This window comes from Chenopodium quinoa, unplaced genomic scaffold, assembly GCF_001683475.1.
Source record: "Chenopodium quinoa cultivar QQ74 unplaced genomic scaffold, ASM168347v1, whole genome shotgun sequence".
Taxonomy (NCBI): Eukaryota; Viridiplantae; Streptophyta; class Magnoliopsida; order Caryophyllales; family Amaranthaceae; genus Chenopodium; species Chenopodium quinoa.
Genome location: NW_018742309.1, coordinates 3,817,342 through 3,889,430, shown reverse-complemented (window position 1 = coordinate 3,889,430; position 72,089 = coordinate 3,817,342). Strand labels below are relative to the sequence as shown.

General features: G+C 35.5%; 1 protein-coding gene and 3 long non-coding RNA genes across 4 annotated transcripts in view; 1 reads left to right on the top strand and 3 right to left on the bottom strand.

The window, feature by feature from the left end:
- The window catches only part of LOC110688317 (methionine S-methyltransferase-like), a 16,149-nt gene extending 1,487 nt beyond the window's left edge, over positions 1–14,662 (top strand). Inside the window, exons 2-12 of the mRNA XM_021865053.1 lie at positions 632–825; positions 1,011–1,217; positions 1,347–1,442; positions 8,116–8,304; positions 8,379–8,567; positions 8,645–8,881; positions 9,219–9,353; positions 10,128–10,445; positions 10,614–10,793; positions 11,785–12,756; positions 14,146–14,662. Of these exons, the coding sequence (XP_021720745.1) occupies positions 632–825; positions 1,011–1,217; positions 1,347–1,442; positions 8,116–8,304; positions 8,379–8,567; positions 8,645–8,881; positions 9,219–9,353; positions 10,128–10,445; positions 10,614–10,793; positions 11,785–12,756; positions 14,146–14,439 (3,011 nt within the window). The 3' untranslated portion in view covers positions 14,440–14,662. The remainder of the gene's footprint in view (positions 1–631; positions 826–1,010; positions 1,218–1,346; positions 1,443–8,115; positions 8,305–8,378; positions 8,568–8,644; positions 8,882–9,218; positions 9,354–10,127; positions 10,446–10,613; positions 10,794–11,784; positions 12,757–14,145) is intronic.
- A 4,970-nt stretch (positions 14,663–19,632) lies between these two features.
- On the bottom strand, positions 19,633–23,106 carry LOC110688315. Its single transcript, XR_002504558.1, has 3 exons — positions 22,296–23,106; positions 20,541–20,597; positions 19,633–20,195 (listed from the first exon to the last, which is right to left on the bottom strand). It is a non-coding gene; the product is annotated as an uncharacterized LOC110688315 (long non-coding RNA).
- A 24,219-nt stretch (positions 23,107–47,325) lies between these two features.
- On the bottom strand, positions 47,326–55,287 carry LOC110688302. The gene is made up of 4 exons (XR_002504544.1): positions 55,254–55,287; positions 55,111–55,159; positions 54,912–55,010; positions 47,326–47,519 (listed from the first exon to the last, which is right to left on the bottom strand). It is a non-coding gene; the product is annotated as an uncharacterized LOC110688302 (long non-coding RNA).
- An 18-nt stretch (positions 55,288–55,305) lies between these two features.
- On the bottom strand, positions 55,306–58,392 carry LOC110688297. The gene is made up of 8 exons (XR_002504542.1): positions 58,178–58,392; positions 57,822–58,094; positions 57,347–57,723; positions 57,182–57,253; positions 56,211–56,483; positions 55,739–56,109; positions 55,467–55,649; positions 55,306–55,364 (listed from the first exon to the last, which is right to left on the bottom strand). It is a non-coding gene; the product is annotated as an uncharacterized LOC110688297 (long non-coding RNA).
- Between the last annotated feature and the right edge of the window lie 13,697 nt (positions 58,393–72,089).

Sequence of the window (72,089 nt, the reverse complement as noted above, 5' to 3'; positions counted from 1 at the left end):
CTTATATTATGTTGTTTTAGTTTTGAACTTGTATTATTTTGTATCAACTTGTATGAACTTCATTGTATTTAATTTGTCTGAACCTGAAATTGTGTCTGAATTATTTATGTCTAACTTATTTGTCTAAACTTATTATGTCTAACTTATTTCTGAAAAAAAGCTTATTTTGTCCGAACTTATTATGTCTAACTTATTTGTCTAAACTTATATTTCTTAAATAAGATAAAATAAGTTGAAACAAACAAACCCTATGGTTCTCTTGTATTTTTTTCTTCCTTTATAATTTCCTTCCTATCTCAGGTTTTCTGTCTATTCATGTGAACCAATAATATATATGACTGTCATGTATTCATCTGACAATTATTACTGTATTACTTTCTATAGTAACTGCAGTACTGTGGTGTAAGAATGTTGGAATACATTTTCAGCTTTCTTTTGCAGTTGGAAACTCTAGACTACCTTAGAAATAGAATGAAAACTGATATAAATAGTGATTGTTAAAACTGGTTCCTTCAGTACACAGCATTTTTAGCCAACCAATTTTATCATGTTTGACTTGGAGTTCATCATTTTTGTGCATTTGATCTTCAACATTGTTTTGTTGACTAAGCCACTTATGGTGGATTTTCAGGCTTCCCGCAGAGAAAAAAGTTGACAATGCTGGTAATTCCTAGCATTTTTATGCCAGAAGATTGGTCTTTCACGTTTTATGAAGGGTTGAATAGGCATCCAGAATCCATCTATAAGGACAAGATAGTGGCTGAGCTTGGTTGTGGGAATGGATGGATAACTATTGCTATTGCTGAAAAGTGGTCTCCTTCAAAGGTTCAATACACTTTCCTAGCATCATTTATTAATCTATCTTTACCAATGAACACAAATTGTTTTCTTCATGTAAAAAATTCTGGAATTTCAGCAATTTTATGGCTTTGATAGATTAAAGGAAAAATTATTCACATTACCTTTAATCTGTATTAGTTGAACTGAGTTCTTAAGTCAATTGTTAACAGGTGTATGGCCTTGATATAAATCCCAGAGCTGTAAAGGTTTCATGGATTAACCTATACTTGAATGCTTTGGATGAGAATGGTCAACCTATTTATGATGGAGAGAAGAAGACTCTATTGGATAGAGTAGAATTTCATGAATCTGACCTTCTAGCTTATTGTAAGGACCATAACATAATGCTTGAAAGGATTGTTGGCTGCATACCACAGGTAAAGTGGCATTAAAATCTGATTTTTTGGCCTTGAATTCCCAATAATATCAATGTGTCTCAATTTATACATTATATGGTTCTGGCTTTCATGATTAAATTTTGATTCAATGATGGTATCGGCCTGCAGATCCTTAATCCTAATCCAGATGCAATGACTAAGATGATTACAGAAAATGCAAGCGAAGAGTTCCTATACTCGCTCAGCAACTATTGTGCACTGCAGGTTAGAAAACTTTGATGATTATATTGCCATGTCATCCTAGGGGTTTAAGCTGTGTAGGTTTACTTTCTAATGCATGCTTGTGCTAAAGAAGCTAGACAAATGAGTCAAACAAAGTGCTGCAGCACACTCAATTATGGAATCAGGACAGTCTGGGCATATTCTTCTTCTTTTGTCAACCTGCATGGGATATCATAATATTTACTGGTTCCTCGTTCAAAGTATACACATATGTTATCCACATTGATTATTAATGAATTCGCCCCCTGTGGTGATGTGCTAAATGTTGGGGATAATACTAAAAATACAAGGGACACAAAGAAGAAATCGGAATTAAACAATAATAACCTTCGAGGCGTGAACGGAATCACTTTCCCAAAAGTAATATTTCGACCCTTAAACTACAACCCGGGTATCACGAAATCACTTAGGAGATACAACGAAGAACAATCACAATTATGTGTAGTATACTTATGATTCAATGTAAACTAGTATATTTATTTTGTGATGATGAACAATGACAAACACATGCAAATTGACTTTTTAATGAAGAGATAAAAATTTGATGATTCCCCATAACCCTTACGTTGAATATATATATGCAGCATGCAAAAAAGTGAATAACCATTATTCCAAAAGGTGTATTCCAAACGGTGCCATATAACCATTGTTCCAAAAGGTGTATTCCAAACGGTGCCATATAACCATTATTCCAAAAGGTGTATTCCAAACGGTGCCATATAACCATTATTCCAAAAGGTGTAAATTCAGCAGTTTATTTCATCAAGCAATGCAATACTCTAAATAACTCAACAATCCTCCCCCATTTCGAGTATTAAACTAGACTCAATGCAATACATCATCATCACAAAAACAATCTTATGCATACATGAAAGTGTACAAAGACTTGAACTTCCACTTAGTATAATACACATTCCAAGAATCAATATCCAATTGGGATCGTTAAACGTTTGAACCAATATCAATACATATTAGAAACTTGAAGATATTATACACATAAGATCTTATAACCTGAATACATTATATACTTGACACGTTAAGGCCATGTGTCCATATCTATTCATAAGTACATCAAAGTTATGCCCTAATAACTTCTTGAAGCGGCCAAACCTTGTACTTATATAGGTAGATTTTTATAAACATGCTCCTGTGACAAAGCACAATGTCAAAAAATCTATTAAGAAAAACAACCTCTTTTCATCACAGTAAAACTGGAACTTACCTAGGATGAATACAAGTTCCCAGTCACTCAATAAAGAAATTAATCTTATTGAACTTAAGACCCAAAGTCTTATTGGGCGTTAAGTTAAGATTTCCTTATTTGGAATTATTTAGGGCTCCAATCCTAAACCGATTGCCATCCTCTTATTAACATCTCTTGCCAATGCTTTTGTGAAGCAATCAGCGAGATTAAACTTCGTACGAACATAGTCAATAGTAATTATACTATCTTTGATAAGTCCTTGAATGTAACTATGTCTTACACCAATGTGCCTTGACTTACTATTATATACTTGACTATATGCCTTAGCCAAGGTTGCATTATTATCACAATGTATCACTATAGGTGACATTGGTTTTGCCAACAAAGGTATCTCAAACATGAGATCCTTCAACCATTCAGCTTCTTTACCGGCTAAATACAAAGCAATGAACTCCGATGTCATTGTGGAGTCCGCAATGCAAGTTTGCTTCTTTGATGCCCATGAGATAGCACCTCCCCCATATAGGAAAACCCAACCACTTGTGGAGGAATGATCTTTATTAGAGATCCAACTTGCATCCGAATATCCTTCTAGGGATATCCACTATAAGACAAACCATAATCCATGGTTTTCTTCAAAGTATTTCAACAAACGTCGAACTGCTTGCCAATGTAGCATACTAGGATTACTAGTATATCTACTTAGTTGAACAACTGCATAAGCAATATCCGGTCTAGTACTTGTCATGGCATATATCAAACAACCTATTACTCTTGCGTACTCTAGTTGTGAAACTGCATTACCTTCATTAGGTAATAATTTTACGCTAGGATCCATAGGCGTTGAATATAGAGAAAGAGAATTTTCACTTACATTGAACTTCTTGATCACTTTCTCAATATAATGAGATTGTGACAAGATCAACTTCCCTTTTTCCTCCTTTATTCTTATGCCCAAGATGACATCCGTCTCTCCCATGTCTTTCATGGAAAACTTTGAACTAAGGAATTCCTTTGTCATTTCAACTTGTGACATACTTGTTCCAAAGATCAACATGTCATTTACATATAGACAAATTATGACACCTTCACCGTTGTCATTAAATTTACTATATATACACTTATCTGAATTATTCAACTTGAATCCATTAGACAACACAACCTCATCAAACTTTTGATGCCATTGCTTAGGTGCTTGCTTAAGCCCATACAAAGATTTAATCAACTTGCAAACTTTTCGCTCTTGGCCTTCCACAACAAACCCTTCCGATTGTTGCATGTAAACCTCTTCTTCTAGATTTCCATTCAAGAACGCTGTCTTGACATCCATTTGATGGATCACAAGATTATAGATAGCCGCAAGAGCTATCAACAACCTTATAGTTGAGATTCTAGCAACAGGTGCATATGTATTGAAATAATCAATACCAGGCTTTTGTGTAAAACCTTGTGCCATTAACCAGGCTTTGAATTTTTCAACAGTTCCATCAATCCTCAATTTCTTTTTGAAGATCCATTTGCACCCTATTGGTTTACATTTAGGAGGTAAATCAGCTAATACCCAAGTATTGTTTCCCATGATGGAATCCATCTCATTATTAATTGCTTCCTTCCAAAATGGAGCATCATGAGACTTCATAGCCTCATCAAATGTTGAACGATCATCTTCCACATTAAAAATATAAGGAAATTGAGTCAAAACATTGTTTCTTGATCCCTCAATCAAGTACACATGAAAATGTGGGCCAAAAGATTTCTCTTTCCTAGCCCTCTTACTTCTCCTAGGTGGAGATGATGATGAAGATGCCTCCTCTAAATGAGCTTGGTCATCTTCCTCTTGATCAAATATAATTTGACTATCACCTTGAGCATTGGTATTTGGAGTAATATCCTTAGGTCTAGGAATTGATGAATATCTATTTTCATCAAACAATGCATCCCTTGACTCTATGGTGGTATGAACAGACCAAAAGTCATTTTGTTCTATCACATAAAACCTATAGGATTTGCTATGTTCCGCATATCCTATAAAAATGCATTCAACTCCTCTTTCACCTAACTTTTTACGTTTAGGTTCCGGCACTTTTAAAATTTCCCTACAACCCCAAACTTTGAGATGACTCAAGTTTGGTTTCCTTTTGTACCATAGCTCATATGGGGTAACCTCGTTCCTTTTCATAGGAACTCGGTTTAAAATGTAACAAGTTGTTAAAACCGCTTCTCCCCAAAATCCATCACTCAAACCCGAATAAGATAACATGGAATTAACCATTTCTTGTAAAGTCCTATTCTTCCTTTCCGCTACACCATTTTGTTGTGGTGTATATGCCGCGGTTGTTTCATGTACTAATCCTATAGATTGGAAATAACTTGGATTATAGTATTCACCTCCTTTATTGGTTCTTAACTTTTTAATCTTTTTATTTGTTTGCAACTCTACTTCATTTTTGTAGATTTTAAATTTGTTAAGGGCTTCATCCTTAGAAAACAATAAGTATACATAGCAAAATCTTGAAAAATCATCAATGAAAGTTACTAAATAATTCTTATTGTCTAAGGAAGGAGTGTTGTGAAAGTCACATAAATCACTATGCACTAAATCAAGCAATGAAATATCCCTTTTCTATATTGTTAGGAAATGGTTTCCTTGTAATTTTTGTTAGCATGCATGTTCTACACTTCTCTATCCTTGGATCAAATGATGGAATTAATTCATGCTTAGACATAAAGTAAAGCTTCTTATAATTAACATGTCCAAGTCTAAAATGCCATAGAGAAGAGTTATTACTTACAACATACACATTATCCCTAACATTATTACAAATACTTAATTTAAACATTCCATCATACAAATAACCAAATCCTACAAATATACCACCTTTAGACAAAATAAATTTATCCGACTCAAACACCATTTTAAATCCTAATCGATTCAAGATAGCACCGGATACAAGATTTCTCCTAAGCTTGGGAGCATACAACACATCTCTTAAAATAAGAGATTTGCCCGAACTAAAAATTAGTTCTACTTGTCCTTTGCCTAGCACCCTTGATGTGGAATCATTTCTCATGTATAGGATTTCTCCATCATCAACCTCCAAAAAGGTCTTGAACAATGAACGATCCTTGCATACATGCCTCGATGCTCCTGAATCGATGTACCATGAACAATTATCCTGCACACATAGGATTTCAGAAATCACACACATAATCCATAAATGAATTAAGTGAAATTTGTGTACAAGAGTTACCTTGCTTGTCTTGAGATTGGCTTGACTCGCCTTTCCCACTTTGAGTCCTTTTCTTGCTCATCTTTTTCTTCCAAATGGTATAATCGTTTTTAAAATGATCGGGTTTTCCACAAACCCAACAAGTACGTGATTTTTTACCATCACTATCACCCTTAGGCTTCTTGCCTTTATTATTGTTTGAGTCATTTCCTCTTTTCTTGTCATTTGACTTAGATTCCTCTACCATATTAATGATAGAACTAGGATTTTCATCCTTTTGTCCATCTTGAATTCGGATTCCCTCTTCAATCCGAATATGGAACCCAAATCTTCAACATTTATTTCATCCTTCCTATGCTTTAAAGTGTTTCTAAAGTCTTTCCAAGAAGGTGGCAATTTATTAATAATAGAAGATACAACAAAAGTCTCATCCATACTTATGTCATGTTGTTTAAAACTCCCTAAAATTCTTTGAATTTCATGAAATTGTTCCATAACCGGCCTACTATCAACCATTTTATATTATTGAAATTACTAACAAGAAAATTTTTGCTAAATGCATCCTCGGCCATATACTTAGATTCTAAATCATCCCAAAGAAGTTTAGCAGATTCATAAAATTGATAAACATCAAACAAGTCATCAGACATACCGTTAAGAATGTGTCCACGGCATATTTAGTCATCATTCTCCCACTTATTCCTCTTTCTAGTATTTTCTAATGTCTCATTTTCCTCTTCCAATGGCTTTGGGGTAGTGAGAACATATGCCACACCAAGAGAAGTCAAGAGAAAATGCATTTTCTTTTGCCATCTTCGAAAACCCACGCCCTCGAACTTGTCCAATTTCTGGAAATTTGATGTCAATTCCTTAACGGTAGCCATCTTTGCAAGAATATTACTTTTGGATTGTTGGGGATAATACTAAAAATACAAGGGACACAAAGAAGAAATCGGAATTAAACAATAATAACCTTCGAGGCGTGAACGGAATCACTTTCCCAAAAGTAATATTTCGACCCTTAAACTACAACCTGGGTATCACGAAATCACTTAGGAGACTCAATGAAGAACAATCACAATTATGTGTAGTATAATTGTGATTCAATGTAAACTAGTATATTTATTTTGTGATGATGAACAATGACAAACACATGCAAATTGACTTTTTAATGAAGAGATAAAAATCTGATGATCCCCCACAACCCTTACGTTGAATATATATATGCAGCATGCAAAAAAGTGAATAGCCATTATTCCAAAAGGTGTATTCCAAACGGTGCCATATAACCATTATTCGAAAAGGTGTATTCCAAACGGTGCCATATAACCATTATTCCAAAAGGTGTAAGTACAGTAGTTTATTTCATCAAGCAATGCAATACTCTAAATAACTCAACACTAAATGCTGATACTTAAGTGATAGTGAATTGTAGTGGTAATATATGAATGGATCGTTTACAAAGTTGTAACTAAAGAGAAAATTTTGTGTGAAGTTACAGTTTCTCCATAATGGTTGATAGAATTTTGAAGGAAATTTTCACTTATCCAAAATCTCTCTCACAGCATTAAATATACACGTGCTAGTTTTTTTTTTTTTTTTTTTTTTTTTTTTTTTTTTTTTTTTTTTTTTCCAAGATACTTTCCCTAAACAACAACAACAAAGCCTTAGTCCCAAAATGATTTATGTAACAAAATCAGAACTTATGACCTCAAGTATTAAAAAAAAAAAAAAAAATCTCCCCTATCAAACCACTTATCTTTGTAACAAATTCAGAAATTATAACCAGAAAATACTGTTTTAACCATGTATACATTTTCCTCCATTGATAAAGTCTGTGTCATTACCCAATTTGTTGCATTCTTTGTTTAGAAATGAGTATACACTGGGGCAACAGGATCTGGGTCTGGACTAAAGGTTTGATTCGACTAAATCAAATTGAAGGTGATCTTCAGGGTTGCATACTTTGTAGAATTATCTAGTTATAATCCATGGTGATGATGTCAAATAAATAGTTGGTTTCAGGTGACATTCAGTAGAATCATTTTTGAATCTTCATTTATTTTTCATTTATTTTCCTTTTACTTGCAACATTTTTCAACAGATTTCTGATAGGGTATGCAATTTATTTTTCCTTTGAATACTTGGAAAATGATTCTTCAGATGGTATGTTGACTTAATTTTCTCTCTTTTTTTTTTCTGTTCTGATTTCTGAATGTAGGGTTTTGTTGAAGATCAATTTGGCTTAGGTTTGATAGCTAGGGCAGTTGAAGAGGGAATATCAGTCATTAAACCCACTGGGATTATGATCTTTAATATGGGAGGCCGTCCAGGACAAGCTGTTTGCAGACGTTTATTTGAACGGCGTGGCTTCCGTGTTAATAAGATCTGGCAAACAAAAGTTATTCAGGCTAGTTAAACTGAATTGTTGTAAATTTTATTTTAATTTCTTGAACCGTGGATTTGACGAACTGTGTGTTACAGGCTGCTGACACAGATATTTCAGCGTTAGTTGAGATTGAAAAAAATAGCCCACACCGTTTTGAATTCTTCATGGGACGTACAGGAGATCGACCTCTTTGTGCTCGAACAGCTTGGGCATATGGGAAGGCCGGTGGTTGTATCTCTCATTCTATTTCTGTTTACAGCTGTCAACTTCGTCAACCTAATCAGGTGAAGCTCTTTTTCCCTTGTTTTTCGTGCATGATGATTATATTTGAAAGTATGACACATGCAATTTTGTGGGACAGGTTAAAACTATTTTTGATTTTTTGAGAGATGGCTTTAAAGAAATCAATAATTCTTTGGATTTATCCTTTGACGATGATGCTGTGGCTGATGAAAAGATTCCATTCCTGTCATATCTTGCAAGTGTTCTTAAAGAACATTCCTACCTTCCTTTTGAGTCACCAGCAGGTAGTAAACGGTTTCGAGACCTTGTAGCAGGGTTTATCAAAACATACCATCATGTTCCACTTACTTCCAAGGTACTAGTGGATAGATTTGGTGCATCTGTTTATACCGTACCTTTTTTTTTTTCCTGTAAATCCTTAGCTAATGTTTCATGTACCTAATAACGTATTGACTTGTATCTTTCTAGAATGGGATTTCTGATCAAAAGGATTTTATAATGTTTGTTGCTTCATTTTGCTAGTAGGTAAATTAAGAGAATAGCTTCAGTTGTGCAGCAATTGTACATTATCCTCCTATTATTGTTGAAGTCAGGAGTTACCTTGAACTTTCTCGTCTTCTTGTGGGTTGTTTAAATTTCCTTTGGAATTTCGGTTGCTGATGCTAATTGTGTTGTTTCCTCTAAATTTTCAGAATGTAGTTGTGTTTCCTTCAAGGACTGCAGCAATTGAGAACGCTTTACGATTGTTCTCACCAAACCTTGCCATTGTCGATGAGCATTTGACCCGAGACCTTCCTAGGCAATGGATGACATCATTGGCAATTGAGGTATACCCTATTTCTGATGACACTTCTGGTGACATTTGATATGCATTATAGTCTGCAAATGCTTTTGTATATTATTGTGTCTGTTCTTTGTTTCCTTTGTCCCTCTTTATTTGGGTGCTGGGGAGCCGGAAAGAGGCGTAACTCATGAGGAGGATAGTTAAAGGGCTCGCTTGTTATTTATTTTCTAGTATACAAACTAGTTGTACTCTCCAATGGCTGCTTCATATAATTTCAGAATGATTGAGACAGTTATCAACAGAGTGAGGTGAGACACAATGTTCACAAGGGTGAGCTAGTGATGTAATAAATGGCCAGATCTGACCAATTGTATGGCTCTTCAATATTTTTTTCATGAACATTTTGAAATTGAGTCATGTCTTTCAAGTTCCTTACTAAAGCTTTCCTTTGGTTTCTTTCCTTGGGTGTGTGTTCTCTCTTGGGTAATTGTGGGCCTTGTGTTGTGATGTTATCTTTGACTTTGATGTTCTATGCTTCATCAGGCTATACAGCATTTAGGTGTGAATAGAGTTCAATTTATTAGTAGACAAGAAACATTAACAAATATTTTTTTAATAAAGTTTACTAACCGGTGATGTTTACAAGTGTCACTATCATTTCCTTTGCTCATATGTCTTGTTTTGATTAAAGTAGTTTGGTTTGAGTTGTTTGTGTCTCAGTCTGATGTAATGATAAATTAATAGTTCCTAGCAGCATATTGGAAATTCCTTGAAAAAATTGTGACAAATTCTGAACCATGTTGTTTCTATGTTGCAGAAGAGAGATTGTAGTGAGGCTTCAGATATGGTTACAGTTATAGAGGCTCCACGTCAGTCTGATTTGATGGTTGAGCTGATTAAGAAGCTGAAACCTCAGGTTGTGGTTACTGGCATTGCTAGTTTTGAGGCTGTTACTAGTGCAGCCTTTGAGAATCTGTTGAATGTTACTAGAGAAATTGGCTCGCGTCTTTTCTTAGACATATCTGACCACTTTGAGCTGTCAAGCCTTCCGAGTTCCAACGGGGTCCTAAAGTATCTTGCAGGAAATTCTATTCCATCGCATGCTGCGATTGTATGTGGTCTTCTGAAGAATCAGGTATTTGTTACTCTCAATATGGAATGCCAGATTGGGTACCAATTATTTTCAAATCCAACCTATCTAGATCAATTTATTGGATAAGATATTCATATTTATATTTTGTTTTGTCATTTGAATTTGAGTAATTCTTTTGAACCCATTACCTCATACTTAATACTTCTCCAGGTTTATAAAGATCTTGAGGTAGCATTTGTGATTTCAGAAGATGAATCCATTTTTCGGGCTCTGGCAAGAACAGTTGAACTTCTTGAAGGAAATACTTCATTGATTAGTCAAAACTACTACGGCTGTCTTTTCAACGAGCTGCTTTCCTTTCAGCTAGCTGATCGACATCCACCTGCTATGGTTTGTCACTCTTGCCATTTAGTCCCATTCAAGTCCAAAATGTTTTTAGTCCAGTCTAAACCACACCACCATTTTATTGAAATAAGTTGAAGAGGTTGAACCTGTATGAATACTGACTAGACCCAGCCTGACAAGTAAACCATTGTAGCCTGTGGTCACCTCAACCTAAAACTAAATTTTTGACATTAAGGGCCCTTTCGGTAGCATTGTAGGTTTCAGTTTTTTGGTATTTTGTTTTTCAAAATTCTATGATATATGTCATACTTCCTCCATTCCACAAATTTTGCAACAATTACCATTTTAGGAAGTTTCACTAATATTGCAACATTTCCCTATTTGCACTTGTCTTCTTTCCTTCTCTCTCCTCATCACATAAGTCCATATCTATGTTCCTCTCCATCTCTCTCCTCTTCTTGAAATCCTTGTTCCCCCCAACCCATGTTGCAATTTTAGGAGAACGGAGGAAGTATAAAGAATCAAATGTTAGTCTGACTTGTGGAAATCATGGTTATTTAGAAAACTGACAACAGAAAAATGAAAGCTACTTTTTCTAGTTTCCAGTTTTATGTAAGGAAGAACCTCTTGACCTTATATCTGGCTCACCACAAAACAATACTTTAATTTTCTTAGAAGCAACACTTCTATTCACACCCTTGCCAATGCATAATTCAAGTTATTCAACCATAAATTTCTTCAATTACCAATAAGTAAAAATTATAGATTAATTGATATTTTGAGAGTATAAATTGAGATGAATCTAACAAGATCTCACATGACTATTTTTTTCTTAAATCATAAATTACCAAAAAAACAAGGTCAAAGTAAGGTGTGTAAATAATGTAAAATGAAACATTGCATTTAATAATAAACAGAGGTTGTATGTTATTGGCTATGTCAAGCTGGACCTGTCATAATTAACATAATTCTATACTAAGATGTAGGTTCACTGGATGTGTTTACTTATTATGTAAGTTTGATGTATCTGTTTCAGCGAGAATGTGATAAGAAGAGTACCACTAAATTGATTGCATTTGCAAGCTCTGCTGTCTCAGTCTTCAACAATTCTGAGCTGTCAATAAGTGAAGATGACAATAAGTCTTCCTTGATTCACATGGACGTAGATCAAAGCTTTCTGTCATTGCCCTCACCAGTAAAGGCTGCTATTTTTGAAAGTTTTGCTAGGCAGAATCTCTCAGAGTCTGAGACAGATGTAATCAATGGCATCAGGCAATTTATTAAGACCAGATATGGTTTTCCAACAAACAACAGCACAGAATTCTTGTACTCTGACTATTCTTTGGGTCTTTTTAACAAGCTGCTACTTAGCTGTATTCAAGAAAGTGGCACATTGTGCTTTCCTGCTGGTTGTAACGGGAACTACATAGCTGCTGCAAAGTTTATGAAAGCAAACATTGTTAACATTCCCACACAGGCGGATGTTGGATTTAAACTAACTGCTAGTGTACTGACCGAGGTGCTGGAGTCAGTTGAAAAGCCATGGCTTTATATTTCTGGTCCTACTATTAATCCAACGGGGTTGCTTTACAGCAATGAGGAGCTGGAAGATATACTATCAGTCTGTGTTAATTTTGGTGCAAGGGTTCTGATAGATACTTCTTTCTCAGGGCTAGAATATGATGTCGACAACTGGGATGCCTGGAACTTGGAGCCCACTTTATCGAAGTTCTATTCCTCTCACGATTTAACTTTTTGTGTGTCTTTGCTTGGAAGTTTATCGCTTGAGATGCTTGCTGGAGGGCTGACCTTTGCTTTCCTTGCGGTAGATCGATCTTTACTTACTGAAACAACTAATGGCTTTGCCGGTCTAACCAAACCTCATAGTACCACTAGATATGCTATGAAGAAGTTGTTAGCTCAGACTGAGCAAGAAGCTGGTAACCTTTCTGAATCTGTTGCAGAACACAAAGGGATTTTGAAAAAGAGGTCGCAGCGCTTGAGGGAGGTAATTAACTCAAGACCTATTGTTTTGTTTTTGTCTTCATAACTTCCATCCTGCATCCATTCAATAATAATAATTGTCTTCATAACCTCTTGAATCTTCTAAAAGTCTTTTTCTTGGATGATGCACTGTGCTAACTGCTGATGTGTTTGTCTGTTGGATTCAGTTATAATAATTGTCTTCATTTCCTCTTAAATCTACACTGTATCAATAATTGTAGGCTTTATATCATGATGGGATCAATCAACTGCCTCACATACTTGTCCTTGGCTGTTTAATTTGTTTCAAGTGGTTGGTAGTCAACGTGTTTACAGTCAAGCTATGTTACTTTGACAGCCTGCTGTACGTCAATTGTTGTGTGTCGGATCCTTTGACACTTCGACACTACACCACACCCAAATTTATATTTGCCTTTATGAAAATTTTAAAATCTGGAGTGTCAGACACACCATGTCGGACACGACACCCGAATCAGAGTCCAGGTAATATAGCAATCAAGGCTAATGCAAACAGTTTTGGTTTTTAAATCTTTGTGGAGGGGCTTTTTTTTAATAGAAATCCGCATAGAATACATTTTCTTGATAATAATCATCCTATTACCAAGGAATTTTCCAATCCATTTTATTTGCTTAAATATGGCAAGAGTTACACAGCTGATGGACTACATGTGGTAGCTGGGTCAGAAATGCACATTTGATACTTTTTCCAGGATTAAAAAAAGATGGTTCACTTCGAGATACAATATATGGACATTTAGTTTTAAAATAATGAGAAGGATGCATGTGCATATGTTTTTTCTGCATATTTTTTACACTAGATGGTCATACTTTTTTTGTAAAAATATACAGCACTTTGATATATACACTCTTCATATTAGTTGGTGATTTATATTCAAGGAAAATTACACGTTTGTGTGGTCTTATTAGATTCGTCTCAATAAAATATGCATTGACAAGTGTGAAAAGATGAGTGTTTCATCTTAAATTTTTTTTAAGTATATTGTTTTTTTGTGCCGGAATATTTGTATGAATTCTGGGAAAATTTAAAAAGATGACCGTTCATTATGTATGATAACCCAAAAATATTGGTGGGTTTTGACTTAATGATTTGGATTGACAAGACTGTGACAATTACTTGATGGTTCTGGTTTTTTCGAGGATGGTTATGAAAATTTGTAGCTAATCATTTTAAAAATAGAGATATAGGATAATGAGGTATGTTTTATCTGGTTTCCTTGACCCTTGTTGGTTAAGTCTTCAATGAAAACATTTACCCAAACTTTTTCCCTGCATTCACTATGAATTTGCTGTCTACAGAATCTTTTGAGAATTTATACTTCCTATATATTTTCTACGACTAATTACTTGTATCTTCATTTTCTTATTTACACAGACATTACAGAACTGTGGATGGGAAGTACTTCCGTCCCAAGGGGGTGTCTCCATGGTGGCAAGGCCATCTGATTATCTTGGGAAGCTTGTTAAACTCGAAAATGATGATGGTCAAAAGACCGAACTTGGAGACTCTACTATTCGAGAAGCCATTTTAGCAGCCACTGGCTTATGCATCAATAGTGGTTCGTGGACTGGAATTCCAGGTTACTGCCGCTTCACAATCGCTTTACAAGAAGATGAATTTGAGCAGGCACTGGATCGCATCGCTAAATTCAAAGATTTCATCGCTTAAGTACTGAGATTATGCCCAAGTTCATTCTTAGCCTACAATAAATGTGCATTAGTATGACTTAGGTGTCATGCTCAGATTTGAGTACATATTCTTGGTTGAAATTCCATGCAGGCAAGAAGGAAAAAAAAATATATGTCAATGGCCTGGTTTAAACTTTCATTCCTTGCTGCTGTGATATGTATTGTTTTTTTGGGTCTGGTTTTTATAGACAGATTTCTAAATATGATGTCCATTGATGTAGGTTTTATTCATAACGTACATAATCTATGCTTTATCCTATTTACTAGCTAAAAAAAAAAAGTTGTCACCTTAATAGACGTGATCAACAATCTTTTAATCAATAAAATACTAGTTTATCTAAAAAAACCCTTAAAATATTCTCTGTTCTCTCTTTAAACCTAGCCACCGTAGGAAATCTTAGTGGTTGCCATCGATTTTATTGATGATAAACCCTAAATCAATAATTTAATACTAAAACAGACATCGGGAGTGACATGTGTTACATCCTGGTGCTGCTTTTTTCCCTTCAAAACTCCCCTTCCCTTTTTATCATTTTTTTTTGTTAACATTTGATTTTATAATATCATTCTAAATCTTTTATATTATATCTTTATGACAAATATATTCCTTTTTACTTGGTATTCATAATTATTCAATACACATTTATCTAAATAATTATTCCGACTCCTTTTTAATTATCTTTTAAATGGAGTATTATTAGATTTTGCCAAAAAAAAAAGTAATAATAAATTAATTCTAGATGTTAAAGAAATGACTTTAAAACACCACTTATTTTTTTTTAATTATCTTTTTTTTTTTTTTTTACAAATACCTCTAGCTAATATTATATATCAATTTCAAAATAACTATATTTTTAAATTAATTACAATTTTGTTTCTGAAAATTTACTACTACGTATATATTATCACAAATTAAGGATTTATAGAGTATATTATAACAATAAATTAAATGCTATGTTTGACAATTATATTATATGTCTAATTTTAGGGAAAGGTAAAATAACAATTAATTAATTTTGTAAATTACATAATTAAAAAAATCAATATCTTAGTAAAAGCAAAAAAAAATTATTATCTTTTGCCGAGACACTTGATTAAGATGATAAATTTATCACATCCGACATTCATAAATAATTTGCATAGTGAAAGACACGCCAGATGTAGATAGTGACAATTGACATCTCCTTTTGTATTTTTTTTTTTTTTTTGATATATATCTATTATCTACAATTAAACTTTTAAGACAATGAAAAAAAATTATTAAGCTACAATTATTGGATAGCTTCAAACACAATTTTTTATACAACAAAGAATGAGGATATCGTATATGTAGAGCATCAATCCATAAACAGAACATGTAGTGTGTGTGTACTTTTGCTAATGGTTTTAGTGGAGATTTTAGTCTATTCCTTGATTAATTTTTGATATTTAATAAAAAGGCTTTTATAAATAAGTAAATATTAATATGGCCACTAGACCTGATCAAACCAATCCCCTTGCTTGAAAAAAATTTCGGGTTTGGGTAGCCCAAAAAGTCCATTTTTGTTTTATTTTTTTCTTTGTCTATTAATATTGATTATGACATTATAATTTCTATATATTAGATGTGTATGTTTTATCAAATTTTAATTGTTGGATATAATTAATTTTCTTAAAAAAATTAGACTTACCGTGCATGGTACGGGCCTTAAGCTAGTTCTGCTTTAATTTTATATTTTTAGCCAATAAATTTCACCAATAGTATGGTGATTGTAGTCAGTCTCTTCATGTAGGGTTTAATTGGTTTCCTGATGGTGGGATTTGTAGTATGGGTTGTTTGTTTGTTTTTCGTGTGTGCAGAGATACAAATTTGGATGATTCGTCTTGTAAATTTGTAGAATTGCGGGTCTGTTAGTATAGGGGTGTAGATTTAAAAGATCTGTCTTGTAAATTTGTTTATCTTGATGACTAATCAAGTTTATCACTTTTGCGACTATACATCAATGGAGCTCTGTCAAGAATAATGCAAAGACGTTTAAAATTATTCAGGAGCAGTTCAAAATTGATGCCATTAGTTTAGGGGTGTTTAATACAACTTGTATTGAGAATTTAGATCTCTTAAGTGATGATTGTAAGTACTGAATGACTATTAGTACTATTTAATAAAATCACCCTCCCTATTTCATTTTAACAAAAAAAATAAAAAAAATACATCTTTATCTCGGTGAATTTGTTTTATCACGGATTCACGTGGGTAAAAGTTACATAGGCAAAACTGCTACTTGCCTTGAAGTAGCGGTTTTGCTCTGTGATAAACAAAACTTGTTTATTACAGAACTTGATTATGGCAGCCTCCTTTTAATCTTGAAAGCAAATAGTAAAATGAGTATTTTCTCTGTATTTTATTACTTGCTCTACTTTCTTTTTGTGTCTGTATTTTATTACTTGCTTTACTTCCCTTTTCAGAAACTTTTAATAATATTTTACTATTTTTCTCTCTACCAATGGTTCCATCATATTATATTTTAATTAATATTTTTCATATTCTCTCTCCTCCCCACTTATACTCCGCTTTTTAAGATTTTTTTATTCTTCAATCAACCCCACTTTTATCATATTTAATTACTTTCTCTATTCCTCCTAAAATTGGAGTAAGTAATAAAATACGGAGAGAGTACAAACTTTGGATGCAATTTACTATGAAGAGAAAGATTCTACTGTTTTCATTTAATAAATTAATCACCCATAGGCGTTGATTGAAGTGGTCCTACATTAGCATGTTGTGAATATGTTTGACAATCATAAGAAGTTGGATTTGACATTACACGATTAGGGAGGAAAAAGTAGGGAGCTGCTAATAAGTTTTTAAGAAACTTGTAAGCCATTTATGGATCATTTAAGGCAACCACGAAAAGAGACAAATCGAAAGGAAATAACGATTTGATCCATGAGATTAATAACTTCATAGTGGCCTTGAACCATAACTGGATGTTCGGAGATGATGGTACGAAATTGAGTCAAAAAGTCAATTTTGCTCGTATTAGTCTCTACTTGATTCTTATAGCGACATGTATTAATTGCAACTCAAAAGGCATACAAACAAGATATAGTTCGCTCCAAACTAATAAATCTAAATTGGTTGCATATTTAATGCAAACATAAATTTAACTATATATTGTTATCACTTGAATTAAACAACATGATTACTGGGGACCTAAACCGGTTGTTCAAATTATCTTATTAAGCGTGATTTCCAATTACGGATCTTGATTGAAACATGAAATATGGTGATAACAACAAAATAGGATAGTCATTCATAAATATAAGAAACAACTTGACAATAATTAAACGAACAGATAACGCATCCTAAACATGACACTAGAAAAACTTAATACACTAGACGAATAAGATAAAAAGGCACCGGTTCAAACCCCCCCTTTGGCACCGGTTTTGAACCATTGGGTATTTGAGGGATGCCAAATCCATGAAAATTTGGCACCGGTTCAAAACCGGTGCCAACTAAAGCATTTGGCACTAGTTAACCGGTGCTAACTACCATGGCGCCATTTTTTTTTTTTTTCAATACTATTGGCACCGGTTCAAAGCAAGAACCGGTGCAAAAAACCCCACTGAGGCACCGGTTCTTCCGTTGAACCGGTGCCAAAAGTGAAAAAAATTATAAAAAAACTTTTGGCACCGGTTCTGGTCAAAACCGGTGCCAAAAATACCCCAAAAAAATAATTTTTTTTTTTTTATTTTTTTTTTTTTTGCATTTTTTCACTTAAATTGATATAGAAACATTAACATATATATAAAGTTACATATTTTCCTTAAAAAAGGCTGTAATATTACAATTTTCGTCCAAAAAAAAATCAAAGCAAATAACAAAAATATCTAAGACCAGCTCCACACTAGCAGCTGAACAGAGGAAGAAGGAACCAGCCAACACACTGCGCCGACCCTCAAGCCCAGCAAGACAGCAACAGCAGCCAAAAGCAGGCACATAGCACCAGGCAGAGAACAGCACAACAGCAGCCAGAGTAAACAGAGCCTGAAACAGCAGCAGCTGGCAAAGCAGAGAAGGAACCAGCAGCAGCAGTGCACAAACAGAACCAGCAACAGAAACCAGACAGCAGGAGGACCAGAAACTAGCAGTCCTGCTTAAGGTAACACAGCATCCAGCAGCTATACACGTGTATTTTTATGATTTAAAAAATGGACTAAAATAATCCCTCGAATTTGAGGATTGTCTAATTGAAAATGCTAATGTGTAATTTTCTATACAGTCTCCGAGGCACCTGCACTGCACATCACACTTCCACTTAATAACACAATACTAAAGATTCATGGCAGTAGGTTAGTTTGATGCTCGTAACGAGCTTCAACTGTGGATGGATGCTCTTAAGGCTAAATAATGTGCTTCAGATTTCGTAACTCGAAACGGATAGATCTTTCAAAATTTATGTCATTTAGATACTGAACTGAACTGAACACTCTTAAGGTTAGAGAAATATATTATCTTCAAAGAAAGCTCTTCAAAGCACTGTGCCACATTTTCTTGAGTTTTGCCTTTGTATTTATAAAATAGAGAACCAAAATGTTATGCAAGAGCAATCCCTTCTTCCTTAGTCATAACTCTTTCTGAATCTCAAAATAAAAATTATCAAGAACAGTGAGTTACCAATATCTAACAAGCATCAATCTTTCAATATAAATATGGGCAAACCCTTTTATCTACTAGGTAAATTAGCCAACTGTTACGAGGATTTCTTAGGAAAAAAATAACTCTGAGACATATGTGCAAAAGAATAAATAAGCAAGCCAAGGTATAAACTAGAAGTGTTAATGTAGAAATTAAATTGTTTAGTATCAAAAAATACCGTAAACAAATTGCATTGCGGATGGCATCATCAATACAACACATGAGTTACAAACTAGAAGATAAAAGTATCCCAAAAGCTAGAACACAATCCCAAATCTACTGTCCGAAAACAGGCACTATATAACAGAACATTCCTAAGTTAGATGCTTACCAATAAAAATAGTTGACCACAATTTTCTTTACAACACTCATCATCATAAGATGCAAGTTATTCCCATAATGATACCTTGGATCAATTCATAATTTAGTATGAAAAATAACAATATACGAAGTAATATAATCAAATTTAATCCAAATAAAAAGAGAAAATAATAAAAACTAAAAGTGATGAACATTACAGCTTCAATACAATGCTGAAAAGCTAACTTCTGCACTTAAGAGTCCTGAGACAAACCTTTAGCCACCCTTTAACATATAACACCCAACATTAAACTACATTTCAAAACATCATCTCAAAGTTTGCTCATATATTGCACCTATACAACCAAAAAGCTTAGTGAAACAAGTGCCAAGTCTAAACAAAAATATATATACAAGTATATATATACCGACATGAGAAACAGAAAATGAGAAACAATACTTAGCTAATTCAAGGATATCCTTCACAATTAGTCCAAACTGATTACACTCCATATACTTCTTCTTCAGATGCATGCAAAGATTGATATATTATCAGACAAAACTTTGATCATATCCAGTCAAGCATCAAGGGCTATCTTGAGATAGTGCCTTGCTGCAAGTGCTTCCACAACATCAACACTGCCACTACCTCTCATAGTTGTGTAGGTAGCAGGCATCACTTCACCCATACTGTCATGCATAACACCTCCCAAACCAATTCTGTCATCCCCGAAGCAACCAGCGTCTGTGTTCACCTTATAGCAGCCAACAACAGGAAATACAGTCAGGGGGTAGACACAGCAGGGCAGCAAAAAAAAATAACCTCATTAGCCAACTCAACCCCCCCCCCCCCCCCACCCCCACCCCCACCCCCAACAATACCAACAGCTTTCCTGATTACATCAAACCCAAGATATCTTTTTGTTTTCAAAAACCTAAGTATTCTTTCTTAGCCAAATACCCCACAAGAGATTCCAGAAAATGTTCCACCAAGTATTTTCATTAGACACTTTTTCAAGTGACATACACCAATCCCACACATAAGTTCATAAGACCCAAAAACATGACTTTACAAAAATGAAATACCCCATCAGAAATACCTCATTAGTTATTTCTTGCTTAACTTCGCCCATATATAAATCGGCACAGCTTCAGATCTGCATATAACACAAATCACTAACCAATACACACTTGTCATAAAATTTTAACTTATTAGAATTAATAGTGAATCTATATCTTCATTATAGTTAAATAGTGCATACAAGTAAACGAATCACTTGTCATTAACCCCATATGTATATAGTATACATGGACTACAACTCTATTACTCAATAAAGACCAAATCTCCTAACATTTTTGAAACAATGTCAATCATAAAAAAACCATCAATGCTTCCATGCCTGCATTTCTAATTGTCCACATTGTGAGAGTTGCTGCAACAGAAATTTACTAGCTAGTGCTTGCCTATTAGGTAAACAAAAGTTCCAAATTATGGGATGAAAAATCACACATCAAATTTGTAGTGGCCTATTATTTTGAATACAATCTCATGAGGGCAAATTATAAATACATACATTGTATGCCATTTGATTTAAATTTAAAACAATAATCTACTAATTTTATAATGTTGCCTAAAAATACACTGTATGCCATGAAGTAAATTCTGAAGCTCTTAAATAACCTTAAGTTCTTTCACCAATGTTTGTAGAAGAGAAACAACAAGCTCTACTCAATTTCACTTATAATAATCATAATAATCATATAAAAGTATAAAAATAGCTAATAGGTACTACAGTAATTACTAGAATTACCTACATTGTACTAATCATTATAATGGCATTCTGGTAGTAATATTGAAAAGAACTACAATTTCAATACCCAAAAACACAATCTTTAAAACAACATAGACGTGAAAAATTATAAAACATTGTAACCTTGTATGATGATTATAGCATACATCTCTAGTATATATTATCTAGGAAGCTCAGAAATATAAAACTAAAATTCTAAAAACTAATATAGATAAATAACATAAAACACAACTCTACATGTATCTATCTATTACCGACCACCTGGACATAGTTGAAAACTAACTATTTTCCACCCTTAGTTAAATAATGCAATAAAGTTTTACCAAAATTATGTTTTAACATGAAAAGAACGAAAAGAGAAGAAAAAATCAATATAAGCAAAAAATTCATATAAATATATATATATATATATATATATATATATATATATATATATATATATATATATATATATATATATATATATATATATATATATATATATATATATATATATATATATCGAGCATCTAAGAGCAATTTGCAATAAAGTATTACACGAAGAGAAAGATAAAGAGAATAGATTAACCAATTCCAGAGTGCTGGTGCTATTTTAAAAATGAGGTAGTGAAGATGGCAATGATCTTTCTCCAATCTGAAAGGGAGAGCTTAACAAATTGAAGAGAGAAATTGCAGGAAAACCCTAAATTAATTGGAAGCACATTAGCCAGCAGCACAATGAGTTATTTTTTAACATAATCGACTTGAGTTCGAGTTCGCAAAATCATCAATACACCAAGTTGTAAATTAGATTTCTTTCTCAAATAATCGAAATTGACAGAGAAATGATACGTAGAAATAAAGAAAAGTTAATCCTGCAAACAAACAAGACTTAATCACTCAAATAAATATCAAACACATCTACAAAAATCAATTACGCTATAACAAATTAATGAAGTAACTTTTCCAGCAAAACAACCCAATTAAGGAAATTACAACTAACACAAATAATTAGCGAAATTGATATTCATTGATTAAAAAACTTCATTGATTAAAAAACATTACCTCAGAAGTTGTTTCAATGGAGGAGAAAGCTCAGAACTGCTACAATATAACGCAAAGCTAAATAACCCAGAAACCCTAACCTCGAATTTCTGATTTTTGGTTCGAAATTGATTCGAATTTGTTGTTGTCGAAGACACACGCACATGATTGATTCAAAATAGACGCACCCAGAAACCCTAACCTCCAATATTGTAGAAAAAGAGAAGGAAAAGGAGAAGGAGATCGAAAGAAAGGAGAAAGGAAAGGGAAAGTGGCGCTTATGGAGAAGGAGATCGAAGGACAGAGAAGGAGTGTTAGGAAAGTGCTGAGAGAAAGCTCAGAAGCCCCATCAATGGAGATATTCGAATACGCTACAATGGAGGAGAGAGAGGAAGATCAGATGAGAAGCGGAAAGATCAAGGAAATGAAGAAGAAAACGCGCATTATAAACCGGGCTTTTTTTTTTTTTTTAATGGCACCAATTCAAATCGGTGCTAATTACTATAGTTGGCACCGGTTTAAGGCGAACCGGTGCCAACTCTATTGCTTTCCTTGGTTTTTTTTTTTTTTTTTCTTAAAGGTTGGCAGCGGTTTGAACCAGTGCTAATTAAATAAGTTGGCACCGGTTTTGGTTGGAACCGGTGCCAACTCCCTATTTTCCAATTCCGCCCATTTCTTTTGGCACCGGTTTTCAAGAACCGATGCTAAAGGGGGGGTGCCTATTTGATTTTTTCTACTAGTGATACAATCCCTAGGCATCATGATACCGATAATTGAAATCAATCTAGCAGGAACAAATACAGTAGAATCTATTAACTGAAAAAATAATTAAGTCTACTTACGTTGATTGTGACCCGTTTCAACATCAGAAAAAGAAGGCAAAATTGGCCTCAACAATACAAACTTTTACCAAGGTGCACGTAGTACCATGAACTATGAATAGTAGACGTAACAACACCAACTTTTAATTCGAGTGCACTAAATACATAGATGAAATCCAGGTACAAAGATTTTTTCGAAGACGTGAAATCTTTAATATTTTATGAACTTTTTGCAAATTTTGACATCATATTTTCCTTAAGGTCCAAATCGATCAAAGACATTAACCGAGACATTTTTATAGCACACAAATCGATGCGTTTTGGTAAATTTTTGCTTAATTGATCTCAAAATTGTCCCATGCAAACTAAAATGACTCTGAAAACCTTGTCTCATCATTTTTTCCGCATGCAAATTACATATCCAAGACGATTTTTTATGATAATATATTATTAGATATCCTATCTTTGACAAAATCTTTGGTGTCGAGTTTCATTTATGATATTTTGTGCACCCAATGAAGAAGTTTGTGTTATAGCTACTAGTCAAAGTTTATGCTGCTACATGCACCTTGTTAAAATTTATTGATGTTGAGACCAATTTTGCTTAAAAAGAATGTTAGTAAACTTCAATAAAATCAATAAATCAAATTAAAATAAATCAAACCAAATTAAGTTTAAATTGAAACCCTTAAGGTTTTGTCGACCTTTCACGTCGTGGACCATCGACAGAGCTTCGAGTCTAGTATTGATGCTAGTAGCACTTGGAGGAAGAATTGTTGAAGATTAGGGAGATGAAATATTAGAGAAGAGAGAATATGAGAGAAAAAAACGGTTCCCGTAACTCTCAAAGGCCTACAATATTTATAGAATTGAAGGCTGCAAACAAGATAGAAAATGTAGAAAAGCTGGCACGACACCGAAACATCTGGCATGACACGTAAGAACCTGGAGCGACATGCCAATCTATGGCGCGCGCCATCCAAGAGGAATTTCGGAATGTTCTTTTTTATACTTTGCTCGTTTTGTAACGAAATTTATCCGTTTGGCTCGTTATTTTACACATATTAAGAGTTCTAGAATTTCCTAGTAAGCTTGGATTGGTTTATGGTTTAAACAATTATGGATTTGGCTTACAAAAATCAATGGAAAGAAATAGATAAAAAAAGATTGAGTTTGTAATGAAATTAAAGATAGGCTTATAAAAAGCAAAAATAATATAAACTGGGTTTTTAAATAAAAACAAAATACTCTTTTGATCTAACACTCTACTCAAACCAAATGGCGATGAAAGGTTTTCACACATTGGTTGGGGAGATGCCCCCATGTTGACTGAGTTTGTAGAGATGTAAGTCTCGAAAATAAAAGTTAAAGTAGGCGATAGGGACGAAAAATGATTTAAAACGTTACGCAATTTTAAACCATTCAAAATACGCCAATACCTACATAAAAGTGTTAATTCAATAGATAAAAGAGTAAAAGGGATAGAATGCGTATCTAATACCAGTACGTCGGCACCAGATATGTTTGGTAGCTTTCTACACCCCGATAAATTTACAAAATGTTGACAATTCACCGCGCCGGCGGAACATTGCCAGATTCATAGATAACGATTCACTAAGCCCATAGGACATCGCCTGGATGTTGACGATTCATTATACTTGTAAGACATTATTATCGAAGAGATGGTTGACATGCAATTCACTGCGTCGCAAGACATTGCTATATAGATCACGCACCTCAGTGCCTCGAGAAACCCGCAACAAAGATGATCCACTATGGACATTGGACATCGCCAGCTAGATAACTGACAATTCACTACGCCTGTAGGACATTGCCAGGTGATGAATAGTAATTCACTATGCCCGTTGGATATTACTAGATAGATCACGAACCTTTTCACCTTGAGAAGCCCGTAACAAAGACGATTCGCTATGCCCGCAGGGTATCATTGGATAAATGACTAACAATTCACTATACCCCTAGGACATCGCCAAGTGATGAATAGTAATATATTACACTCGCAGGACATTACTGGTGTATTGTTCGATTGTGTCCGAATAGAAGCAATGGTGGGGCTCGATTGTCTTCGAACAGAAGCTGTAGATGGTGTTCGATTGTCTCCCCTAATAGAAGATGTAGAAAGCGTTCAATTGTCTTCGAACAAAAGTTGTAGAAGGTGTTTGATTGTCTCCGAACAGAAGGGCAGTGAAGGTGTTCGATTTTCTCCAAAAAAAAAAAGCAAATGTGAAGGTGTTCGGCTGTCTCTCTAAACAGAAGCGATGTAAAGGTGTTTGATTGTCTCCGAACAGAAGCAATTGTGAAGGTGTTAATTATGTTGACGATGATTATGACACTACAAGAAAATTTATCTATAGGCAAAACTTTGAGCCAAATACTTTTGCATAGCCTCTAAAAGATATATTTAGCATCAATTAAACTATGATTACCTCTAAATGTTATTTTTAGCATTAGTGGATTAGAGGATGCCCCTTAATGTTCTTTTTAGTATCAATAAAATTATTGTCTCTAAAAGTTAGTTTTAGCATTAGTGAATTCAAACTTGCATCTAAAAGTTCATTTTTAACATTAGTGAAATGTGCTTCTAAAAGTTAATTTTAGCAATAATTATTTATATGTTGCCTTTAATAGTTTTTTTTAGCATTTTTAAAGAGTTATTTTTAGTAATAGAGAAATCACGGTTGCCTCTAAAAGCTTATATGTTGCACCTAAAGTATTTAATATTAGTGATATTATAGTTGCTTTTAAAAGCTATTTTTAGCATTAGTGCAATTTACATTGCCCGGAAAAGTTTATTATAATCAATATTAAATTTACAACTATCACATGGAAAATTTACTTTATTAATTGTACTTACAGATTCGTTTCGTGTGAAGTTCATTAAAACAAAGGCTTAGTATTTCTGTTGAATGTCTAATTTTTACTCATATTTGATTATCCCTCAGCTAAGTGTGTAATTCATATACCCACCTTGCTTATTAGATGAGTCTATTGTATACACCGTTCTACAATTTATAATGTCATAATTTTTTATAAGTTATAGTTTTCTCTTTTTTTGTTTTTTTTTGCCAAAAAAGTAATAAGCTATCTTTTTTTTTCTAAGTTAGTGTGAAAGTATACTATAATAAAATCCCTTAACATGTTTTAAATTCTTTTAACAAAAACATCGGTGTATAATCAGTATATATATATAAATTTTATTGTACAACGACCATTTATAAGATAACTATTAACCAATTTAGGTTAATTCTTATTGTAGATTAGGATAACTATTAGTTTTTCATTATAAATTGGAAGCTAAATTTTTAATGATAAATTTTATAATGGGATATATGATTACTTTTATTCCGTATGAGTGATATACATATGCTGTAAATCGTTTAAAAGGAATAATTGTATGTGTAAAAATAGGTGACTTTCATTTCTTATTAAGGTGAAAGTTGATTATTGTTGGGAAACTTTACATTTGATGTACAATATATGTATTGCTCACCATATTTTTTTTAATTAATTTTTTTCTTCTTTTAAACGGCTTATGATATTCAGTTAACTTAGTAATTGATAATTCATGATTTGATTACCGGAATAGATCTGTAAGATCTGGAAAAAAATAAAATTGTATGGATACGTTATTGTAACAAACTAAGTTATCGTTTATAAGCATGGAGTAATTTTTGTTTTCAAATTATTATTGTTGTTTAGAATTAAATAACGAGTTCGCTCGATTTGACGATATTCGAAATAGGTTATCAAGACAATGTCTTGGATAATGAAATACCTACTAAGTGAACGTTGAATGTCACACCGAAATTATCCCTAATTGAGGTAATTTAAAAGATGGACGATTAATGACCAATATAGATTAGTGTGTAGTATGGTTTATAGCGTTGTTTCGTGTGCTTGAAGGACATGAGAATTTCATAAATCATTTGCACATGTATTAGTTTGGAACTATACTAGATTGACCTATGAGATACCTTAAGAGATATAAATTGTCATAAGTATTTATCTCATTAAAGCTATTGAATTGGTAATTTTTCTCAACCATGAATATTTTAAGTTTACTTGTTTTTAAGTACTAGTTTGTTTTGACGTTGTCAAACGTCGGCCCGTAAAGGGGATTACAAAGGCAACACTTAGGCAACTATGTCTCATAGTAAGTGAAGCTTAGCAATAAAAGAATGAGAATGTCCACCCATCAAAGATGGGGAATATATCTTTGTTGTTAACAAGGCCGCTCGAAGAGGGAGACTGTGAAAATGTTGGATGTGCTCAGATTGATTAGGGATAATCATCTGTACTCAACATTCAAACTTAGGAATTCGAGAAACACTTCTAGACGTAATAAGGATGACGATGAATCTTACCTTATAGTTCAAGATGAGGCATTAAGTGACATAGGAAAGGGCAATACAAAAAACGCATACTTGTCCCGAAGGACAAGTAGGACAAGTGGGAGATTGAAAGGAATGGTGTCCTTCGAACAAGTGTATTTGTCCAATAAATGGTTCAGAACTAATTAGGGAGCTAATTATTAAGTGAAATCAAGTGTTCAGAATGCCTAGATGGAGGCCGCTTCTAATCAGTAAGAATAATATAATTAATCTCACAGCTTGCTATTGATTGAACCTAACAAACCGGGTTATACCCAAGCACAAAATCAAACCATAAAGACGGATTATGCCTGAAGGCCAAAATACGTCTATAAATACAATTTTGACTAAAACATTGGTATTTGAGCTTGGAGCGTCAAAACCAAGTGTTAAACATGCATTAACTCAATCAGAAGGATCGACTAGAGGAAAAAATATCGAGCGAAACAACGTGCTAGGTTTGTATGCCTAGCACGAGGCCTTGCCGCACCATGCGCATGGGGGCGTAAGCTTGCTGCCGCAAGCTCATGCTAGTGAAGTTGTCAGCGCACAAATGCCTAGCGAGCTGTTGGCTTGTGCATGGGATGGTAGCATGCCCTTGCATTGGTCGCAAGCTGGCAGCGCCAGCTAGGCATGCCTTGGCGCCCAAGGCCGGGCAGTTGCCTTTGCTACCCAAGGTAGGGGCAGGCAGCCCTTGGCTTGCTCTCCAAGCTCTTGAGTGGTCCTCTTCACCTATCCCAAGTGGTGATCGCCACTTGTCGTTGACGGTTTGTTGGCTTATTTATTTACATTTAAATTAAATTAATTAAGTTTTTTTCTAGCTAGGGTTTTGAATTTAATAGATGATCCCCCTCTATAAATACCCCGTTGTTTGGGAGAATTTATTACACAAGAATTAGATTGTTAGGTATTTATTTAAAAGTGAGAACCTAGAGTCTAATAATTCTTGAGTTCCATTTCAACGTTCTAAGCTAACGTTCATTGTCCTGGGTTTGATTGTGCGGGTGGATTACGTGGGTGTGATTCTCTTGCTTTATCCGAGTTAAAGCAGCGTCAAAGGTATAATCTTTGTACTCTTATGTGATTAGTTAATTGTTAGAATTTATACATTGGTCTGGGGCATGGGTTTTAGGTTCTGCCATTAATTAGATTAGTGTAAAACCTTATAGGAAGATCCTCCCAAAAGGGTCAAAAGGAAAACACATGCATTACACCTTAATCCTTTCACACAACTCGATCTAATCGAGAGACTTAAGAATGGTGTAAATGAGGTTTATGAGTTTTTCTAGTTTTCATTGACGACTCTCTATTTTGGTAGTTTTAAAAGAGGTTTCAACTAATCTCGATTCCATGTCTCCCAAACAATATGGACTTCCATATCCGCACAACAATCCTTGTCTTTTAAAGGGGCTGGGTGTAACACCCTAGAAATTCCTTTCCTTTAAAGTACCTATTTTGCCCTTTTTAGAATACGACATAGGAAAATCTAAGGCATTACCGCCACCATGATAAAGGCTAAGACATTTATCAAAGACACACATCGGAAGACATTTTCAAAAGCTATTCGAAACAAACCAAGTTCAAAAGTCAAACCAAACGAGAGCAAAGTCAAAACCAAATTCAAACGAAGTCAAACTTAAAATTTGGAACCAATTTTAGACCTTTTCAAAACCAAACGAATATTAACGCGTTAGTGTAAAACTCCGTATTTTGTTAATATTTTATACATATAAATTATTTATTTTATTTATATTTATAAATCAAAATGATTCTTTTCATTTTAAAAGAAATTAATTATTTAAATATTATGAAAGTGTGTATAAAATAATATGATTCATTATTTGAGGCAATAAAAGTATTTTGAATTGGTTCATTTTTATTTAAATAATTGGATCAACTTATTGGGAAATTAAGGACACTTAAGTGCCCAATAAGTTGGCCCCAAAGGAAGAAGTTAAGGGGGGAGTAGGATTTATAATGACAGTTTTGTAATTATGGGTTTTTGTTTTAAAAGGGAAGTATAAATACTCCAAAACCTCAAGATTTTTCACTCTAAAATTATTATTGTTAGATTTCACAAAAAAAATCCCAAAAGTTCTTTTTATTTTCTCTCTCCTTTTTCTCCTTATTTTTCCTCTCTTTTTCTCTCTTCTCTCACGCCTCTCTCTCCTCTTCCCCCTCACGCACGCTGGCAGCCATCGACACCACCATCAGCCACCGACGACCACCGACAGCCAGCAGCAGCAATCGGCGACCACCGCCGACCACCGACAGCCAGCAGCAGCAATCGGCGACCACCGCCGACCGCCCTCCTTCTCTCCCCTCTTTTTGCGGTTCGGCACTATAAAAAACTCTTTTCTCTTCCTAATTTAATTCTACTTTTTTTTATTAATTTAAAGCATGATTTTTATTATGTTTTGGTATCGATTTTGGGTATTTGATGTTGTTAAATTATTTATATAATTTTCAAATGTTTATTCAATCAAAAACCCCAATTTACAAACCTAGAAATTGGGAATTTATGGTTTATGGTTAAGGTTTGATCATAGATTGTTGTTGTTTAATTAATGGTTTAAACATGTTTTTAATGAGTTTAAAGCCCTCAAATTAATGATGGAATTTAATTATACACACTACTTTTTAATTATTGAGTTAGGGTTTGATTACCCATAAAAAGGAAAAATGTTTTAATGATTTAAATATGATTTCCTAGTCTATTAGTGATGTTTTATATTAAATAAGTATGCTGGAATTTTATGTAAGTCATAAATATTATGTCTTTTTGAAAGGATTTGAAGTACCCACTTAAAAAAAAGGTTTTATGGCTTTTATGTAATTAAATTGGGTTGATTAGTAAGGTTTAAAGTGTATTATAGTTGCTGAAAATTTGTGGGAATGGTAGATTAATTATAGTTATGTATTCTTATTTGTTGGAAGCTTCAAGCTAGGTGATTTCTAGCGAATGTAGCCGAGTTTAGGCGTTTTTCAAGGTAAGTATGTACACAAGGATATTTGTGTATGCGTAGTATCATGCTAGTATTGTAAAGTATGATTTAAGTGATGAATTGGTAGCATGTTTGGTTGATTATATGCTTGGAATTGATGTTGGTTGAGCATGAATTTGTTATGCAAGCATGTGAATATGTTATTTGAGGTATGATACAAGTTGAATATGTATGAATCATGGAAGTATGTTTTATTTTCAAGTATCAAGAAGGCATGTATTTAATAAGCAAGGCTTATATATGAATTAAAGAGCTAAAGTTAGAATTATTGATCATGATTCATGAATTTATTTCTCACCCATTTATTGGTGTTGAGTCAAGAAGTCAGTTTATTTATTTACTCGCTCATGTAAGTTGAGTTTGAGTCAAGGAAGTTTAGTAGTGCATTTTATGCACCAAGGCAGTAATCGTTCAATTTTGTGTACAAAACTAGGCAAGGAACCTTAATTTAAATAAATAGTATGTGTTCACTAATTAATTCAAGAATGAATTGGAAGTATGTGTTGAATGTTGCTATGTTTATTCTTGAATGATTGGTTGGAGTCATCACAAGTTAAATTGGTAAATCACGTAAAGTGTAAGATGATACGTACCAAAACTCTTAGAACGTATATACCTTGAGTATGAACATATGGGGGGAGTTATGGGGTTTTATATTTAACCATAGCTTCTATAGGGGTACAGGACGTTGTACTTTCTTTTATTATTGTGCTGGAATTCCGTCACAAGGTGACATAGTAGGTGCCAATTGGGATAACTCCTTGATTGAAAGCTCAATATTTAAATGGACTATTTTCGAGGAAGGAATCTCGTTTGATGCGTAATAAAAATTATTATTAATAATTAATATTGCTAGTTATGAGTCAAAGGTAAGTTGACTTGTGATTGTATGGCGAGCATGTTTTAATTATTATTTTTATTTGATGCTAGGATATTCATGTTAGTGTGGTGCATATGTACTCAACTTTGCTGATTTGTACTTTTGTGTTTGGGTTTGGCTTTTCTTTGGATTGGCCCTACTATGACCCATTTATATGGCGAGTAGAGGGTTGAATAAAGAGGGAGTAATAGGTACTTGAAGCATGAAGAGCATGATGTGATAGAGTGCATAAAGTTACTTGTTATGTTTCTTAGTTTAATAATTTTGAATCATTGGTTATTGTTTATGGACTAACAATAGTGTGTTTATATTTAATTGGTTTTTTAAGAAGGGCCATGTTGAATTGGTTCCAACTTTTGGATGTTTTATTTTACAATTGTTTTGAGGTTGTGAACTCACACTTTAGTTTAAAAGTTGGTTTTTATTTTTAGACTTCCGCTGTGTGACTTTGAAGATTAGCCTTAGCCGTTATCACGGTGGCGGTAATATTTTGGTTATTTCCTAAAAAGGGGTTTATTTAGTGTATAATGAGTATTTTTAAAAGAAGGAAATTTCCAAGGTATTACAGTTAGTCTCATCAAACACTAATATTAATACTAATACTAATACTAATACTAATACTAATACTAATACTAATACTACTAATAATACTAATACTAATACTAATACTAATACTAATACTAATACTAATACTAATACTAATACTAATACTAATACTAATACTAATACTAATACTAATACTAATACTAATACTAATACTAATACTAATACTAATACTACTAATAATACTAATACTAATACTATTAATACTAATACTAATACTACTACTAATACTAATAATACTAATACTAATACTAATAATAATAATGCATGTTCAAAATAAAACTAGAATAAGGTTCGCTCTTCACTCAAACCCCAACATTAATATGCCGCTTCACCTGAAAAGTTTTTCTTTAAAATGTCCCTACTACTCACCATAAGAAATGTGTCGTCGTAGGGCCAATATAAAGACAAGGCCAAACACACACAAAATAAAACAAACAACAATGCTGAGTACATAAGCGTAAACAGTACACACTAACATACTTTCATTCTAGCATCACACAACTTACCTTATTGCACCTGCTTACAAGTATACAACATAATCCATAAATAACTAAATTACTTATTTAATTTGATTACGCATCGAACGGATTTCCCACCAAATCCCTGCCTCAAATAAATTGAGGTAAACTACACTGGGAGCTAACCGGGTAGGCAAATGTCACATGAAAGTGACAGACGTCCTGCGCATAAAATAATAAAATGAAAATACAGGGTCCTGTACTCCCAGTAGAAGTTATGGTTAAATATAAAACCCCATAACACCCCCTATATGTCCATACTCGAGATATATATGTTTCAAGAGTTTTAGTGCGTAATCTCTTTCACTTTACGTTGTTTACATATTTTAGACTTGGTGATGACTCTCAATCCACAACACAATCAATCAACATAAATCATTCAAGTAATCAAACATTTCAATTCAATTCTTGAATAATTCGTGATCACATTTGATTTAATGTTGAACCCTTTTTAAAATTAGCTCGGTGTAAAAACACCTTGAGCACATAAAGCACCGCAAATCCTATCCCTCGGTGTATAAACACCTTAAGTGCACATAGGCACCACAATATAATTTATCCCTGTGTACTAAGACACTTAATAGCTCAATTCCCATGCTTAAAAGCATCAATAAAAATCATATGAACCATGATAAAAATTTCCTTTTGATATTCCAAACCAAATTAAACATTTAGTTTAATTATATATGCCTTCAATCATACCAATAATAAAAGTATAGTTCAATAACAATACTCCATAATCACCAATTCCAATAAATAAATCATTTCAACCAATCATGCTTCATAAATAATTCACCAATTTCATTTCAATTCAACAATCCAATTCAATTCCACGAAATCAATTCAATTCAACAATTCCAACCAATTCCTAGCATGATACTAACTTGGAATCAATTAAATAAATCCTAGCATATTTTTACACGCTTAATAAATTCCGAGTACGTGTACGTACCTCGAAATAGCCCTTAAAGTAGCCGAATACACTATAACACTTCCCGAACCAAGTCTCCTACATAAAGGGACAATAACACTATATTAATTACCCTTCTATACACTATTTTCAGCAACTTAAACTCACTTTAATTAACTTATAATAATCTAAAAATTATTTAAAAACCCTTAACTAATCTCTATTTTAATGGGTAATCAAACCGTTTTCATAAAACACCAAAAGTAGTACCTTAAGAAAAATTCCAGCATTATAGTTTAATCAAAAACCCATTAAAACTTCTTCAAAAATACATCTTTATACTTAAATTATCCATAGAATCATTGGGTATATAAAATCCCCAAATTAATTTGTATTAGAACCCTAAAAATCAAGTCTTTATAAATTAAAAACCCCAACTTTAATCATACCAAAATCTGAAAATAATACTCATAATAATAATCTGAAAATATAAAATAAAAACCTTTAAAACATGATTTTGATACTAATTAAACAAATTTTAAACAATAAAAACAAAACTCAAACTAACAAATAAAATAACCAATCAAAGAGGAGGGAGAAGAAGAGGTGTCACGGTGGTGGTACGGTGGTCGCTAGCTGGAAGGTCGCCGGGCTTCGGCAGGTGGGCTGGTGGCGGTGACGTGGCGTAAACATGAGCAGCAACACTAAGTGGGATTCATTCCCACGTAAAAGAAAAAGGGAAAGAAAGAATAAGGAAAAGAAAGGAGAAAAAGAAAAAGAAAAAGAAAGGAAAAAGGGAAAATAACTTACCTTGACCATTTGACTTTCTGAGTGGCAAAATTTTGGGGATTGAAAGAGTATTTATAATGTGGAGTGGATTAGGGTAAATTTTGGGATTAAAAGAATGATGGGCATGAGTAATAAAATATGAGGCCCAAGTATATAAGTAAGATTATTGGGTTAATTAAATAGACATAGGCTCTCTTTTTGTGGAGTATGTAAATATATTTAACTTACGATACTTCGATCAAATCAAATCGTTTTGTAATCTTTGACCAAAAATAGAACTTAATTGATTTAAATGCCATAATTAAAATAATTAGGCCCAAAATATATATTGTAAATAATTAAATAATTTATAAAATACATTAGAAATACGGGGTATTACACTGGCACCCTTTAATTCTCATAGTGACAATTTTGCTGGGGACTTAGAGATCTTATGCTTAATTAGCTCAACGATTTCATTGATCTTTAAGTAGAGGGCGAGACTTGAACGCATAATCTTCTCGTTTGAAAAAGTAATGATTAGGCAAAGCAAAATTGCATCTTACGTAATTCATAGAACAAAATACTAAACCTTGGGAATTGGCCTATTGGATTCAAGGTGGCCTCCTTAGGCTTCTTATTCTTGAATTTGGTGACGATAATTATCCCACCGACTATTTCGACTAAAAATGTCCAGAGGTTACTCGTTTGACTTACTCGAGAGAGCCTAGCGATCTAGTAATCTCAAAGAAGTGGTACCTTATGACTGCCCAAGAGCTAACCTTATGATGCATCAATGTGTTGGACCATTAGTATTAGTATCATGTGTTATGTGCAATGTATATGCTTCGCGCCTTAGCCTTATAGTGAGACCAATAAGATAAGATTACTTCTTTCATAACTACATGATCGAACTAATCTTAAAATTTGGTTCAAGAATGCACTAGCTTGGTTCCACATAACATAAGAACCTTTCGATGAATCACATTTATATAGGATTTATAGGCACATTTATGCTAGTTTTATAGTTGCTTTTTGGGTCTTTTGTCACTTTTTAGGTTGCAAATACAGAAGTTGTTTGTTTTGTACTCTATTACGCCCCGCTTGTATTTTTCTTAATGTTTCAGGTGATTTCATAGTCATTTGGGCGCTTTCGAAGTGTTTGGAGTTAATTCGGATGATATGTAGATGGAAGCCGATGAATTGAGTTTATTATTAGAAGATCCCATGTTTGTGGATGTTGATTTTGATTATTATGTGCATGAGGAGTGAAAATAGCATCTACAAGAGTCGCTATGCATATTTCGGAAATGAATTTGAGTTAGAATCGAAGAAAAACGATGGTTTGCAAAGTGTCAAAACTGACCCTTGTCCACTCTTTTGATCATAACTTGAGTTCTAAAGATTTGATTTGAGTGATTCAAGTTGCGTTGGAAACTAGACTTAAAGAGATTTTCAATGATAGGTCGCACGCCCCAATAAACCTCGTAGAACAGAAGATATGGTTGTTTCAATCCGAGCAATGGAATCAGCCACCCGCAAGGGCTGGCTGCGCCTCTGTCCCGCGCCCACTTGAACTAAGCCGCAGCTACTGCCAGGCCGGAGCTAGGCCTGCGCCCGCAGGTCTGGTCGAGCAGCCCTCGAAGCCTCGAGTAACTTTGTTGTCCCACATCGTAACAATTTTCGGGCCACATCATCTTCTATCATCCAATAATATTGCAAATTGTGTAATTTATATTTTCTTAATTATTTTCTTTAATTATCTTTAGTTTAATTTTAGGATAATATAAATACACAATAAAAAAAAAATTATTTTTCCCTTATGCCTTTTATACCTATTATGGTTTTACGTTCGTTTTCTTAGCCCTAGTTTCTCATGGACAACTCCATGGATTCTCCATGGATTGTTCTTGAGTTTGTTTCTTTAATTCATTATGGTATTTAATTTCTTTTTTAATTATGTTTTATTTCTTAGATCCAGTTTAATTATTTATTTCATGTTTGAGTAGTTTTATTTCTAGGGTTTGGGAATCCATGTTTATATAATGAATCTTGATTGATTTTATTGATACTTTGATTATTGGTTTCTCTAATTGATAGTGTTTTATTGTTAATCTTGCAACATGATCAATTGTTTGATTAATTATTGTAAATAAGAGTTTGAATCAAGAGATCCTACTTTTAGAGGCTTACCTACAATTATCAATTCTGATTAGGTTAGCGACCATACTACATATGTTGAATTGAGAGTGTTAAGACCCGACCGTAGGCTTAGCAATTGCTCTAGTTAATTGATTAATTGGATAGTTAATGATATCTGATAGATTTAGAACTATAAACATGGTGAACCCCAACCCTAGGCCTTTTTATTAATTTCATTCTTATTTTAGTTTAGACTAATTTTCCATCCTATTTTCATGACATAGTTTAGTTTCTCCAAATCCGTAGAAGTTAGATTGAATACCATCTCTCTGGGATTCAACCCTACTTGCCTTACTACGTTGTTAGTGGTTTTGTTAGGAATTTATTTTTGACAGGTGTACGACAACCTATCACCTTTCTATGCGATCCCACTTACTAGTAGGCTTTTAACATGTTAGAATGGGCTAACTAACATAAGGTTTTTGAACACGTCGTAATATGCTCAAACTCTAAGTCAACAAAATTTATAAACACTTAACCACCCTAAACATGAGTGTAGAGGTAAGTCAAGGATCGGTCCACTTGGAATAGGAGTGGAGAACTAAAGTCTATGGTCAAGCTACTTCGAAGCTATGGTAGGGTGTTGTTGTGTAAGCTATGTTATCCAAGCAAATTAATCACTAGAGAAAATCAATATCACAAGCACTAGGGATTATGGTCCACATAAAATCATGATAGAGATGCTAATTAGGGGAAATCAAATCAATCAAACATTGCAAGGACTAATAGTAATCACAATTGAAAGAATTCAAAAGGTTATCTCCTAGAAGTCAAGCTAGGTTTCCTCTATGAATGACTAATCAAGGAGAATCACAGTTCAAAATCAATCAATAAATGCAATTCCTAAATCAAGTGGTCATGTCATTAGGAACTACAATGCTATCTAGTTTGGAAATCTAGGTTGATCACTCCTATCAAGCCAAACACATGCACAATTCTATTAATCAATTTAATTACAACATTCAATCAATCAAAGTCCCCTAATTATCAATCATCCATCATTCATGCATGCTTCACCTTTACCCTAGCAAAGAATCTACTAACTAAGCATATTGAATTGAAGAAACAAAGTTAAGTAAATCATAATCATTATCAAATTCATTTAATCAAGGAGAAATTCAAGTAATCAAGCAACAAATCAAACAATCATACATGAATCAAAACAAAATTTAACCAATAGAGAAGAATTAAGGAAAGAAAATCTCACTAATTATCATTGAATGAAGGAAATACAAGCTTTAATAGAGCAAATTTGAAGTACAAATCAAGAATCCAAAATTTTCTCTCTCTAATTATCCTAATCTCTCTCTAAAAACTCATTTCTAAAAATTGCTTAATGAAGAAAAAGGAGAAAACCTATTTATTATATAACTAACTAAAAGGAAATAAGGTAGAAATCCCAAAAAAGACCCAGCCGGCCGCGCCCTCTCACAAGCTTGCGCGCCCGCGAAGATCAGGGTACGGAACAGAGACTCCAAGTGGCAAGCCCGCGAAAAAGAAGTGCGCGGACGTGCAACTAGAGCAGGGGACTTCCCTTGGTGCGCTCTTGATGTAGATGGTGCGCTCCTCGTGATCCACACTAGGTATGGCAATCCCGAAATGAGGTTCACGGTGGGTTCAACACCACTATTTTATGCAAGCGCAGCATGAGAGCGCAAACACCAAGTCTTGGAGCTAGCCATTCCTTGCCTTGTGAGCTATACATGAGCGTCCACCTTGCACTTTAAGCCTTTCCAACCCGGAAAACATCGTGATGGGTCTCGGGTTTCACCTTACACCTACAAATCAAGAAAGAAGAGTGGTACGACTCGCGTGTCTACCAAAAATAAACCTAACTCTAACCTCCTAAAAACGTAGTAGGGTAAGCTAGGGTCGATCTCATAGAGAATTGGTTTAATAATTTATAACTTGTGTAAATTAGAAACCCCTGTTCTGAAGAAAGAATAATATGGTCTACTAACTAAACTACATACTCGAAAATGAAATAGATACGAAGAAATAAAATTAACAGATTTAATAATTACTCAAAATCAAGAATGACGAAACAGGAATCAGGAGATGCATTACAACATTGGAATATTAATTGATCATCGAACTACATAAATCACATTTACATCTTGATGTTAACCAATGAACACCAACAAGAATTCAAAACTTCCCTTAACTGCAAATAAACCAAACAGACTCTTGGAATATTGTCTAACTAACTAACAATCTAGAACAAGCTCTCTACACTCAATTAATTAGCAACATTAATACCGGGAATAGTTAACTTAAGCCACAAATCTCAGAACCTCGGATTCGTGAAACTTAAAGGGTTGATGATCATAGGCATTTGGACAAGTTTTAGTCACCTATCAAACACCTAAGTGCTACTACGGAGTACTAACTCGGACAATTACGTATCACAAGTTACTACTCTAGCAATGAAATTAGCAAACTATACTAAAGATGGCCGGTCTAAAATATAACTTGACTAATTCGTATCAATAAAAACAAAACATCAATCCAATCAAGAAATAAACATAATAATCTCAAATCACAATATACCCATTCTCACAATACAATAATCCAATGCATAATTAATCTCCCTACCCACTGATAATCTAGCCTAACATACTAAAAATTGAAATAAAAACAAAGAAAATTATAAAAACCATACTTTTTATTGCTCTTTACAAGAATGAACTACGAACTAAAATAAAATCAAAAGCAAGAAAATGCAGAACCCAATTATTATTTATAGTAACGGAAAACCAAATCAAGTACCCAGATTACAAAGAGGCGAAGACCAATTCGCACCGACGAGCTGCCTCCAAAATTACTCCCAAAATCAGTTTCGATGTAGCTGATCTGCTCCCCCTTCTTCTGCATGCAATTCCGTCTCACCATATAAAGCTTCCCAAAAATCCGCCACTCCTCCCCAATTCGGCTGCCCAAAATTATAACTGGGAATCTTTGATCTCGAACTACCCGAGTTTTTCGCTCTCATCCTTATATGATTTCATCTCTATCTTTTCTTGCTTGACAGATTAATAACCGTCAATCTCGCTCAAGGGATTTACTATTTAGCTTATCCGCAAGAACAGTGAGAACAATGAAGAGTTTGAGCTGCTCTCTTCTCTCTAATATGTTATGTGACAGATTGTTATACTTCAAGGCCCAACTGTAATAGCTTACACAATAAAACAACATTGGGCTTGAAATAGTTGAGAGTCGACGGGCTTGTAAACTTTGCAATTTGATGCCAATATTTTCTTTCCTACAAATAATAAAAATAAATAGTAGTAACTCATGTCTAGATAAGAAAATTACGTAATATATCTTTAAACCATTAAATATCAATGTAAAATTAAGAGTTTAATAGATATAAATATTATATTTTATGACTCTATCTAAGAGCAAATATGGGAGAAAACAAAATAAAGTCTACAAAAATAGGAGAAAACATGAAATAAGCAAGGAAAAGATAAACTAAAGAACAAAAGATCAAACAATGTAAAAAGAGGGAAAGAAAGCTATAAAAAAAAACCCAAAAACATCCTGAAATACTACCATTTAAGTACTATAAATAACACTTATCACTAACCCTTAACTTTGTATTTTTTCCCCCATAAGAACTTAAAACTCATTAGCCTAACCATGAGCAATCAAGGTTATAACTATGGGCAAATTAATGAAGTTACTTTAGGGTCATGCTAGCTCAATTCTTTTCATAAAAATCCTTATTTGTGGTTATCTTTTTTCTAAGAGTCAAAATTCTAGAAAAGACCATAAGATTCTTTATTAAACCATATTATATCTAAAGGAATAACATTAAAACATATAAACGTGCCACGAACACATCCAAAATAATTTAACTTCTTAAATCGCATCATTCTTGTACGATTTAACTAACTAGACTAAATGATCTTACTCTTGAACGGTTTATCATTTAGAGGTATGTTATTCCTCTAGGCCAATAGTTATATTTTAAATTCACGAATATCCAAAAGTATACTAGATCTTCAAATATTCCCTTAGGTCCAAATCTTTAGCTTGGAATCGCTGCTCCGGGTCCCGTATCACCCATTTGCCATCAACTCCTAGAAGCATCCTTTTACGACCTTACCAAATATACACAAATCCTTGCTATCCTTCCGACTCTTTTGAATCTCAACTAGATTCCCCCGTACCTCCAGCTCCACAAAACTCACCTTCACTAGCTCTAGTACCATCTTCATCATCTCCGAAAATGGTTGACGCTGATCGAACAACTATTTGAGCGCTACGACATCAATTTGAAACAATGCCAAATAAAAAAGTCAAAAGCTAATGGCCTAAATATGCCATCCCTTTAAGGAAACTAAACATGATATCAAGTGACTGAGAAAAAAACCGGCATATAAAAGAATACTATGACATAAATGGTAACTGCCACTTGAGAGAATGTTGTTGAGCTATAATGCAATTAAATTTTTTTTAGATTGGTTATACATAAGAAATTAAGCTATAAGGATATGCTAACTCAAAGAAAAGTAATTTAGAACTCCTAGTCCTTCAACTTTTTGTTGCCTTTAAGCCTTAATACTAGCTTGTTCATGCTTCATATATATTCTTGAATTGTGTCTCATGGTAATATCCCGTATTTTTATACGTATGTTAATTTAAAACATTATTTTATGAAGTATTTAAATAATTCGAAATGAATTATTTATGGTATTTTAATATTTTAAAAAGGTTTATTTTAATTAAAAGTCCATTTTTATTTATTTAATCGTTTTGGAAATATTTTATTTTACTATTTAGAAACTTTGGGGGATATTTAATTTACAAAGGAAGCTTTAAATTCAATGGAATTTTAAAGAAATTCAATGACTTAGCTTCTTTGAATACGAGTAGGAATCATTAAGGGTAAAAAAGAATTTAAGTTAGGAGGGTTTTGAGAGAGGGTATAAATACCCATCTTATGAGCAAATTAAACTTTGCACAAGGTAGAGAATACCCAAAGGTAAAATCTCTCTCTCTCCTCTTATTTTTCTTTCCCCTTAATTTTTCCCCTTCTCCTCTTCTCACCTCACGCACGCACACACACCACACCACCACCGGTGGCCGGCTGCCACCACCACCATAGCTGGCCGCCGTTAGCGCAGAGCGGCAGAAACAGCAACCGCAGGGAGGTGGTGCCGACCACTCTCCCCTTCTTCCCCTTTTTTGCGCAAGTTAAAAAAAAAAAACTTCTCTTTTGTTTTTAATTCAATCTAGCCTTGGTTTAATTATTGATTTTGGGTGTGTGATGATTTTATGATGTTTTAATAATGATTAATATGTATATAATTTTCAGATTTAGTTTTTGAATTAAAAAGCCCCAAATCGAAAACCCTAGGTTTTTAAATTAATGTTTATTAATGGAATTTGGTTGTAGTTGATTAAAACTATTGAAATTAATGTATTTAAACAATATTACAACAAGTTTAAGAGTTGTTATAATGCTGGAATTTTTATGTAGAGGCTAGAATTTTGTTTCTTAAAAGGATTTTTAATTACCCATTGATTGGGAATAAAAGTAGGAGGTTTTAATTCATTTTCAGCATGTTTTAGAGGGTTTAAAAGTGTTTTAAAGAGTGTATATATTGCTGTAAGTTTATTATGAATAGGTATTATGTCTCTTTATTAATTTGGGTTGTAGGAGACTTCCAAGTGAGTGATTTTATGTAGTCGTGGTGATTTTGAGATCATATTCGAGGTACGTTCACGTACTCAATAATTATTTAAGTGGGTAGAAATATGCTAGACTTTGTTTAATTAATTCCAAGTAGTATCATGATAGGTATTGGTTGAAATTGTTGATTGGATTGATTTTGGTGATTGATTTGTGAAGTATGAATTATTTGAGGTGAATTATTGATTGGAATTATTTATGTTAGCATGTTGATTATGAACCACACTTTTATTAATGGCATGATTGAAAGCATGTTTAATTAAACTAGATGTTTAATTTGGTTTAAATTATGAAAAGGGAATTTTATTATGGTTCATACAATATTTATTGATGTTATAAGCATGGGAAAGGAGCTATTTAAGTGTCTATGTACACGAGAATTTAAATTATATTTTGGTGCCTAAGTGCACTTAAGGTGTTCCAAACACCGAGGGATAGGAATTGAGGAGCATTATGCGCTTAAGGTGTTATTTAACGCCGAGGTACATTAAAAAGGGTTCAACATTAAATTAAATGTGATCACTAATTATTCAAGAATTAAATTGGTATGTTTGATTGCTTGATTTATGATGATTGATTGTCATGGATTGAGAGTAATTACCAAGTCTAAAATATGTAAATAACGTAAAGTGAAAGAGATTACGCACCAAAACTCTTGGAACGTATATACCTTGAGTATGAACATATGGGGGGAGTTATGCGACTTCATATTTGACCATAACTTCTACTGGGAGTACAGGACGCTGTATTTTCCTTTTTATTATTATACGCAGGAATTCCGCTGAAAGGAATGGTGTCCTTCCAACAAGTGTATTATTCTGATTGAGGGTTTAGAATTATCAGGAAGCTAATTCTTCAGTGAGATCAAGTGATCGGAATGCCTGGGTGGAGGCCGCTTCCGATCTGTAATATTAGTGAACAATTAATATTACCGCTTTGTCTTGACTGAACCCTTCGGGTCGAACCCAAACGAACTGCCGATCCGAACAGACGAATCAATCCAAAGGATTTGATGAGTCACTAGAGTATTATGAACACAGACGTTGATATCGAGCCTAGGGCGTCGAGATCGAGCGTCGCAAAATCAACAAGCAACAAGTTCGAGCGTAGCCGTAGCATCGCATTGGCCTAGCCATGTGGACGCTAGGCTAGCTCGAGATAGCATGCACTGTGCATGGCTAGGCGCAAGCCTAGAGGCACCATGTGTGCTAGGCGCACCGTCGCTAGCACTTGGCGTACATGGCAGCACCATCGGTAGCACTAGGTGCTTGCATGTGTGCGTGCCTCGCATGGCAGCACCATCGTAGCACCCTGCGTGCTTGCGTGTGTGTGCGTGCCTCGCATGGCAACAACATGCGTGCTAGCTTGCGTGCGTGCCTTCGCATGGCAGCACCAAGCAGCAGTAGCAGCAGCACGCTGTGCTAGCCGTGCATGTGTGCATATGTGCGCATGCCCTTCGCATAGCTGCATGCTTGTGTGCGTGCCTTCACATGGAAGCACCAAGCACAGCGAGCTAGGAGCAGTACCAGGCAGCAATTAGCAACAGCGAGGGGCCTCGCCCGGCACAGTAGCATGCGTGGCTCGCTAGTAGCACGCATGCGCTGGCTGGGGGCTGATGCGTGCTAGTTGTGCGTGCTGGCAGTGCATGCTGGCCAGCAAGGATGGCAGCCAGCTCACTCCCTTTGCTTGGTGCCGGTTTGTGAGAGGTGGGGACCAATGCTTGGAGCATACCTTGGGGAGCAAGGCAATTGTCCCCCATGGTCATGGTCCTCACCTAACCTCTCCTCTCCTCATGCCACTTGTTGATTTGTAATTGCATTGTTTTATAATTCATTTTGGAATTAAATAAATTAGTGAAAAATGCAATTATCCCACATTGATCATGAAATGGGGATACAAGTTGCCATTCCCTATAAATACCCCATTATTGGGCATTTGGTAATACAACTTGAGTGGAACTCAAAAAGGCATCTCTATTATTGAGAAAACCTTTAAGTTCGTAAAACTCTAGTTTTATACTTGTTCAAGTCTCGACTAACCCTCGAGGCGAAGATCGTTCGGGTCGGGTCGTGGGTACGAGCCGTTGGAGGCCGTCACGCTTGTGAGGCTTTAAGCTTCGAAGTAAGAGCTCGATTTGCGAGGGAAGCACGGTTAAGGGTATTACTTCTTTATTCCTTTGCTTAATTATTGTTTAATTATGTTTATGCATGCTTTATTGCTTTAATTATTGGGGTAGGTCTTGGGCAGGTTTCTCTTCCGCATAGCGTTGGACGCTACGAAACCCAACAGCGGTATGGCGGTATCGGAGCTGCGCTCTTTTTAATTATTGCAATTTTTAATTAATTAAGGTGATTTAAAATGGATTTAAATTTCTGGTTGTGTTTTCTAATTGGATTAGAAGCTCGTTTTAATTAATTTTAAAACTCATATTTTTCTTATTTTGGCTGTCGAACCCAAATTTTGACTCAAAAATAGTGATTTTTGGGTGGAATCAATTTTCTAAATCGTTTCTGATTCTTTTAGGGTTGTCCAGATGCCAAAATCCACCCTGAAATATGTTTTTCGAGGGGTTTTTCGTTTTTGACGAAAATTTTTAAATCTTTATGCCTTGATTAATTTATGCATGTTAAGGGTAGATTAAATGTATGGTTGCATCCCTAATCTACTGCAATTATAAACCCTTTTAAGCATGGTTATGAAGTCATAATGTGTGCTTAAGTTGGTATGTTCAATTTTTCACATAAACTTGTTATTTCACAATCATGCAAATAAATTGCATTAAAGTGTGAATGTTTATTGTGAATGTGAAATTTTAAGTTCCTTGTACATTAAAGATCCAATCTTTAAGTGTTTAAATGGTTGGAACTTTGATTCTAAATTCCATGGTTGAACTAATTTGTGGATTTAATCATTATTGTGTTGATTAAAGTCTTTAAAGCTCAAGTACTTGTGATTAAATCTTGATTAATCTTCATATTGGAAGATGTAATTTTGTTATTTTACACAAGTTAAAAGTTGAAAAAAAAAAAATTCATTGGATGATTGGTTTTATTTTCCAACTCCCTACTTTGTCAAAATCATTATTAATTTGCATATTGGTCAAATTAAATTTGGGTGTAGCCCTTCAATTTTAAGCATCAAAGAAAGACCTAAATTATTTCAAAAGGGTAATTTTAGATGATTTAGGCTTGTGTACCATTAAAATTGAATTTAATTAAGTTGGACTTATTTTAATTTCAGTTTTTCCCTATATTCATTCTAAAATAAATTTAGAATTGATTTTATGTCACACTTAATTCGGGATTAATATCCTGAGAAACGACACGCAAATCGAGGCAAAAACACCCAAGCGTCCCAAGGCTAGCCGGGCTTCCTAGCAGCCCGCATGTGGCTGCCTTGATACGCACAATGGTGCTTAAGCCTCGACGTGTTGCTGTGCAGTGTGGCGAGGGACTGCTGTTGCGTGCTGCCTACGGCTGTGTGCGTGGCATTAGGCTGCTGGAAAGCTTGTGCGTGCTGCTGGGCAGCGGGGCAGCAAGCCCCAGCCAGCCAGCCCACTGCTACCAGCGCCAGCGAGCAGCTAGCATGTGTAGCGTGCTGCTGGTGCTAGCTAGCAAGGAATGCTGCGCTAGGCGAGCTTGCTAGCAGCCAGCACCACACGCAACGCATGGGCTGCCTAGCAGCCATGGTGCGCAACCCTTGCTTTTGTTGGTGGGCTGTTTTGCTTGATTTGGGGCTATCGTCTTTTGTAAAATTTTGTCGTTTTAATTTTATTTAAAAATTTTAACGAGGTTAGACCTCGATTTTTCCGGCTCTTGCAAAATTTTAATTTTGACAAAATTTGGGTTTAACGGCTTTATTAATTAGATTAATTAAGTTGGATGCGGAATTTAGTGGGAGCTTGATTAATTTTGTGAACAAATTGCGCCTTAATAAACATAATATAATTAAACAACTTTGACTAATTTTAATTAGGCGTGTTAATCGAATTAACACCTAAGTTAGTTACTAGTCTTCGCGTGTTGTGCATTATTACTTGTTTTTCATCGTAAAACGCATGGGCCATTCACATATAGTGAATGGGTGAATGAAAGCTTGTTTCACAGGTTTCGTGAAGAATGGCAACTAGTGGGGCCCGATTAGGATAGAAAATACGGACTGCGTTCCGTTACGTATTTTTGTAAATCTAATTAAATACGGTCTGCGTACCGTTAAGTATTTTTGTACCTTAATATTTAGATTAATCCTAGTCGTAGTAGCTAGTAATTTTATTTTGGCGAAGATGTCTCAAGACGGCGTTTCGATGAAGACGTGCCAAGATGAAGACCCTTGAAGATTTGAAGATTTCAAGGGGTCATGCTAGTTGCCAAATGCATCTATATTATGCTTCATATATATTATTTTGCTTATATATATTTGAATGTTAGATGCATGTCTAGGATTTCAAATGTTGCGATGATTAGTTAAGTTCACTTAAATCAACCAACATAGAATTCCTAGGTCCCTTAAAATATTGAGCTAAAATATGCCGTTCCAAAAACAACACTTACCGAACTAATGCGCGTACGTGATGGGCTACGCCAAAGCGAGACATCACTACTTCCCTAGGAACGTAAGGTATACTAGGTATACGAGTTGATCTTGGTTAAGCTCAACGATATTAGTAAGGAGTCCTTAGATGTCGTGGCAAAAGAGATAAAATGTCAAGAAGGCATTAGATGCGACTAGACGAAAAAGCTAATTTGGCACCAGTTCAAATCCCCCCTAAGGCACCGGTTTTGAACCGTTGGGGATTTGAGGGATGCCAAATCCCCAAAAATTTGGCACCGGTTCAAAACCGGTGCCAACTAAAGCATTTGGCACCGGTTAACCGGTGCCAACTTCAATGGCGCCAGTTTTTTTTTTTTTTATTAAATTCAATGTAATAAGCACCGGTTTTGAGCTTGAACCGATGCCTTTGACCTTTTTTTTTTCGGCAATAATATATATTAATATTAATACTAATAAATATAATAATAATGAGATCATGTACATAATACAGATAATTAATAATAATAATTATTATTATTATTATTTATTTTAATAATAATAATAATTATTATTATAATATTAATATTAATATTAATATTAATATTAGTAATAATAATTATTATTATAATATTAATAATAATTAGTATTATTAATATATTAATAATAATAATTGAAAATAATAAAAATGCAAGGACATAAATATTGATAACAATCCCAAAATATGATATTAATTAGAAAAATGTGTCATAACTACAAACAAACATAATTAATTAGTAATAATGTAGTACAATAAGATAGTTAAAACAGAAATAAATGATGTTTACAAATTAAATGTGATGTAGACCGCCAACATGTCTCGAATTACATTGAGTTCCTTGCTCGTGAACGGATTTCCCGTTTGTCCCTTGCAAAACTTGGGATACATACACAAAACGTAAGTTAGTAGGAGTGAACTCATAAATAGTCATAACATGTCTTTATCACTTATTTATAGAAGTTCAAGGCTTGAAATTACAAGAAAATAGCAATTAAGGGGTTATGGAACGCATTTTCCACCATAATGGCCCGAGTAAGGCCATTTTGACTACTAACATGCCTATTTCCTACATTTCTTGTCAAGTGAACTCATAATTAGTCATAACATGTCTTTATCACTTATTTATAGATGACTAAGGTTTGAAATTACAAGAAAACAGCAATTAAGGGGTTTTAGAACGCTTTTTCAACCAAAATGGCCCGAGTAAGGCCATTTTGAATACTAGGTTGTCTATTTCCTATATTTCTTGTCTAGTGAACTCATAAACAGTAATAACATATCTTTATAACTTATTTATAGATGGCCAAGGCTTGAATTTACAAGAAAATAGCAATTAAGGAGTTTTGGAACGCAATTTCTACCAAAAAGGCCCGAGTAAGGCCATTATGACTACTAGGATGCCTATTTCCTACATTTCTTGTCTAGTGAACTCATAAATAGATTTTACTCGGCACAACCTAACGATACATCCAATACCTATGACCTGTGCTTAGTCATAAAATGTCTTTATCACTTATTTACAGATGGCCAAGGCTTGAAATTACAAGAAAATAGCAATTAATGGGTTTTAGAACGCATTTTCAACCAAAATGGCCCGAGTAAGGCCATTTTGACTACTAGGATGCCTATTTACTACATTTCTTGTGAAGTGAACTCATAATTAGTCATAACATGTCTTTATCACTTATTTATAGGTGTACAATGCTTGAAATTACAAGAAAATAGCAATTAAGGGGTTTTAGAACGCAATTTCAACCAAAATGGCCCGAGTAAGGCCAATTTGACTACTAGGATGCCTATTTCCTACATTTCTTGTCAAGAGAACTCATAAATAGTCAAAACATGTCTTTATTACTTATTTATAGGTGGCCAAGACTAGAAATTACAAGAAAATAGCAATTAAGGGGTTTTAGAACGCTTTTTCAACCAAAATGGCCCGAGTAAGGCCATTTTGACTACTAGCATGCCTATTTCCTACATTTCTTGTCAAGTGAACTCATAATTATTCATAACATGTCTTTATCACTTAATTATAGGTGGCCAAGGCTTTAAATTACAAGAAAATAACAATTAAGGGGTTTTAGAACACTTTTTTTTATAACCAAAATGGCCCGAGTAAGGTCATTTTGACTACTAGGATACCTATTTCCTACATTTCTTGTCAAGTGAAGTCATAATTAGTTATAACATGTCTTTATCACTTAGTTATTGGTGAATAAGGCTTGAAATTACAAGAAAATAGCAATTAAGGGGTTTTAGAACGCATTTTCAACCAAAATGGCCCGAGTAAGGCCATTTTGACTACTAGGATGCCTATTTACTACATTTCTTGTGAAGTGAACTCATAATTAGTCATAACATGTCTTTATCACTTATTTATAGGTGTACAATGCTTGAAATTACAAGAAAATAGCAATTAAGGGGTTTTAGAACGCAATTTCAACCAAAATGGCCCGAGTAAGGCCATTTTGACTACTAGGATGCCTATCTCCTACATTTCTTGTCTAGTGAACTCATAAATAGTCATAACATGTCTTTATCACTTATTTATAGGTGGCGAAGGCTTGAAATTACAAGAAAATAGCAATTAAGGGGTTTTAGAACGATTTTTCAACCAAAATGGCCCGAGTAAGGCCATTTTGACTACTAGGATGCCTATTTCCTACATTTCTGGCCAAGTTAACTCATAAATAGGAATAACATGTCTTTATCACTTATTTATAGATGGCGAAGGCTTGAAATTACATAAAAATAGCAATTAAGTGGATTTAGAACATATTTTCAACCAAAATGGCCCGAGTAAGGATATTTTGAATACAAGGATGCCTATTTCCTACATTTCTTGTCTAGTGAACTCATAATTAGTTATAACATGTCTTTATCATTTATCTATAGGTGGCCGAGGCTTGAAATTACAAGAAAATAGCAATTTAGAGGTTTTAGAACGCAATTTCAACCAAAATAACCCGAGTAAGGCCATTTTGACTACTAGGATGCCTATTTCCTACATTTCTTGTCTAGTGAACTCATAATTAGTCATAACATGTCTTTATCACTTATTTATAGGTGGCCAAGACTTGAAATTACAAGAATATAGCAATTAAGGGGTTTTAGAACGCTTTTTAAACCAAAATGGCCCGAGTAAGGCCATTTTGACTACTAGCATGCCTATTTCCTACATTTCTTGTCAAGTGAACTCATAATTAGTCATAACATGCCTTTATCACTTATTTATAGGTGGCCAAGGCTTGAAATTACAAGAAAATAGCAATTAAGGGGTTTTACAACGCTTTTTCAACCAAAATGGCCCGAGTAAGGCCATTTTGACTACTAGGATGCCTATTTCCTACATTTCTGGTCAAGTTAACTCATAAATAGGAATAACATGTCTTTGTCACTTATTTATAGATGGCGAAGGCTTGAAATTACATGAAAATAGCAATTAAGTGGATTTAGAACGCATTTTCAACCAAAATGGCACGAGTAAGGATATTTTGAATACAAGGATGCCTATTTCCTACATTTCTTGTCTAGTGAACTCATAATTAGTCATAACATGTCTTTATCACTTATTTATAGGTGGCCAAGGCTTGAAATTACAAGAAAATAGCAATAAAGGGGTTTTAGAACGCAAATCAACCAAAACGGCCCGAGTAAGGCCATTTTGACTACTAGGATGCCTATTTCCTACATTCTTGTCTAGTGAACTCATAAATAGTCATAACATGTCTTTATCACTTATTTATAGGTGGCCAAGGCTTGAAATTACAAGAAAATAGCAATTAAGGGGTTTTAGAACGCTTTTTCAACCAAAATGGCCAGAGTAAGGCCATTTTGCCTACTAGCAAGCCTATTTCCTACATTTCTTGTCAAGTGAACTCATAATTAGTCATAACATGTCTTTATCTCTTATTTTTAGGTGGCCAAGACATGAAATTACAAAAAAATAGCAATTAAGGGGTTTTAAAACGCTTTTTCAACCAAAATGGCACGAGTAAGGTCATTTTGACTACTAGGACGCCTATTTTCTATATTTCCTATCAAGTTAACTCATAAATAGGAATCACATGTCTTTATAACTTATTTATAGATGGAGAAGGCTTGAAATTACATGAAAATAGCAATTAAGTGGTTTTAGAACGCATTTTCAACCAAAACGGCCCGAGTAAGGCCATTTTGACTACTAGGATGCATATTTCCTACATTTCTTGTCTAGTGAACTCATAAATAGTCATAATATGTCTTTATCACTTATTTATAGGTGGCCAAGGCTTGAAATTACAAGAAAATAGCAATTAAGGGGTTTTAGAACGCTTTTTCAACCAAAATGGCCCGAGTAAGGCCATTTTGCCTACTAGCATGCCTATTTCCTACATTTCTTGTCAAGTGAACTCATAATTAATCATAAAATATCTTTATCACTTATTTATAGGTGGCCAATACATGAAATTACAAGAAAATAGCATATAAGGGGTTTTAGAACGCTTTATCAACCACAATGGCACGAGTAAGGTCATTTTGACTACTAGGATGCCTATTTTCTACATTTCCTGTCAAGTTAACTCATAAATAGGAATAACATGTCTTTATCACTCATTTATACATGGAGAAGGCTTGAAATTACATGAAAATAACAATTAAGTGGTTTTAGAACGCATTTTCAACCAAAATGGCCCGACTAAGGCCATTTTGAATACTAGGATGCCTATTTCCCACATTTCTTGTCTAGTGAACTCATAAACAGTCATAAAATGTCTTCATCACTTATATATAGATGGCCAAGGCTTGAAATCACAAGAAAATAGCAAGTAAGGGGTTTTAGAACGCTTTTTCAACCAAAATGGCCCGAGTAAAGCCATTTTGAATACTAGGATGCCTTTTTCCTACGTTTCTTGTCTAGTGAACTCTTAAACAGTCATAACATGTCTTTATAATTTATTTATAGATTGACAAGGCTTGAAATTACAAGAAAATAGCAATTGAGGGGTTTTAGAACGCTTTTTCAACCAAAATGGCCCGAGTAAGGCCGTTTTGCCTAGTAGCACGCCTATTTCCTACATTTCTTGTCAAGTGAACTCATAATTAGTCATAACATGTCTTTATCACTTATTTATAGAAGGTCAAGGTTTGAAATTATAAGAAATAGCAATTAAGGGGTTTTAGAACGCATTTTCAACCAAAATGGCCCGAGTAAGGATATTTTGAATACAAGGATGCCTATTTCCTACATTTCTTGTCTAGTGAATTCATAATTAGTGATAAAATGTCTTTATCACTTATTTATAGGTGGCCAAGGCTTGAAATTACAAGAAAATAGCAATTAAGGGGTTTTAGAACGCAATTTCAACCAAAACGGCCCGAGTAAGGCCATTTTGAATACTAGGATGCCTATTTCCCACATTTCTTGTCTAGTGAACTCATAAACAGTCATAACATGTCTTTATCACTTATTTTTAGATGGCCAAGGCTTGAAATTACAAGAAAATAGCAATTAAGGGGTTTTAGAACGCTTTTTCAACCAAAATGGCTCGAGTAAAGCCATTTTGAATACTAGGATGCCTTTTTCCTACGTTTCTTGTCTAGTGAACTCTTAAACAGTCATAACATGTCTTTATAACTTATTTATAGATTGAAAAGGCTTGAAATTACAAGAAAATAGCAATTACAGAGTTTTTGAACGCAATTTCAACCAAAATGGCTCGAGTAAGGCCATTTTGACTACTAGGATGCCTATTTCCTACACTTTTTTTCTAGTGTACTCATAAATAGTCATAAAATGTCTTTATCACTTATTTATAGGTATAAAAGGCTTGAAATTACAAGAAAATAGCAATTAAGGGGTTTTAGAACGCTTTTTCAACCAAAATGGCCCGAGTAAGGCCATTTTGCCTACTAGCATGCCTATTTCCTACATTTCTTGTCAAGTGAACTCATAATTAGTCATAACATGTCTTTATCACTTATTTATAGGTGGCCAAGACTTGAAATTACAAGAAAAAAGCAATTAAGGGGTTTAGAACGCAATTTCAACCAAAATGGCCCGAGTAAGGCCATTTTGACTATTAGCATGCCTATTTCCTACATTTCTTGTCAAGTGAACTCATAATTAGTCATAACATGTCTTTATCACTTATTTATAGGTGGCCAAGACTTGAAATTACAAGAAAATTGCAATTAAGGGGTTTTAGAACGCTTTTTCAACCAAAATGGCCCGAGTAAGGTCATTTTGACTACTAGGATGCCTATTTTCTACATTTCTTGTCCAGTTAACTCATAAATAGGAATAACATGTCTTTATCACTTATTTATAGATGGAGAAGGCTTGAAATTACATGAAAATAGCAATTATGTGGTTCTAGAACGCATTTTCAACCAAAATGGCCCGAGTAAGGATATTTTGAATACAAGGATGCCTATTTCCTACATTTCTTGTCTAGTGAACTCATAATTAGTCATAACATGTCTTTATCACTTATTTATAGGTGGCCAAGGCTTGAAATTACAAGAAAATAGCAATTAATGGGTTTTAGAACGCATTTTCAACCACAAAGGCCCGAGAAAAGCCATTTTGATTACTAGGATGCCTATTTCCTACATTTCTTTTCTAGTGAACTCATAAATAGGCATAACATGTCTTTATCACTTATTTATATATGGCCAAGGCTTGAAATCACAAGAAAATAGCAATTAAGTGGTTTTAGAACGCATTTTTTAACCAAAATGGCCCGAGTAAGGCCATTTTGAATACCAGGATGCCTATTTCCTACATTTCTTGTGTAGTGAACTCATAAACAGTCATAACATGTCTTTATCACTTATTTATAGATGGACAAGGCTTGAAATCACAAGAAAATAGCAATTACGGAGTTTTGGAACGCAATTTCAAACAAAATAGCCAGAGTAAGGCCATTATGACTACTAGGATGCCTATTTCCTACATTTCTTGTCTAGTGAACTAATAAATAGTCATAAAATGTCTTTATCACTTATTTATAGATGGCCAAGGCTTGAAATTACAAGAAAATAGCAATTAATGGGTTTTAGAACGCATTTTCAACCAAAATGGCCCGAGTAAGGCCATTTTGACTACTCGGATGCCTATTTACTACATTTCTTGTCACGTAAACTCATAATTAGTCATAACATGTCTTTATCACTTATTTATAGGTTTAAAATGCTTGAAATTACAAGAAAATAGCAATGAAGAGGTTTTAGAACACTTTTCCAACCAAAATGGCCTGAGTAAAACCATTTTGAATACTAGGATGCCTATTTCCTACATTTCTTGTCTAGTGAAATCATAAACAGTCATAAAATGTCTTTATCACTTATTTATAGATGGCCAAGGGTTGAAACTACAATAAAATAGCAATTAAATGGTTTTAGAACGCATTTTCAACCAAAATGGCCCGAGTAAAGCCATTTTGAATACTAGGATCCCTTTTTCCTACATTTCTTGTCTAGTGAACTCTTAAACAGTCATAACATGTCTTTATAACTTATTTATAGTTGGACAAGGCTTGAAATTTCAAGAATATAGCAATTACGGAGTTTTAGAACGCAATTTCAACCAAAATGGCTCGAGTAAGGCCATTTTGACTACTAGGATGCCTATTTCCTACATTTTTTGTCTAGTGAACTCATAAATAGTCATAACATGTCTTTATCACTTATTTATAGAAGTTCAAGGCTTGAAATTACAAGAAAATAGCAATTAAGGGGTTATGGAACGCATTTTCCACCATAATGGCCCGAGTAAGGCCATTTTGACTACTAACATGCCTATTTCCTACATTTCTTGTCAAGTGAACTCATAATTAGTCATAATATGTCTTTATCACTTATTTATAGATGGCTAAGGTTTTAAATTACAAGAAAACAGCAATTAAGGGGTTTTAGAACGCTTTTTCAACCAAAATGGCCCGAGTAAGGCCATTTTGAATACTAGGTTGTCTATTTCCTATATTTCTTGTCTAGTGAACTCATAAACAGTAATAACATATCTTTATAACTTATTTATAGATGGCCAAGGCTTGAATTTACAAGAAAATAGCAATTAAGGAGTTTTGGAACGCAATTTCTACCAAAAAGGCCCGAGTAAGGCCATTTTGACTACTAGCATGTCTATTTCCTACATTTCTTGTCTTGTGTACTCATAATTAGTCATAACATGTCTTTATCACTTATTTATAGTTGGCTAAGGCTTAAAATTACAAGAAAAGAGCAATTAAGGCGTTTTGGAACGCAATTATAACCAAACTGGCATACCTCTTCAAGCTGTTGTGTGTCTGTACAATGACTCACTATGTCAAATATGAATCTCATCACGTATAGGCCACAATCAACTTCGTTATCTTGTTGTGCGGACTAGCATGAGGAATAAAGTACATGAATCAAACATACATAGAAAATTAGCAGCGTCTTACGCATTGTATATTACGAAAATCACAATATCATGTGGCATTACCATCGGTGATTTCCATGTAGGAGCTCGAGAATTTATCTTTTTCATAACACTACATAGAAAGTAAGTTCAAATTTGATTAGTATAATTAATATATATGAGTTAGGTGATAATCAATAACAAGAATTGAAGCTATGTATATTTACTTTTGCAGTATGGATTTCACGAGGCGCTTTCTTGGTTGAGGTAACCGAGCAGAATCAAAGAAGAAGATTGTGTTACTGGAAACACAAATCACCAGTAGGGTCCAATGATAACTACATACATACATTCACACGAGACAAAAAAATCAATAATTAGGCAAGTACAACATATAAACTGGGAAAACAAATGAATTTGACAAGCATAATCTGACGTACTCCTCATAATATGGGGCAAATATAAACATGTCTCCCGCACGCACTGATTCCTTGATACCCCGTTCAACATAGTACAACACGTCAGCGTGGTTGCCTAAGATTCTAGCAGTGGAGATCTTCTCAGGGCATAACCACCCAATTTGACATGGAGAACCAAGCTCCCATAAGTGCTCCTAGAGTGCTCTGCATGTATGATAATAGAATGTTAATCGAAAACCAACCGACAATCACCACTAAAATGAATAACATAAATTGAGTACTAGTTGAATTACCTGATGCATATTTGAATGAGAAAAATGTTAAGCATTGCACCACTTAGAAATTCCTTCACATCTTCTTTGAATAGCCATGCCATTGCATCATCATCGTAGTGGAACATTTCCTTAGGTAGTGGAACTTGAATGGGGCTGTCACTAGGCAACACGCAAACACGGTTGTGCAGATAAGTTAACTCCTTAGAGAGCGATTGAAGCACCGTGTCTTTAACTAGTGGAGTAGCTTGCATAGCTAAACCTCGTGAAGAGCTCTTGTTCGACGCTTTTCTACTCACCGAGCCATGTTCACTCCTCTTCTTTGGCATCGGTTGATCAATGCTTTTTAGCCCCTCCACCCTCTTCTTTGGAGTATGGCTTTTCCTCGATGGCTAATAAGACAAATCACACAAATGGTTAGAAAAGAATTTCATCCAACTCTTGGGATGAAAATCGGGTATAGAGTAAAGCGTGAACTTTAAATCTTAATTACCTGGCTCACCAACCGTATCCAAGCACATGGCCATTGCACAAAACTACCTTTTGCCGCCCAAAGGTGTAGTAAACTCATCCTCCTCTACGGGCACAGGTAGATATCCTCGAACCCGGCAACCACAGAATGGATCCCGACCGAATAATGCTCAGGTCGAAGCGGTCGCAAATGGACCGTACCTTGTTCGGCCGGTTGTGCACTACTATATGCAACGACATTTAAAGCTCCACTAAGCGATTCGCCCGGGTGAAGAATTTCACAACGGGTCTCTTCCTGCACCAATTTGGAATATCACTTGTAAGAAGCAAGTAAAACAAAAAAAAAGGGAAGAGCAAAACAGGCATGAAAAACAGAACAATAGCAACAGCGGAACAGCTGCACAGCTGCTGCCTGCACAGCTGCTGCACAGCTCACAGGCAGGCAGCACAGTTCATCAGGTAGTCAGCATAGCTCACAGGCAGCACAACACAAGAGCAGTGAGCTCATAGCACACACACAACTCACAGCAGGCAGCAGGCAGACACAGCTCACAGCACAGACACGGCTCACAGCACAGACACAACTCACAGCTCCACAAAAACAGTAGACACAACTCACACCACAGAAACAGCAGCAACACAGCACGCTCACAGCATAACTCACAACATCACAGCAGGCAGACGGCAGCATTAGATCAACCATGAAAGCAAGCAGGCAACAAGCACAAAAAAAGCATGACAGAAACAACATGACAGCACAGAAACACGACAACAATAGCACAAAAATAGCACAGAAACAACACAGAAACAACACAGAAACTGGTCTTTACAAGAACGAATAAACACGAAACAAACGAAGAAACGAAGAACATTTACAGCACATAAAACCGCAAACTTCATCCAATATAAAGAAACAACACAACAAACTTCACAAATTCACAGCAGAATCAAAGAACCAATATCACCATCCAAAGAAATAACTAAACAACTCACCTGTAGAACTGGAAAGTCATGAGGTGTTGGATTTTCAAGCTCCCTCAAGTACGCATGTGCAGGATTACTAACCTGCAACAGTGTATTGATAGTGCGAGGCTAATTAGAACCCACGTAACTCAAAAAAGTCAAAACTTATACATTAGAAACCATTTGATCATGTACCTCCTCGTCTGCATGTATCTCATCTTCTCCTTGTTTCGTGGGTGACTAGAAGAGTCGACCAGTGTAGCCGAGGAGAAAGGCAAGCTCGACAAGTTTATTTGCTTTGCCCATGCATTAAACTCTTCTCGCATCTCGTTGCGCACTTGTTCCTTAATTGATGCCACCGTGGCATCCAAGTTGACCGGTGAGTTCACACTTGCCCGGGATCTCCCTAATTTGGTATAATCCGGACCCATCACCTTCTCCCATCCTAGCTAGCTCCCCTCCGCACCCAATACGCGTCCTGGATGGTAGGGCTTTCCCAAAGCCAAAGTGAAAGGGTCCTTCTCCATTGTTGGGACGAGCTTGCCTTCAACATGCTCTTCAGTGTACTCAAGCTGTAGCAAAAACAAAAAGGCAACATCAAGTTATTGTCTATGTAAAGTGATATATATATGAAAAAGATTCATGTTGTTCACAAGTCATAGTTGCTTACAAGTTTATCTGCCATTTCTTTCGTTTCCGGAGCCTTGATGGACCATTTTCCGGTTTTCTTGTCACGAGAATGCAAAGAACAAAAGAAATCTTCGGCATGACTCACCAAAGTACTGGTCGTGGAGTCAGAGGGCACTGTGGAGGACCCTAGAAGCGCAGTGGGGTATACTCCTTCACTCACCTACGTCTCCCTCCATTCATCAAACGTCATACACCCCATACGATGGTAGTATTGCTTCTGCAATGCATTCTTGGAATTCTGCTCCCTTATTTCCTACATAATTAGACATATTAGTTTCAAAACTACCAAAATATTAAATATATTATACAATTGTCATCAGAGTTACTTGAACTTACAATTCCTTCTTTTTTGCTTTTTTGAAGAACGAAAGCATCCCAATTTTCCTTTGATACGCTAGGTCATATTTGCCATGGGAGTTTCTCTTCATCGATTACTTCATCATCATTGCCACCTCCTTTCTTGTTCTTTGGTTTTCTCACAAGTTTCTTTGTGATAAACCGACGAACTAAGGTGGTCTTGAAGCCTCTGAATCTTGCCGCAAGTAAGGATTCAAACACCCTTCGCTTGGCGTACTCATTTGGAATGTTAAATAGACTCTGCAAGCACAAATAACAGTCATTATTAGTTTTCCCATTTAATAACAATAAATTGAAGGAATTTGTAAATGTGCAAAAAAAAAACACTTGCCCTAGTATCATTCCAAAACGTGTCAATCAAGCTTGTAGGTACTTCGCTCAAACGAAGAGTAATGGGAATTTTGCGCGCACAAATCCCAACTTGAACAGCATACTGACAACGCCATTGCCTGTAGGTTTGCCTACCCTGTCATACTCCAGGACCATTGGATCGAGAGGTTTCTTGAAGCTTGTCGTCGGACCCCTTGTTCGCTGGTGCCTTTACCCCCCTCCACTAGGATTCTAATCAAACGACTCAGACATTGCATTTTCGATAGGAGACGCTTGTTCAGCTGCAATTTCAAACTCATCAAGCATACGATCCAAAACATCTTGAGCTTGATCTTCTGCCTCACCCAAATTAGGCTCCTTGTTCACATCATACAACTCGTCCCCATCCCTAGATGAATCATCATCATCATCCTCTACATCCTCCACTCCAATACGGTAGTGATCATCCGCCATGAGATGTAAAACCTGTCATTACAAACATAACACGTTATTAGTTGTAATATAAATAAATTTGTAAGGTAAACTTATAATCAAATATAAATTGCTGAATTATAACACAAATTAACATAGAAAATGCGGAACTAAGTTACTTCATTCATTTAAAAGAAAATACGAAAAATGGGCAAGTAAGTTAACAATTTCATTCATTTTCACCTAAAAATGTGATTTAATAACACTTTCGACACCTACAATTTCAAACTAACAAAAAATAGTACCTCAATCTAATATTCCTTCGTCGTGGTCTGATCGCATGTAATTGGCTTGGTCGTCTATCTCATTTGGTACAACAGGTCTAGGAACAGTGAAAGGTGTCAAGTCATCAAACGCATCATATTCTTCCTCATCCTCGACATCTCCAACACCAAGGATTCTTCTTTTGCCGGCTAGCACAATAGACCAGTTTAAGTTGGCTGGGTCACTTACATAAAACACTTGCTTGGCTTGAGATGCAAGGATGAATGGTTCAGCACTATCATTCAGGTGGCCAAGATCTACAAGAGTAAAGTCATCATGTTTGACGTTACGCCTGATATTATCAACCCACTTACACCGGAAAAGAGCAATCATGAAGTCACAATAATCAAGCTCCCATATTTCTTGAATTCGACCGTAGTATGACAACTCTGCATCAACAGGTGATTTATCCTTAGCACTTGCAAACTCCCTTGACAATGCCACAAGCGTTACACCACTGTTTTGGGTAGAGGATGATTTTAAATCCTGACACTCAGTCCAAAATGTGTACCCATTTATGTCATATCCCTCAAATGAGCGAACGTCATCCCTAGGACCATAAGCAAGCCACCTTACTATATCTGTGACACTCTCATACTTTCCACCCATCACTCAATCACGAAACCAACTCACAAACTTCTTATTATGCAGCTGCATCAGTGCCCGTTCACCTTTCGATGGAAATTCATTACGCAAACTAGCCATGTGCTCGTCTAAATATGGGTGAACATCCGCAACATGGTGCAACACATATAGGTGCGCTTGTAAGAACTTATCTCGATCAGGTGACATTCGTTTCGACCCGATTGTGCCATGACCATCAAGTCTCCCTTCGTGTCGAGAAGTAGGAATACCAATACAACGACTATATAGTCGGCCACAAAATTACCGACCTCCTCAGCTGTTGATAATTTAGAGTGTCAAAGGAGCGCTCGCTCTTCTGAATCGCGCTCTCGCCAGCTAGGCGCGACCCGCGACAAAATCGCGCATTAACCGCGATGAGTTTCTGGAAATTCTGGAAAAGTTTGGAGGCGCGCCCGCGCCTCTGGTTGGCGCACCCGCGTCATGGCATGGCGCGACCCGCGCCTAAACCGCGCTAAAATCGCGCTAACTTTCTGGAAATTCGAAGATTTTAGGCAAAGAAGGAGGCGCGCCCGCGCGAGCTGGTGGCACGCCCGCGTGGGCAGGTGGCACGCTCGCGCCCCATGGTGGCGCGCCCGCGCCTCTTAGCTCGCGCCCGCGCTTCTTAGCTCGCGCCCGCGCTTCTTGCCGTTTTGCGGTTTTATACGACGGTTGATTCTATTTTATAAAAAAGGAGTTTCTTTTCGTAAGATAGACAGAACTTTTCTCTGTGATTATCCCTAAGTAATTTCTCCATTTTTCTCTCAAAAAACTTGCAATCTCTTGTGAGAAATCTTCTTGATTTTAGTCTTTCTTGTGAATTATTCATCATCAATTTGTTTCTTAGTGCAAAGAACAATTGGGCTGACTTTTGTATCTCAAAGAGTATTTCCGGATCAAACCCAAGCACCTTTGTGGGGGAAATTAAACTCTTTAGGAATGTATTCATACGCCTAAGTCAGTGTGTCAAGGATTGAGACTCAAGTGGTCACCGGTTTTCTCATGTTCATGTTGGATGTAATAGCTTGGAGTAGAGGCAAGTAAAATATCTTTCACAACTAGTGGTTTCATTGTGTTTTTCTGTATTACTTTGATAAATTGGTGTTTGGTTGTAATACATTGAATTGTATTTGGATTTTTGTATAATTCGTTATCAATTATACATAGTTAGGTTTTGTTCCCACAATTGTTATAGTAGTTCTTGTTTTAGAATTACTTGAAAACCTAAAAATCTAAAGAGTTTAATCGTTTAGATGTAATCAAGCATGTCTAGTGTGAAAGAATTGACCACAAATTTTGTCAAACTCAAGAAGTTTGACGGTGTGGAGTTTCGGAGATGGAAGAAGAAGATGTACTTTCTTCTTACATCTTTGAAAGTAGCCTATGTTATTAGTACTCCAAGACCTACCTAACATGAGAAAGAATCCTTGGAAAATGTTCGGGAATTGTCAAAATGGGACAACGATGACTTTATTTGTCGTGGTCATATTTTGAATGGTATGGAGGATGATCTTTTTGATGTTTATCAAAATGTGGAGTCGGCTAAGGAGCTTTGGGAGTCCTTAGAAGGCAAATATATGGCTGAAGATGCTTCAAGTAAGAAGTTTTTAGTAAGTAATTTCAATAATTTTAAGTTTGTTGATGGTCGGTCCATAATGGACCAATTTCATGAATTACAACGAATCTATGGGAACTTGAAACAACATGGTATTTCTATGGATGAATTGTTTGTAGTTTCAAGTATAATTGACAAGTTGCCTGCTAGTTGGAAAAGTGTTAAGCATGAGCTTAAACACAAGAAAGAGGACATGTCTTTGTCCGAGTTGGCCACCCATCTTCAAGTTGAAGAAGGGATAAGAGCCATGGAAAGTGCTAAGGATGGGAATCCTAGCTCATCTACCATTAATTTGGTAGAGGAAGGAAAAACTGGTGCTTCCACTAGTGGAAAGAGGAAGAATAATACCTCTTTCAAGAAAAAGTCCAAGAAGCAAGCAAACAATACCAAGTTTGCTTGTTGGGAATGCGGTAAATTTGGACACCGCAAGAAGGACTGTTTTTCCTTTAAGAAAAGGATGGAGAAAGCCAAGGAGGGCCATGCTAGCACTAGCAAGGAACAACCCACCAAAGGTAATCCAATTCATGAGGTTGAATTTAATTCCAGTTTGGATTTAAATGCAACGGATCCTAACATTTTTATGGTGCAGGATGATGACTCATGGTGGATTGATTCGGGGGCTTCAAGGCATGTATGCAAGATGAGGCATTGGTTCAAAACCTTTCACAAGGTTGGTGATGGAGAAAATCTCTTTATGGGGAACAATTCAACCATCAAGGTCCTTGGTAGAGGACAAGTAAAACTAATGTTTAGTTCGGGGAATGCAATCATTCTTAGGGATGTGTTGTATGCTCCGGATATTAGTAGGAATCTTGTATCGGGGCCTTCCTTGAATAGTCTTGGCTATAAACTAGTGTTTGAAGCTAATAGGTGTATAATTACTAGAGGAACAAATTTCATAGGTCGTTGTTATTTATGTAATGAATTATTTAAGCTTTCTTTGAAAGACATGTATGGTTTTAATGATGTTTGTTTGAATGTTGATGCAAGTGATAATCATGTTGATTTAAGTTTATTTGACTTGTGGCATTCTAGATTAGGACATGTGAATTATAATAAAATGTTGTTTATGTCCAAACAAGAATTGATTCCATGTTGTGATATTTCTCCGAATAAGTGTTCTACTTGCATGTTGAACAAGATCACTAGAACTCCATTTAAGAGAGTTGAGAGAAGTTCTAACATTTTAGAACTAATCCATAGTGACTTGTGTGATTTTCATAGTACGCCTTCTTTGGGGAACAAAAGATACATGGTAACTTTTATAGATGATTATTCTAGGTTTTGTTACGTGTATCTTTTGCATTCCAAAGATGAAGCTTTAACCAAGTTTGATATTTATAAAAGGGAAGTAGAATTGCAAGTAGATTCATTTATTAAGAGAATTAGAACTGATAAGGGAGGGGAATACTATGATCCAAGTTATTTCCAATCTTTGGGTATAATTCATGAGACTACAGCTGGTTATGCACCACAATCAAATGGTGTAGCTGAAAGGAAAAACAAAACTCTTGAAGAAATGGTTAATTCCATGTTGTCTTACTCAGGTTTGAGTGAAGGGTTCTAGGGTGAAGCAATGTTGACATCATGTCACATTCTTAACCGAGTTCTTACAAAGGGAAAAGAATCTACTCCTTATGAACTTTGGTACAAAAGAAAGCCAAACTTGAAGTATCTCAAAGTTTGGGGTTGTAGGGCGATCGTAAGAGTGCCCGGCAACAAGAAAAGAAAGCTCGGTGAAAGAGGCTTGGATTGCATATTTATAGGGTATGTTGAGCATAGAAAAAACCTATAGGTTCTATGTAATAGAACAAAATGACTATATATCTGTTCATTCAGTTATAGAGTCAAGAGATGCAATTTTTGATGAAAACCGATTTTCATCAATGAGTAGACCAAAAGATCTACAAATTAGTGCCAATGATAGGGAGATAGTAGAGTTTAATGATCAACTTGAAACTCATGAAAGTGCATTCGATAATGAGAATGTTGAAACTCCTCAATTGAGGAGAAGTACTAGAGAAAGGAAAATTAGGAATCCTCTAGATGACTTCATAATTTATTTGGTTGAAGGATCTAGAGATACCCTAAGTTCTACTACTCCATATTGTTTCAATGTGGATAGTGACCCAAAGACTTATAGTGAAGCAATATCTTCCCAAGATAGTGCATTTTGGAAAGAGGCTATAAATGATGAGATGAATTCCATCATGGGAAATAACACTTGGGTCTTAGAGGATTTACCTTCCGGTTGCAAACCTCTTGGTTGCAAATGGATTTTCACTAGGAAAAGGAGACCGGATGGCTCCATAGTGAAGTTTAAAGCCAGATTGGTTATCCAAGGCTTTAGGCAAAAGCATGGTGTTGATTATTTTGACACATATGCATCGGTTGCAAGAATAACCTCGATAAGGTTGTTAATTGCAATGGCTTCGGTATATAATCTAGTGATTCATCAAATGGATGTGAAAACGACATTCCTTTATGGAGATCTAGAGGAAGAAGTGTCCATGAAACAACCCGAAGGGTTTGTTTTGGAAGGACAAGAAGATAAGGTGTGTAAATTGGTTAAGTCCTTGTATGGACTTAAACAAGCACCAAAGGAGTGGCATCGGAAATTTGATGACACAATTTTGTCCTTTGGATTCAAGGTGAATCAAGCTGATAAGTGTATATATAGCAAATTTGATGACAAAGGTCATGGTGTCATCATTTGTCTATATGTTGATGATATGCTTATCTTTGGTACAAGTCTACAACAAGTAGAATTGACCAAGGAATTCTTATCCTCATCTTTTTAGATGAAGGATTTGGGGGAGGCGGATGTCATTTTAGGCATCAAGATAATTCGGGACAATGGAAGACTTATTCTAAGTCAATCTCACTATGTTGAGAAAATGATCAAACGGTTTCATATGTTTGATAGGTGTCCCGTGAACACCCCCATGGAACCAAATGTCAAATTGGTTAAGAATTCGGGGAAAACAATTTCCCAATTGGAATACTCAAGGATAATTGGATCCTTGATGTATGCCATGACTAGTACAAGACCGGATATTGCATTGGCTGTGGGAAAACTAAGTAGATTTACTAGTAACCCGGGTGCACAACATTGGTTTGCAGTTCGAAGGGTCTTGAGGTACCTTAAGGGTACAATAGACTATGGTCTATCTTATAGTGGATTTCCTTCAGTTTTAGAAGGATTTTCGGATTCTAGTTGGATCACTTACAAAGAGGATGACTCTTTTGTAAGTGGTTGGGTATTCATGTTTGGAGGAGGTGCCATTTCATGGTCTTCCAAGAAACAAACTTGCATTGCTGATTCCACTATGGCAGCAGAGTTTATAGCTCTTGCATCAGCTAGTAAAGAAGTTGAGTGGTTGAGGAATCTCATGATAGAGTTCCCTTTATTGTCAAAGCCAATGCCACCGGTGGCAATCCATTGTGATTCCAATTCGGCGTTGATAAAGGCTTATAGTCAAGTGTACAATGGTAAGTCTCGGCATATTTCACTAAGGCATAGCCTAGTGAAAGAGCTTATCAATGATAGGGTCATAAGTCTTGACTATGTTCCAACAAAGTTGAATTTGGCGGATTGCTTTACAAAGGCAATGCCAAGACATTCCATCATATTTGCTATGAATGGAATGGGTTTATGTCCAAAAACACAAACTTGTGAAACTCAATCTAACGCTTGAAGAAACATCAAGTCTTAGATTCAATGTGGTTGAATCGCATTTTTGATGTTTGTTAGCAATGTTTAATGATCCATATTGCTATGGTACTTGTGATGTATGAGGTAGCGTCAATTAAAAGTTCTCAAAGGTTTAGAGTTGAGAAGCTCTAAATGTAAGTGTCTTGTCACAAGGGCACATTTACGTATATGAGACCCTACCTATATAAGTTCGAAGTTTAGCCGCTTCAAGAAGTCTAAAAGGACATATAGACTTTGATGAACTTATGAAAGATACGGACACATGGCTGTTTAAAAGTGCCAAGTGATGAATGATTCGATTTATCTTATGTGTGCTTCACCTTCGAATGGTTGGATATATCCGTGTGATTCAATCCATATGGAAATCTTGGGATATGATACATCGTTAAGTGTGTTGTACTAGGTGTTAATACAATCCGAAGGGACATTAACATTGATGCATAAGATGTGGCTGAATGATAGATTTGGAGAATGGAAGACACTCTAAATGGGGGAGGATTGTTGATAATTTAGAGTGTCGGAGGAGCGCTCGCTCTTCTGAATCGCGCTCGCGCCAGCTAGGCGCGACCCGCGACAAAACCGCACATAAACCGCGATGAGTTTCTGGAAATTCTGGAAAAGTTTGGAGGCGCGCCCGCGCCTCTGGTTGGCGCGCCCACGTCATGGCATGGCGCGACCCGCGCGTAAACCGCGCTAAAATCGCGCTAACTTTTTGGAAATTCGAAGATTTTAGGAAAAGAAGGAGGCGCGCCCGCGCCTCTTAGCTCGCGCCCGCGCTTCTTGCCGTTTTGCGGTTTTATACGACGGTTGATTCTATTTTATAAAAAAAGGAGTTTCTTTTCGTAAGATAAACATAACTTTTCTCTGTGATTCTCCCTAAGTAATTTCTCCATTTTTTCTCTCAAAAAACTTGCAATCTCTTGTGAGAAATCTTCTTGATTTTAGTCTTTCTTGTGAATTATTCATCATCAATTTGTTTCTTAGTGCAAAGAACAATTGGGCTGACTTTTGTATCTCAAAGAGTATTTCCGGATCAAACCCAAGCACCTTTGTGGGGGAAATTAAACTCTTTAGGAATGTATTCATATGCCTAAGTCAGTGTGTCAAGGATTGAGACTCAAGTGGTCACCGGTTTTCTCATGTTCATGTTGGATGTAATAGCTTAGAGTAGAGGCAAGTAAAATATCTTTCACAACTAGTGTTTTCATTGTGTTTTTCTGTATTACTTTGATAAATTGGTGTTTGGTTGTAATACATTGAATTGTATTTGGATTTTTGTATAATTCGTTATCAATTATACATAGTTAGGTTTTGTTCCCACAATTGTTATAGTAGTTCTTGTTTTAGAATTACTTGAAAACCTAACATCAGCCACGGTCCCTTGAATCATACTTCCTTCCGGGTGAGCCCGATTCCTCACTTTATCTTGCAATGTACCCATATGTCTTTCAAAAGGATAGCACCACCGCATGAACACTAGACCGCACAACTTAATCTCACGCACCAAATGAAGAATCAAATGCACCATTATGTCGAAAAAACGAGGGTGGGAAGTACATCTCAAATTTGCATTAAGTCACAACCACATCCGCCTGTAAAGCATCAAGTGTACAAGGATCAAGCACTTTGTTGCATATTGTATTGAAAGACGAACAGAGGCTTGTAATAGCTTCCCTCACGTGCTTTGGTAAAATACCACGTATTGCAAGTGGTAGGAAAACTTGCATCAGAACATGACAATCATGGGATTTCATACTTGTCAGCTTTAATTCTCCATTTAAGGATACAAATCTCTTCATGTTAGATGCGTACCCTGATGGAACCTTAATGCCATACAGACATGCACAAAACATCCGTTTTTCTACCCTTTACAATGTGTAGCAAGCCAGAGGTAAATAGGCCTTGCCCTCCTTGGCTTTTCCCTCATTTTTCTTCTTCAACGCATCCGTGGCCTTTCCCTTTCCCTTGCTCTTCCCCTTTCCTCTTTTCGAACTCAATTCATTTTCCTTTTCCTGTTCCTTTCCCTTACTAACCCTTTGCTGAACCCACAATTCTGGACGCACCCCCATCTTTTTCAAATCGTCCCGTGCACCCTTTCCGTCCTTTGTCTTGCTTTAAATATTCATCAGCGTTCCCACAAGAGCATCACACACATTCTTCTCTATATGCATTACATCAAGACAGTGCCTAACGTCATGTTCTTTCCAGTACGGGAGCAACCAAAAGATTGATTCTTTTTTAAAGATAGCAGTTGACTCCGCCGCTTTTTCTGATTTCCCAAAGACTGTTCGTACACCCTTAACTCGAGCGTAAACCTCCTCACCATTCAACGGCCTAGGCGCAGTCCCCTCTTCCGCTGTCCCATCAAAAGCCTTTTTCTGCCTACGGTACGGGTGATTACGCCTGAGCAACCTTCTGGTCCGCAAATACACCTCTTTGTGAGAATGATCAAGGCGTCTGCTTGGCGTATCATCAATACAAATGGGGCATGCTTTTTTCCCTTTGTTCTTATACCCAGACAAGTTGCCATATGCAGGAAAATCATTAACGGTCAACATAAGAGTTGCACGCATTGTGAACATCTCATTCTTATGAGCATCAAACATGGAAACCCCTTCGTCCCACATCTTTCTCAAATCATCAACAAGTGGCGCAAGATAAACATCTATGTCGTTTCCTGGTTGCCTTGGCCCCGATATCAAAAGTAAAAGCATTACGTATTTCCGTTTCATGCACAACCAAGGAGGCAAATTGTAGATCACTAAAAGTACCGGCCATGTGTTGTGCTGGGTTCCAAATGGATTCATCCCGTCCATGCACAAACCAAGCCTTAAATTTCTGACTTCATCACCAAATTCCCCAAACTTCATATCAATGTTCTTCCATTGCGGGGAGTCGGCTGGGTGCTTCAGCATTCTGTTTTTCTTTCTTCCCTCTGCATGCCACCTCAAGTTTTTAGCGTCTTGTGGTAAAGAGAACAGAGGCTTAAACCTTGGAATAATGGGAAGATACCACAACACCTTAGCAGGCGGTCCCTTCGTACCAGCATTGCAACTCATGCGCTTGTAGCGCGACTTCTTACATCGTGGACACTCCTCCAATTTTTCATATTCATTTCGATAAAGAATACAATCCTTAGGACATGCATGTATATTCTTATACTCCAAACCAAATGGACACATGAGCTTCTTTGCGTAATAGTAAGACTTAGGAATTTCATTCCCGTCGGACAACATCTCACTTAACGCGGTCAACAAATAAGTAAAACTACTCTCCGTCCACCCATGCTTCGACTTAATGTTAAAAAGTGTTAGCACGGCTGATAGTTTGGAGTATTTTTTGCACCTAGGATACAAAGTCTTTTTAGAAGCCTCCACGTCACCTTCAAAACCACGCATCATCTCATCCATCCCTTCATCCTCGACCTCATCCACATGATCATCCTCAAATCCATCCTCAGCACCATGATCAACAATATGTTCATCATTATTCTTGTACTCCTCGTCCACACAAATGTCATTGCTTCTATCATCATGCACATCATTCCCAATAACATCCCCACTGTACTTTCCTTCTTCACCGAGCCAAATCCACACATGGTATTTAAGCCTAAACCCACGACAAACTACATGATCTCTAATGATATCAACACTATTGACCACCTTCACATTATTACAATCAACACAAGGACAATAGAGGCAATCGAAACCCATTCTGCGCTGATAAGATGAAGCCCTCTCGCAAAACTCTTGAACCCCATTAAAGAATTCCAATGTATCACGTTTACCATACATCCAGCCACGATCCTTCTCCATTAAGTAAATTGTCTCCAAACATGGAAACATATTACGAATCATGTATAATTGCTACCATCTATTATATATGTAAATCAAATTCAAACACACAACATGCATATAACATTCATATAGATACAAAAATGCATATATGCTTCCAAAGGGCCCTTATCACTCAAACCTAACCCATCCTTGAACGTTTACTCTCACTAGTGAATGTATGTCGACTTTCCAATTTTAAGGAAAATCCGGCAGCATTTCTCCCCAGTTCTCCAAGTACACGACGTAGGTAATTACTTACCCACATATGTACCCAGAGAACATGGTGATCGAGGAAATGGTAAGCCAAGATGTTCCTTAAAATTGAAAAAAAGGACATACATTCACCGCCTAAGTGAGAGTAAACGTTCAAGAACAGTCCCAACCGGGGACTATTCAAGACTTTCTCCTAATGAGAAAGCCTTGAACGGGTATCTAGGCATATGATGATACATGCAATTAATTAAAAAACAATGGATTAATCACACATCATGATAGAAGTTGCACTAAAGTTATATCATACACCATCTCCACAAAAGTGTGCAAACAAGAACTTATATATAGCACATAAAGTTATATATATACCTGAGTACCTATAAAGTCTCAACACTCTCAAATAGAAGGTCAATGCCAAGGTCAATGCTTCGCCCAGATATTCCTCTGAATCTTTTTCAATATATCCTATATAGAATAAAAATAGAAAACCAAATTAAGGGAAAAGATAAGAATGATATTAGTGAGCAAGAACAAGGATAGTCAGAGTAAGATACCAGGATGCTTTCCGCCCACTCTCCAAACTGATGATCTTACCCTAGAAGCCCTTGAAACCCATTTCTTAGCCTGAAACCCATATATAGTGAGAAGCAACTCATAAAGAAAAGTATATTCAAGGGAAGTTAAATGAAGGAAGAAAAATGTTCAACAATCAAACTCATAAGATAAAGGAATTCTAATCAATCCAAAATCAATTATGTAACCTATAAAAAAAACGTTCCTTTATTTTTCCAAATACTATATGATTATACAGAGATAACCATTGGGGATTAGAGGGATGCCAAATCCTCAAAAAATTGGCACCGGCCTCGAAAATATGCCTTTTTTGCTTGCTACTCTTATGCGTAAGAATTCAGCAACAGATCCTTGTATTATAAACTCTCTGCCTACCTATTTTGTGTGTGCTTTGGCTATTCCTCTCATATGCTTTACTCAATTATCTAATGCTTACTTATCTCATTTGATACTCTTTTTAGTAGAATTTGATGAGCTACTAATATAAATGAACTACTATTATTAGCTTCCTCTCAACTTTGTTCTCTAAAATAAAAAATACTAACTTATCCTATAAACAAAATAAAATTCTCAACTTTATTAGTGATGATAAATAAAGTTCTCATAACAATTTAGAATTATAGATAAATGCAGCTTGTACTAAATAGAATTCTCAGCTTATAAACAGCAACAATAACAACTACAAAGGACTTACATTTGTGGAGGGGCAGCCTTGTGCGTTTAATGGAGGGGGAGCCTTGCGCGTTAAATGGAGTAGTTAAGTAGCAGTTGACAAACCCTAGCAATTACAAGAAACTTACAAATATTAAACTAAAGACCAATTCCTCATAAAACCCAACAATGGTTTTAATGCAATACATGGAGAAGCTAAGTGAATGGAGGAGCGTTATTACTTACCTAGGTCGAAGCTGCTTCAATAATGCATGGAGGGAGGCAGAAGAGAAGAACTGAGTGAGTGCGTGCGTGCGGAGGCAGAACAAAGCCCAGAAAGGCTGCGTGCGTGAGGAGGCAAAAGCTTCAATGGAGGAAGGGTTTGGGAAGAGGGAATGTAGAAAATTGGATTGAATTGAATAAAAGATGTGAGTAAGGTCGCTTAGCTTAACTGCTTCAATGGAGAGGAGAAAGCTTGCACAACCTTTCAATGGAGATGGAGGGAGAAGAGAATAGGGCGAAAATGTCTGGGAATTTTTGAAGCCAAAATGAGGAATGAAGAAAGTGTCGTTGAATTGAACCAAGTTGAAGCAGCAAACCCAGCAAAACCCGCGTTTTATTTTTTTAAATGGCACCGGTTTGAACCGGTGCTAACTACCTTAATTGCCACCGGTTTAAGAAGAACCGGTGCCAACTCCTTCCCCATCCTTTTTTTTTTAATTTTACAAGTTGCCACCGGTTTGAACCGGTGCTAATTGCATGTTTGGCACTGGTTTGGGTTAGAACCGATGCCAACTCTAAATTTTTTTGGTCCCGTCCGTTTTATTTGGCACCGGTTTTTAAGAACTGGTGCTATAGGGGGGGTGCCTATTTAATTTTTTCTACTAGTGGACGTTTTATCAAACCGAGAGTAGCTTAGAGATATTAGCAATTGGATTTCTTACCCTAAAATATTAAGTGTTAAGACAAGGCAAAGCATGCTTAATCACTTTCTGATTTTTGAGATCTTAGAATCATTTTATTCTCGCCAAAAGGGACAAATTATTAATGCGTGGATAAAATGCTCAATAAGATTGAAAATTTGCATGAACGCTTTTAAATTTCAAACTTATTGGTTTATGAATGGTTTTTCATTTCAAATTCTTTCAATTGTAGAACCATGTCTGCAAGTAACTCAAACAACCAGTTTTCATTACGCTCAATTCTCGACAAGGAGAAGTTGAGTGGGCCAAATTTTCTTAATTGGCAAAGAAATTTGCGTATTGTTCTCATGCAAGAGCAAAAGGAATACGTCCTTGATGAGGAAATGCCCGACACTCCCAATGAGGAGGTCACTCAGGCTTCCCTTAACTGATGGCAAAGTGCCAATCGGGATGTCAAATGCATCATGTTGGCCACCATGTCTCCGGACCTTCAAAAGACTTTCTTTGAAAAGGAGACGGCTTTTGAGATCATTTCTGAGCTTCAGAATATGTTTCAAGAGCAGGCCCGAACCGAAAGGTTCAAAACCCACAGGCAAATCTTTGAGAGCAAGCTCAAGAAAGGAGAGCCGGTGAGCCCGCATGTTCTTAAAATGATTGGATTGTTTGAGAAAATGGAAAG